The sequence below is a fragment of the Eriocheir sinensis genome, chromosome 39 (genome assembly GCF_024679095.1).
Source record: "Eriocheir sinensis breed Jianghai 21 chromosome 39, ASM2467909v1, whole genome shotgun sequence".
Classification (NCBI taxonomy): domain Eukaryota; kingdom Metazoa; phylum Arthropoda; class Malacostraca; order Decapoda; family Varunidae; genus Eriocheir; species Eriocheir sinensis.
This window is the reverse complement of record NC_066547.1, coordinates 7,330,253-7,402,341: the sequence shown is the minus strand read 5'-3', so window position 1 is coordinate 7,402,341 and position 72,089 is coordinate 7,330,253. Positions and strand designations below refer to the sequence as shown.

Sequence of the window (72,089 nt, the reverse complement as noted above, 5' to 3'; positions counted from 1 at the left end):
CCCCTCACTTCCCCGTGCAGTTTCCCCTCTCCCTCTATCAACTCCTACCCTCTGCCCTTATCAACTTTTCTTCCCTCTCCCTCGCTGCGCCCCTCTCCTCTGTCTCTCTCCCCTTCCTCTTCCTCCACATACAATATTTATATCCGAGGTCTTTTTTTTTTCGTTTCTCTCTCTCTCTCTCTCTCTCTCTCTCTCTCTCTCTCTCTCGCCAGTATTACCGAATTTCACATTTTTAGCGGCATAGTTTTGGCAGTTTTATGTTTTTGATGGTGTCGGTTATATCGTATTGGTACTTTTAGTATTTTTTCGTATAAATTTTCTATTTGTGTTGATTTTAAATTGTTAGTATTTTCTCAGATATATATTCATTGCTCATATCCGAACCACCACTGCATCCAACTATTACTGCTACGTCCTTTTATATTGCTTCGAATGTTTTTCCATCTCTTCCTTACTTTCTTTCTATCTTTTTATCTATTTTTGCACTATCATCCCTCGTTTATCTTTATATATTCTACAAAACACACTGCGGAGTCAGGTAGTGGGAGATGTGTAGATTTTCCAGCCCTCGATAACTCTTCTCGTCTGGATTTATCTCTTCGTCAGACAACCCAAAACCCTGCTGTTGAAAGCGTAAACAACGTATATTCATCCCTTTTCTTCCTTTCCTTTGCTTTAAAAATTGATCGGCCGGGGCGGAGGCGGGGCCGGGGCGGGGACAGGGTCGTCGAGCGGGGTCTAAAGGCTCTCCCAAGTGTGTTTTATGTTGCATTAACTCAAGCGGCCGCGAGGAGAGGGCGGAGGGGGGAGTGTCCTTCTCCACTCTTCTTAAAGGAGGGACGCCGCCTATCGGGACCCCCAAAGCCTGCCAAGGAGATGGATGGGCGAGGCGAGGCGGTGGATCTGGTGGAGGGGGGGGGGAGGGGTGAAGAGTGTGTGTGCGTATGTGTGTGTGTCTGGTTGTCTGTCTTTGCCTCTGTCTGTGTCTGTCTGGTTGTCTCACTGCCTCCCTGTCTGTGTCTGTCTGGTTGTCTGTCACTGCCTCTCTGTCTGTGTTTTTGTCTGTTTTTCTGGCTGTATCTAGCTGTTTGTTTTTGCCCTATTCTCTGTGTGTGTCTGTCTTTTCGTCTATGTCTGTCTTTGGGCAAATGTGGGTGTGTCTTCTTACCTGCCTATATGATTTACCTGTGCGTGAGTGCGTTAGTATATGCGTGCGAGCCGTCAGGTCTTGCATATGAACACCTCTCCACCAGCGCTTTCATTATTCACGGTAAATTCCTGTCCTTTTATTTTTTACGCAACGCTCAACGCTCGTCCATAATATACGCGGAAAGGAGTGCCGCGTGGCTAGCATATACGGTGAAGTACTCCAAATAAATGTACTTCTCGGTGGAGCCTCGCCGCAGCGCTTGTCTCCGGAAAACAGATAAACCCGGGTCTTTATTGCCGTACAGCGCGTGGATCATAAATACATGGCGGGAAAGGGAGGAGAGGAAAGCCGCGACATTACGGAATAAACTAAAGAGACCAGAAAATAAGTGACAGTGGAGAATGAATGGGAGAGGAAGCGTGGAGGCGGACTGCTGGGTGGATGGAAGGAGGAAGAGGAAAAGAAGAAAGAAATAGGATGAGAGGGAGAGAGACAGACAGAGATAGGGACAGAGACAGAAAATGAAACACAGATACAAACACAAGCACATAGACACATACAGACACATACACAGACACATTCACAGAGACAGAGAGGCAATGACAGACGCAGAGACACAGAGAAACACAGAGAGAGAGACACAGACACAGAGACAGACGCAGAGACAGAGACACAGACACAGAGAGACACAGCAACAGAGAGAGAGAGAGAGAGAGAGAGAGAGAGAGAGAGAGAGAGAGAGAGAGAGAGAGAGAGAGAGAGAGAGAGAGAGAGAGAGAGAGAGAGAGAGAGCGCCACATAGTGTTGGCTCTCATTACAGCATTCCGGGCATTGCTAGGTGCCACCCCGGCCCCCGCGACCCTCCCCCGCGCTATACACTGCGTGATGAACTCCAAACTGTCGCTTATGGAGTGCCGTGGAGCTGGCCGGCGCGGCGGTGAGGCGGGGAGGGAGGAAGGGAGAGGAAGAGATGAAAGGAGAGTGTGAGGAAGAAAGTGAAGAAATGGACAAACGAAAACAGGGAAATAGTTAAAATGGTGTAAGGAAGGCAGAAAACTGAAGAAATGAACTTACGAAAACAGTGGGAGGGAGAGGGCGAGACAAGAAACACAGGGAGGCAAAGAGGAAAAGGGGAAAGGGTAAAATGAAATAGGGAGGGATAGGCAGAGAAAGGGATGGAGGAGGAAGAAAAGAGAGGGCGCTTTAAGTAAGGGTTAGGAAGAATGATGAAGAGAATGAGACAGGGAGAGGAAAACAAAGGATAGAGGGAAGCAAAGAGGAGGAAAAGGCGATCAAAAGAGGCAGAAAGTAAGAGGAAAAAGGGAGAAAGACATGGGTGGGTAAGGGAAAGAGGAAGGGACGAAGGCGAGGTGAGGGAAGTAAGGAAGAGTCAAAGGGAGATGAATACAAAGGATAGAGGGAAGCAAAGAGGAAGGAAAGGCGAAACAAGAAAGGCAGACAGTAAGAGGAAAAAGGGAGAAAGACATGGATGGGTAAGGGAAAAAGGAAGGGACGAAGGCGAGGTGAGGGAGGTAAGGAAGAGGCAAAGGGTGGGAAAGATAAAGAAAAAGCGATCAGGAGAAGCAGGAATAAAGAGAGTAAGGACAAAGGAATGGGTAGGTAGGAGGAAGGGGACGAAGGCGAGGCAAGGCAGAGGCAAGGGAAGGGAGGGTCGTCCGCCACACCCTTGCAGGAGATGGATGCTCGCGTGTTATACTCTCGCCTTATCACCCGGGTCGTGTGTCTTGGTGGATGTGGGTGAGGCGTGGGTGATGGGCAGGCTATGGGTGACAGGGGTGAAGGGTGCCTGTCTGGGGGGAAGGGGCGCGGGAAATGGGGTGACAGGGAAGGGGCTTGTTATTTTGTGCTAGGCTATTCCTTTCTGTCTGTCTGTGTCTGTCTGTCTGTGTGTGTCTGTCTATCTGTCAGTGTCTGTCTGTATGTCTGTCTGTGTCTGTCTGTCTGTCTCTGTCTGTCTGCCATGTCTGTAACTATCTGTCTATCGCTGTCTATATCTTCCCATCTATATCTATCTATCTACCTTATTTTTACACACACACACACACACACACACACACACACACACACACACACACACACAGATTACACAATTGGTGAGTTTTATGGCCTCGTAAAGTTTTGATGGTCGCTGTGTATCACCTGGTGTTGTGCCTTCCCAATTAATTAACCCCACCTTGACACAACACGAGATCAAGACCCACTTATTCCGCCAACCTGTTTGTGGCGTCCCATGAGGAATAGTATCGGATCCTTCCACGATATTGCAACTTTCATTCACTCTGAGTTCATCTGTTGTCATGAAATGTTCAGTTAGTGTCGGTCAAAAATTGTTTGCTTCATGAAACATTTTTTTTACCCTGGCCTTTATTGAGCCGCTGGGCCGCGTGGTGCAGTGGCCTGTTGTATAACCCACCTCCCCCGGCTTTCCCCCAACAGGTTCGACTCCCGCCCACCCGCCCGCCAGGAGAAGCCGAGCCCCGCCGTGCTGCTCTTCTTAAAGGTGAGAGGAAGATCATCGTTCGGTCTGGCTGCTTTGGCTCCAGCCCGTCCGTCCGGGGGAGGCTGCCGGCAGACCTCGCCCGGCCCCTTGGCGTCCCTGTCACGGGCAGGTCTGGGGGCTGATGTGGTTTTAACTTTAAGAGATTACTTGTTTTCCTCGGGTGTTATGGGACCTGACTCCGGCCACGCACCTGTAATTGCTGCCTTTGTCCTTTCATGAGACGTTAAGGTAAATTGTAGGTAATCTTGATGCCGTGTAGTGTGGGAAATTTTAATTATCCATAATGAAGCCTGTATGGGATGGGCGCGGTAATGCGTCGGGAGTGTTTTTTCCTTCTTTTTTGTCTTTGTTTGCACCGGTGCCTCATGGGCTGGTCCGGTGTGCAGCGAGGTGGCAACGGAGGTGCATTTTGTTTGTATTTTCTCTCCCTGTTTACCCTGCGAATTTTCCACTCCCAAGATGCGCTTCAGAGCCTTAAATTAGCTTCCAGTCGATCTTGCAAGATTCTCCCGGACGAAAATTCAGGCGATAAGGAATTTAATCAGCGTATATTGTGAGGCGATTGCCAGGTCCGCCCGCTCCCCAGTTGTGTTTCAGGGGAGCTCATCTTATAAACACAATTTTCCAGCTCGAGCTCCCAGCCTGGCGGACCGAGTTAACACGGGATCGCCGCCGGTACTCGACCCGTCCGTAGGGCCCATGCTAACACGGCCGCACCAGGGAAGGGCCATTAGATGAACGCAGGAGTGTAGTGCGGGCGACGCGACGCTAGCTCACACGAAGGAGGGGGGCGGGGAAGCTTTCTCTGGCGAGGGTCCAGGAGGCGGCGGCCGCGTCCTATGTAAACCGAGGAAGGAGAGTCCCCGGGCCATCCTTGCCGACGAGTACTCTCTAATTGCACTTTCACTCGTTTAAACTAGTCTTTTTTTTGTGTGTGTGTGTGTGTTCCTTTTTGCTGCCGTGGTGAAGATGATGAGCTTATGTAATCGTAGTGAAAGTTTTGTTGCTAAGAAATCAATTATACATTCGATTAGCTAGACTTCATTTCTCATTTTCTACTTAAGTCAGAGATATAGCGAATGGGGCTTCAGCGCGATATGAATTTATGGGAACGATTTTCCTCTTAATAAAAATACAATATCTCAGTCTTATTTGATTTCTTGTTTATATCAGCTTCTTTTATCACTTCCCTGTTTTGTTGTATTACACTGTGTTCTTTTTGTGTTATCTAAGAAGCTTACGTGGTTTTAAAACGATAAAATGGTTCTATCCCTCACACCTGAGCTGCTCGTGCCCCTGCCCCCACCACCTCCTCCCCTCCATCTCCCTCCGCCCCCTCCCCTTTACCTGCCCCTACCTGGTCTCGCCCCCGCCGCCGTGTGCATTGCCTGGCCATTAAGTGCAAACATTCGGGGCATAAAGATTACAAGCATCACTGTAAATCACGGGAACTCCACACCTTGATGCCTTTTACGCTGCTTTCCTCTATAAAACCGATTCATTTGCACCCTTAATGGCTTTTTCCAAATTCTAGAGCTTAGGAGGAGTAATACAGACTGAACCGATCATAAGATACTTCCCTCCTAAAGCCCTCTGCCGTAACTTCAACAGATTTTTCTCGTTTTCTCCGTAAGTTAGCCGAAGGGACATCAACCACTGTTTTTCATTCCCTCGTAAATTGCCGCGACGACGCTAACGATCGATATCTCCTGAAGTGACGGGGGAATCATTCACTAACTAACCCTTTGTGAAATGAATAATTAAAACCCGCCGTGGCCGAGGGTCCGTCATGAAGAAATAAAACGCACATTTAACGGCCGCCAGGTAGCATGGAGGTAAAAGGCTGTCGTAATAAGAACTAATTGACATGCGTGCTGAGGAGAGCTAAATAAAGGAGCTGCGGGAACGTTTCGGTGCTGGGGTCGTCTAGAGGGGGTGTGAGGGGGGGCGATGGGTGTGTTGAGGGTCAGCACCATGGAGGAACGACCCCCAGTAGCGAGCCTCAAATGTGCCACTTGAGGCAACACAAATGCGGCCGTTTGGAGGGGCCCCCACGCTTGTTTTGCCACAACACACGCTTTACTTTGTATTTTTTCCCCTGGTGCTCCGAGCGGTAACTTATTTGTTTTTTTCCTCCCCACTCTGCCGCCGCCCTCGCTCACTGTTCATACCGCGCCAGACAGAAAACAACCCTTGGTCTCGTCCACGTATTTGAGCAAAACAAAATATGGTGGTGTTTGTTTTCTTCGTTTCGTGTTTCGTGTGTGCGGCCACCCCGAATGCTGAACAGCGCCGGGGGAGGTGGGCCAGGGTGCTGCTGCTGACATTTCCACACACTCACACTCTCACCGGTTATTCTACATCACTTTTTGACGATGTGCACTCCTTAGAAGAGAGGCATTCATACATGGAAAATAACACACACACAGATAAACAGATTGACACAGACAGATAGATAAACACAGATAGATATAGAGCTAGCCAAAGATAGATAAATGGACACAGATAGCTGAATACACATATGGATATAGATAGATAGACACTCATAGATAGACACAGACAGATAGATACATAGGTAGATGGATAAACACACACACACACACACACACACACACACACACACACACACACACACACACACACACACACACACACACACACACACACACACACACACACACACACACACACACACACACACACACACACACACTCTCTCTCTCTCTCTCTCTTAGGCAGGGGGCCAGCCATTACATGCTAAGTAGCGGTCACTGGTCACTCCGAGCATAGCTAAGAGGGTCATTAGCTCCCGGCCGAGTAAATAAAACACAAAGGCCCCGCACATGCCTACCGAGTGCTCATTCACCCGCGGACAGATGGTGTGCGCGGAGGAGCAAACTTACCTTATCCGGGAGGAGGAGGAGGAGAAGGTAGAGGCGTCGTGTTCCTCTCAGGAGTCAAAGCAAGACTAAAACTACACAGGACGATCGTAAAGGACATGAATCACCGTCGCGGAAAAGCAGGCATGAAAGGGACAGGGCTGGCCAGGACAAGGGAGGAGGAAAAAAAAAAGTTATATGGTTAAGAAAAAAAAAGTATACACTGGTCGAGGAGGTGCTTGTGTCTCAGCGGAGGCCTCGCGGGATTATCTGCGCGTCGCTAAGGCACAAAAAAACCTGTTGTTCGTCTTCCCTGGGCAGCGATTCGTCACGCTGGTTCGGCCCGAGTCATTTGGCCAATATTATTGCCCTTTGCCAAAAATCGGGTTTATGGCTCCTTGCGGCCTCCAATACAGGTTCTGCGAGCATTTTATTGCCTTGGCGCTACAGTGTCGAGGTGACGAAATCAGCGAACACACTCCACCATTTTAGCGAGAGGCGGCCTTAGGGAGGGCGGCGGTAGGGCGAGTGTGTGCGGGCCGCGGCAGGACGCTGCGGGGGAGGGGGGGGGATGCAGTTTCGCCTTCGTTCGTGGTTTCGCGTCACTCATGATTTACGACGGAGAAATCATAAAGGAGTTTCAGGACACACACAGCTTTAGTCTCAAGCTGTGTGTGTGTGTGTGTGTGTGTGTGTGTGTGTGTGTGTGTGTGTGTGTAAATATACAATCGTACCAAAAATTACTTCATTTTATTTTAATACGACTGAGTACACCGACGTTTTTTTCCTTTTTAGCATTAACACTATGGCAGGAATACCGTGAAGGAAAACTCTGAAGCATCACTCGTGCAAGGAGAAGCAGGTGCTCCTTATCGTCCTTGGCGTCCATTATGGCCGCGATCACTGCTGCTGCCTGGCTCAGAGGCGGCGCTCCGTGAGTCTGGCCGCGCTGCATGACCTTAGTGGCCCAACTTTGGGGTTATCTTGTCCCAATAGGGCTCCGTGGGGTGTCGAGGAAAGGGAGGAAGGCTTTCAGGATTAAACAGTATAAACTTTTGTCTTATTTCCCCTCGAGTTGCCGTGAGGGCCCGGGGCCGCCTGCACCAAAGGGCTGCCAAACGCGGGGCCTCAAGCAAGGCTCGCACACTCACCCACCTGCACCAGAAGGGATTTGCATTGCCAATGTAATCTGCCATGGCGCCGAAAAAAAATCTCGAATGTTTATTCATTTGGAACATGCAAATTGCTGGACGTAAAAAAAATTCCTGCTTCAATTAAGAACTTTGGACACAACACTATTTTATTCTTTTTTTCAATATGAGGTGGTTCCCTGCCAGCCCTACCTTGGCCATCCTCCTCCCCCCCCTCCCCCTGTCATCCTCCTCGCCGCGGCGTGTTATGAGTGCCTGGGTGGCGGCCGCGGCAGCACTGCATAATGGCGTAAGCGCGGGGCATCACAGGTGGTTTAATATAGAGGATGTCGCTTCATTTAGGCCGTCATTGTGTGTATATGTGTATGCCGAATGTGCTCCCTCAAGTAAACACCCCGGCGCACACACACACACACACACACACACACACACACACACACACACATTCTCCTCCTAATCCCGACTCACACATATGCAAATAAACACGCTCGCTAAGCCCGCCCGTGGACTTCCTTTTACAATGCGTAGATTCGCGCCAAATGAACGCTAAAAACAAAAGGCTTGGCGGGCTTCGTTTCGCCGCGCTCACGTTGCTCCGAATTCCACGTATTGACCTTCCGAAGCACCGCCCTCCGAGCCCCCCTCCGAGCCGGGATGGTGTCGGCCTCGGAGCTTCAATGTTTGCTCGCGGCCGTAATGGAACCTGATGAAGCCAATAACCGTATCCAGTCTTAATAGAACCCCGATAATGCCATTCGTTCGCCCCCGTGTGCCGTTCCCTGTGTAATGGCGCCGCGTTGGCAAAAAATGCGACGCGTTCCGAGGCGCCATCATGCCTAGGCGACGAGGGAAAAATGGAAACGAGCGGCGGTTGGACAAGTAATTAGTTGGTGCCATGATATTAAATGGGCGTCGGGGTGTGGGCGGCTGCGGGGTGATCAGAGAAAGGCTCCACGGCGGCTGTCTCCTGTCTGTGATTACCACCCATGCACACCCCACCACCCACGGCCCTTCCTCCCCCCCTCTCACAGCCTCCCTCGGCCTCGCTTGCATGCTAGTCGAGTCTCCCTTATGAACGCCGATGCCTCCCCGGAATCGCTCGTCCCGGGGAGTAATCTGGAGCTCATTGCAGTTTTATTTTTAAAGTCGGTCGTACGGGCGATGTTCCCGAAGTTTACGCGAGAGATAAGGGATTTTTTTTAGCCGAGGCGAGTGAGTGCCAGCGCTTCACTGCACGCACACCCGAGCTATTGGGACGAAGCGGGCGGCTGTTGCTAAGTGCTTGGTCCATACAGCCTGCCTCTGCTCCTTGCCCCACCCCCCTCACCTCTATCCCCCCATGCATGTTCATTATCTCATTATGTTTGTTTGTGTGGGTGAGTGGGGGTGGGTTTGTGAGCCTTCTTCAGGAACTAGATGCATTTCACTCGTGGTTATTCAGGCCTCAACAGTTTGACTCACATTAAGCACCTTGCCCCACCCCCCTCACCTCTATCCCCCCATGCATGTTCATTATCTCATTATGTTTGTGTGTGTGTAAGAGTGGGTTTATGAGCCTTCTTCAGGAACTAGAGGCTTTTCACTCGTGGTTATTCAGGCCTCAACAGTTTGACTCGCATTAATATAAAAAGAAATCCACACGCTGCTCTCCTCTGCCTTGCCCTGCTCCTTCCTCGTTTATTGCAGTCCCTCGTGTGGTCTCCTGTCTTCCACCACCACCACTACCATCTCTACCACCCAGCGTCCTCCTCCTCCTCCTTCCCATCCACCTCGTTCACTCCCCCAATCTCTTCTCTCGTCTTCCTTTCCAATTGTTCCTCCTCACTGGGTCGTCGTTTCTAGTTGTCTGTTGGTCCTCCTTCCCCCTCCCCCCTTTCCCCCGCCGGCCCCCCAGTCCAGTACTTCAGTTCCATTGCCACTGTATCTTCTTCCCTTTTGGCCCCACGAACCTTCCCATCCTTCCTTTCAAAAGCTTTTCTTACCTAGTTTCCTTACCTTTTTTTCCCTTCAAGTGTTTTCCTTCCCACACCCCTTCCGTTACTGTTCCTCCCAAGCGCCTTTCTCACCTAGTTCCCTTTCCTTTCCTTTCCTTTTCTCTCTACCCGAACCATTTTCCGCATCCCTGGTTGGTTCTCCCTCCCTTCCTCCTTCCGCCCTTTATCTGTCACCCCATCAGATAGGACCCCTTCTCCCTTAACTTCCTCTCTGCTCGGTTTTTCTCTTCCCCTTGGTCCCAATCCTTTCCCCACTGCTTCCTCACCGCCCACCAGGGAGCCTCTACCTCTCACTAACGTCCTCCTCCCTCCTCTCCCCTCCCCATCTCGCCCAATACCCTTCCTTCACTCCCCAGTCCTCTCTCTCTCTCCCCCATCGCTCCCGGGTCGTTAAACGTGCAATAACAGAGCGAGCGAGGCCGGCGAGCTATCGAGAAGTAATGGAGTCCTGCATTGGCAAACACTCCGATGCACTTTGAGCAGTTTGGAACATATGCAGTATCGTGTGTATGCAGTATGTCTTTCCTTTATTTTTTGCCCTTTTGGATGTTTGTATATGTAAAGCAGTCCATATTTTACCTTCGTTTGCCTTTATAATTGTGTGGTGTCTGTCCTTGTTCGTCCGGGGTCGTGTTTCAGGCTTAGTTTAGTTATTTGTGTATTAATATTTGATCCTAACTTTAATATTCTCGCCTCGACGGTAAACCCCCACTCGTTATTTAGACTTATTTTGGAGCAGCGTCAATTTTAATCTCCACTGACATGTTCCCATTACTTGACATACATAATTTTTGCCTCAGCGCACTCGGGGATTCTCATTTGCGAGGCTCCGTTTTAATGGCACGAACTGAATGTGAAAAGTCCAATGCGCACGAGTAGTTTATTCACCTGAATGTAAATGTGGAAAATTCGCCGAGCCTCTCATCCTCTCCGCTGCTTATACATTTTTTTTTTCCTCTGCAGTTAAATTCATCCATTCCGAGGATTATTTAGCCTTAATGCGGGTTCCCTCCGGCGCCCCCTCGAGCAATGGGCCGGAACAGTGTGACAAAAGCTGTTAATACACACGAGGCTGCCGGAATGTCTCTCTCCAAACGGTAACACGCGGCGCATTTTTACTCCAAACAGGAATAATTGCGCCTGCTGTTTAATGGGTGTGTCCAGCGTAATTTATGAGCAACTCGCGACGTAATGACTATAGTTTGTATGCGTATATTTCGTGTCATTGGATGTCCACCTCAGCTCCCTCGCCCTTTCCCTCTCTCTTTCCCTCCCTCTTCCTCTTTTTTTTTTCCTCTCCCACCTGCATCCCCTTCCGCCCCACCGTCTATCTATTCTCCATTTTCTTTTCCAACTCCTCCTTTTTCTTGCTTTTCTCTCCATTACTCTTGTTTTTTTCTCTCTGTCTTACTCCTCCATTTTGTAGCACCGGTCTAAGTCTGTCAAAATCCATTCACGAAAAGCTAAACGTTTCATCCTCTTCAATTATGTATTTTTTTCCATATTCTGAGAGTATAACATAATTGCTCTATTACCTTGTACTCTCAGCGTTGCATCATACCCAGTGTTTTATAACAATTTTCCTCCTAGTTGATTTTACTTCTCATTCCCTCTTTTCTTACTTCTCACTTAATGCCTTCTATATCATCTCCGCGCCCGCCCACAAGCCTCCAGCCTCCGCCAGTGGCACGGCTCAAAATAGTCTGTGCCGCCTTCATCACAAGCACAGCTGCCGCCTCGCCTCCCGCCACCTGTGGAGAAAGGTTTTTGTGAGGCGCGGCGTCGTCCTCCTCCTCGCCTCCTTTGGCCTTGGCCCTAGACGCGGTAATCCGGCAGCTCTCCGCCCCAGTCTCTATTGGGTAACGAGCAGTGGATACCAATTACGGGGAATTAATCTCAAGCAGACTTCGCTAATCGCCCGGCATTACAGAGGAGCTAATCAGGATTGGAAGGGAGGAAGATATCTCAGCCAACAGCTTTAGGGAGTTGGATGTGTGTGCAGCTTCGTAAAAACGTGTAATTTATATTTTTTGATCGCGTTTTTTATCCTTCCCCGCGACATGTTAATGGGATTGCGGTAGTAACTCATCGCGGATATTTATTCAGTTATTCATGGTTCGTTGTTGAGTGAGGTATGACATCCAATTATTACGCGTTGATATTGGCTTGCTGGCGTCGGATATTGATGTGTAATTTCACCTCTGCAGGGAAATAACCGTATATTGTTTTCAGCTTCATTGTTTTGTTTCTGCGATACTCAATTGTTTAGCAGAAGAGACACAGACCACCCAGATACACGTTTTAAAATATTCAACTTCAGTTTGTCATTAATGTTAAATTATAGCTTAGTGTTGTATCTCGAATATATGGGAAAATAAAAGTAAGTTGGAGTGGGAGTTTTTTTTTTCTCCGTTTTGTTGCTTCGTTCCTCGGCAGCATCGGAAAGCAATAAGCGAGATTCACGGCGATGCTGGATTCGAAAATTTTGTGGTAATTCGACAATTTGCTTCGTAATTTCCTACCTGAGCGCCAAGGCCATGATTACCTGCAGCAACTCACAGCAGCACCTGGCCGTGACCTCACCCATACCCCCCCCCACCCCACCCCACCCACCCCAGCAACACCTGCTCCTCCCGCACCACCACAGCCACCACCACCTACTCGTCCCTCTCCTCGTCTGCCACGTCCTTTTCATCCACCGCCTCCACGTTTTCTTCTTCTTTTCCTTCTTTGTCCTCCTCCTCCTCCTCCTCCTCCTCCTCCTCCTCCTCCTCCTCCAGGCGTAGGTGTCTCATCAAGTCCACGGAACCCCCTGACGCGTATAGTTACATACATACACATTTACATATACATATTTACACACACACACACATTCTTAAATTTGAAGTTGGATAATACCATACATGTAGACGGGATGACATTAATTCAACTTAAAACCGGTATTCCTCAACTAGGTGAATACAGCGTTCAAAGTCCGCTACAACCTTCGTGAAAAGGCGTCATCAGGCGGACGTTCGCCCTTCCTCCGTCATTTTTGGCAAACGCCGGAAACGAGAGTTGCAAGACGAGCAAAACTCTCCTGGCAACTCGTCGTAAAGCAGGTTTATGGACACGTGGCTTTATTTATTAGCGGTTTTATTACACCTGTTTATTCCCGCCAATTTATGTGCTACAAGTTTAATATATAAGCAGAAAATAAAGGAAATGCATGTAAGAACAATAATGGACAGGTGTAACTGATGGCTTATGGACACGCATTGAATATTTATTGTGGTTCGGAATTTTGATATATATTGAACCTTCGTCTGTTTGCTGCTAATTAAGGATCTTACTTCATCCTTTTGGGCCTGACTACCATCCCAATCCTGTCTTGCTGCACGACCAGGCAACACAGCAGCATCCTCGACTATTAATGACCAGCTTCCTTCCTCTCTTCCTTGCTTGCCTGTCCTCCCTTGCTTCTCTCCTCGTGGCTGCGTGTCGGGGCTGAGGCGGGATAAGAGTCTTGTGCTGTCAGGGGGAGGCCAGGCAGGTCCGGCAGCCGCTGCAGTGCTCTTATCTGAGAGCCGCTGCGATGTTACTGCCGCGCGGGGGACACGGCCTTGTCTGAAGCAGCTTTATCAGGCGGCGTCGAAGGGCGTGATGACCCTCGTAAAAATAGTGTTATCATTACTGTCGCCTTACGTCAGTCTCACCCCGCGTGTGTGTGTGTGTGTGTGTGTGTGTGTGTGTGTGTAGATGTTTTTAATGCTTTTTTGTGTATATTTGTGTGGTTGTTCGTGAGGATGCGTGTTTACCAGAACAGCATATGTACCCTTCAGCGTCCGTGTTTTCTTGCTATGTAAAAGTATGTATTTATGTACGTGGCGGAGAGCCTGCGTGACTGGCCTTCCTCAGCACATCCCGGGCCGGCCACAAGAACCGTCTTTACCGGCGGAGGGAAATACTTAAGCTAGACTCTTACTTCTTTCCGGTTGCGCAATGCTCTATTTTTTCAAACGAGGAAAGAAAAACCTCGGAGCCGCGGACTGTTCCCTAATGAAGGCTAAAGACTTTCGGTTCTACACGAGGGAAATATGTGGGAGTGGTGTCTTCCGGAGCCTGTCGGTGCGTGCGGCCTGGCGGGATGGGTGGGGTGGAGGGGGTGGATGGAGGGTGGGAGGTGGTCGGTTGGTGAGTCTTTTTAGGTCCTGAGACTCGTGTGGTCGTTAGTCTCCCGGTGAACATCTCGAAGCCATGCGAGGGGTCGTGAGGATGAGGCTACCGGCGCTTGTTTTGGCTCGCTTCCTGTTTGAACATTCTTCCTCAAACTATTTTATTTTTTGAGTATGTTTCACGGCATCAGTTCTTAGCGTTGGGTTTTTGTAGTAGAATCGTATAGGCGCAAGTACGTAAATCCATCCGAAATTGACCCCTCTTTCGGCCACTCAATATTTTCTTTATATGAGCAGTAGTTAGCGAGCTTTTTTTTTTTACTTATATATTGTTGCCTTTGCGCTGCCTCCACTGTAAAAAAAAAAGCGCCTACGTACGTATCCGGAGATTCCTGAGTAAATATAATGAGTCAGAAACGCAAACAAGACGAATCCCTTTAAAAAACACCCCAAAAAGACTCCCATACAGCATCACCAGAGCCATGTGTGTGTGTGTGTGTGTGTGTGTGTGTGTGTGTGTGTGTGTGTGTGTGTGTGTGGAGGGAACATGAAGTCACCACCTCGTCCGTAACGCTCATGAAGTCAACCGCGATGGGACAATTGCGAAACGTGAGGGTAAAACGGATACTTGAGAGCAGGACAATACGAGGACGCAAGTATGGATCGCCGTGTACCTGCAGCGGCCCGGGAACAGCACAGCACAGCACGCCCACTCGCCGCCCGCTCGCTCGCTCGCTCGCTGTGTTTAAAGGTTACCTGGTCATCAAGTGGTGCTGAGAGGGGGGCGTGGCATGGCGTGGCGTGGCGTGGTGTGGTCTGGCGTGGCGTGGTTGCGGCGTGGCGGTGGTGGAAAGAAGTGCTAAAGAGGTCTGTTCCTGTATATGGGATGTTACTGGTGTGTCTAGTTTCGTTTTGATGGAGATCGGACACACACTTGACGCCAAATTCTTCGCCCTTTGAATCTATATACTCTTCTTTTTTTTTTACTAGTGCTGCTACTGCTCTTCTTCCTCCTCTTCCTTTTCCTCTATCACACTCTTGTTTCCTTTCTCCCTTTCGTAGTCCCTTCCCTCATCTCACTTTCTCATTTTCTTTCATTTCTTCTATTTCCTCCTCCTCCTCCTCCTCTCTTCCTCGTCTCCTCTTCCTCCTCCGTCCTCCTCCTCCTCCTCCTCCTCCTCCTCCTCCTCCTCCTCCTCCTCCTCCTCCTCCTCCTGCTCCTTTTTTTCTACACTTTATATATTGTCTTCTCTATCTTATTGTTCACTGAACTCGGTTTTCCAATTAGTATTTTTCTCGTTTTGTAATTCTAAACTTTATGACCGCTCTATGCCTCTATGCTCACCATCACATAAATTCACGATAAGTCACTTCCATCATTGTTACTGTACATTATTACTTACTCAAACATAACCTTCAGTTTTGTCTCCCGGGCAATGATTCATCATCGAACAATATATATTGTTTTCCTTTAATATAAGTGGTATATTTCATAGTCATGTTTTATATCGGCATTATTTTAGGAGTCTTTATTCCCCCCTCCTTCATGCTGTCTGTGCATTGCCTCGCAGCTCCTCGCCTGCCACACCGGCCACTCAAGCGCCCCAAACCCTGCCCACGCCCCTGCCGCCATCGGACGTCCCTCTCTGTGTCCCTCTTCCCTCCTCCTCCCCTCCCTGCCTCTTGCCAAACTGGTTGGTCTGGGTGTGTGTGTGTGTGTGTGTGTGTGTGTGTGTGTGTGTGTGTGTGTGTGTGTGTGTGTGTGTGTGTGTGTATATATATATATATATATATATATATATATATATATATATATATATATATATATATATATATATATATATATATATATATATATATATATATGTATATATGTATGTATGTATGTACTTCAAAATTTTCGTTGACTGTCTTTATCAAACACCGGCCAGAAGTACCACCATGCCCCTCACACAAACACTAATGCCTCCCTCCTCTCCCCGGCCCTTGGCAGCTTTTAGAGGGGCGCCACCCACTCCAGAACGCGTCAGGCCACGAGTCAAGTCCGCCTCCCGGGGTGTGTCAAGCCCTGAGTGTCGGCCGCCCCTCGGCCTTATCGCGAGGTGCCGCCGGTAAACACTTGTAATTACTGTTGCCTGCACTTTAGTGCGACACTCCTGCATGAGACGGGGAGCGGCTGTCACCGCCTTATCGCTTCATGGGCCGCGCGGGGCTGTACGCCATTGGGAGGGGTTAATTTGTGTGTGTGTGTGTGTGTGTGTGTGTGCGCGTGTTTGTACATGTGTGTGGGTGCGTGTGGGTGTGGGTTTGTGGGTGTTTTGGTGGGTGGGTGCGGGTGTGTAGGGGCGTACGTTGTGTTCTACATCGTCTCTCTCTGTGACTGCAATTTCCGTTTTATACTCAATTGTTGTGTTTATGCGAATCTTCCGTTCGTTTCATATTCGGCAAAGTGATCGGTGCAGCGGGTACACATTTTTAGATTCTTTGCACTCAAACTTTTTTCCACATTGTGTAGGCTTTTTGTTGGCTCAGTGGCATTCGGTTAAGTATGTATTGTTTATCGGCTGTTATCTACAGAATTAGCACATTTATCCTCCTGCCCTTCCTTCAGTCCATCTCTGCACCGCCCGTAGCTTTATCTCCCGACCTGTGAAGCGCCTCCATAATCCTGTCACCTGCGCAGGTGTAAGTAGCAAGGCCACGCATCGTTTAGCCATTATGAGAGGCGTTCTGCAAGGCTTCCCCCGCACCGCGTCTTATTCCGGACACGTCTCGCAGGAATCCTGATGGCTTTGATTTCTGAGAAGCTTCGCCTTTTTGTTCACCCTTTCCTCCACTCTGAGAGAGAGGTTAGAGACTGGAAATCTTGAATGGAATTTGGATGATGCAAATGCCTCCTTTCCTCCGTTTTTGTAGCTATGTAATTTGTAATCTGAGCATTTAATCGAAGAAATTTGAAAGGGCATTTAATGGAACATATAGATGCCGGCTAATTGAACATAATGGAATGCAGATTTACTCATAAAGGTCTTAAAAATAGTTTGGTAGAAATCATTTACAAGTTGAGGTTGCATATGGTAAAAGTTCCATTCGTGTCCTCCTGAAATGTGTCCCTTGATGTGTTACCCTTCCACCCACACCCAAACACTACATCCTTCGCACGTCACCCAGATGAGCTTATCTAATTTACCTACTACGTCTCATTAACTGATCACCTTCGCCTGGGACACCTTGTATGCCCTTTGACCTTTTGCATAGCTCAAGGTGACCCGCAGCTCCATCACATCCCACACTTTTTGTTTATCCCGTCCACAGACAAGCAAGAGTGTTAGAGCCTAAAGCCTGTATACAGCGAAAGTTTATTCCATAGAGCCTCTCCGTGTACAACTATCTCCCTCTGCACTAGCGAGGCATCATCCGAGGCTCCATAGCACCCCAGAGATAGCTCCCGCATGCTGACTCTCCCCTCTCCGCTCTTATGCTGATTAGTTAAGTGCTGAACTCCAAGGAAAATAAAAGAAATTCGTTAGTGGTATTAAAGTAAATCCTTTCCTTACTATAGCCTCTGTGTGTACGGTAAGGAAGAATACTTAAAATACAATAATTATAATTACATCAATCATTCATGTAATATGCTCGTTACGGAAAATGTAGAAGAAAACGACTGAGTAAAGCAAGGAAGATATATTTAAGACTCCTAGACGGGCGTGAAGGGGGAAGGGCGAACGCGGATCTGCAGCGACACGGAATAAGCATTAGGGCAGCAAAATGCAAAATAAATGGAGGAGGGAGCGGAACATTAGCCTCGGACGCGTGAGGAGCTCGTCTGGGCGCGGGGCTGGAGGGCTGAAGGATCCTGAGAGGCGCGGGAAGGAGAGGGCGGCCGTTTTGCCATTTACTCCCGCGGTGTTGATCCAGAACATGTGCTTAGGGCTCCTGAACGTGTGGCGGCCGGAGGTAACCAGACACACCCAACACGAGGCAGGCAAAGTAAGGGGAAGACCAGCATTAGGACAGCAGAGAGGGTAGAGTCTTTAGAGGGAAGGACAACACGAGGAAATGGAGGCTTATGCACCGCGGGAAATGAGAGAGGGAGGACTGGAAACTAAGGGGATATTTAAGTAAAAGGAAAGCAAAGGAGGGTGAGAGGTTAAACAAGGGAGGATTGATGAGAATGGTCACACGGGGAGAGCAAAGGAAGGGGAAGTAGAGAGGCGGCGTGCATGGGTGTGGCGCGGAGGCTGACACACGAGGAGCAGCAGAGAGGGTGAAGATGTGTCCAGTCGCTAATGTAGGGGAAATGTGTTGACCTTTTCCTCTTGATGCTGGGGCGATGGAGGGGGGGGGGTGAGTAACAGTGAAGGAGTATGATTCTGTTTGATGACCTCTTCTCTCCTCCTCTCCTCTCCTTTTCTCGTCATTCCTCTCTTTCTTCTCCTCCCCACTCCTTTCTTTTCCTTTTCATTACATTCCTCTTCTTTCCTATCCTAGTATTTCCTTTCGTCTCCTCTCCTCTCCACACCTCTCAATCTTTCTCTCTCTGAGTATTATTTTTAAGGAAGCAGAAAACGGAATATAAAAGAATGCAGCAAGGTAACCGGGACGAATGGAAGGCTTCTTAAAAGGCGGCTCAGAAATGCTGTTACAGATACCAAATCCACAGCCTCTATCTCTTTTCCCGTGTTTTCTTGGGTCGTCGGTCCGCCTCTCCACGTCTCTAGGAACCCGTGGCCGCGAAGTGTCCCTCCAGAAGCCTTGGTCATCGTACTCAAGGCTCCTCGACTCCCTGCTCCGTTTTGTAGCCCGATTAGTGGTCAGGTTCGGGTCATTAGGATGCTGTAAAGATTTTTTGTGTGTTTTTAATCACTCCAAATGTTTTCTCTCCGTTTTACATATTCTCCCAGCATCGAGAAGCAAATAAAGGGAAATATATTGAGACGGAATGCTCTATCTTTCCGAGTGGAGTGAGAGGAACTGAATATGTAAAGGAAATTTAGCCGAGGTGCACGTCCGCTGGTCCTCTGTCGGGCTCATCAACAGCAATTACGCGCCGTTAAGGAGACACTAAGGAGAAAGAAACGTCGATTTCTAGGCCAAACACTTTCCTGTTCAGTGTGTTCGAGTTATTCTCGAGAAAATGATGTCAACGCGGCGGCCAGCGAGTGTTCAACGCCCACCTGCCTCTTAGTCTCGGGAAAGGTCGCTAAATTTACATAACAAACTCCCAGGCTGCTGCTCACTCGCGGCCTTAAGAGCAAACTTAGTGCGGAATACGTTATAGCTGGAGCAATAGAGGAAAAGGACGATGCGCCAGACATGGAAAGATAATAAAGAAAAGTACAGTGTAGCGTTTCTGAGGAGTGGAAATGAGGGCGTTTTCCTGACACTCATCACGGGAAACAAATGGGAGTGTCTAGTTTCCTGCAAAATGTAACGTAAATAATCTGAAAATCAACGTCCCCAACAAGTCGTGTATTGATTCAAACGGACTCGCATATTGATATTCACTTTTGCTTTGACGACGTTAAGAGGAAAGATGCAATTGGGATGCCGAGGAAGGTAAAGAAGAAAAGTAAAGAAGGTAAAGTTTTAGGCATACTCTATAGTCGTACAGGTAAAGTTGGGGTCACACGTTATAGCTGCGCGTGGCCTTAGTGCACATCTCCGCCCCATTGAACAAACATCCAGGTTACCAGAAACTTAATACCAGGAAAAATATTAATAAACCTCCGGAAGTGCAAACATCATTAGTAATTTCCGTCTTTACCGTAAAAATGAACAATAGATAAACGGTTTCTATGTATCTGTCACCTGTAGAGAAGGGCCGTGAGTCACCTGGCGCGCCCCTCCTCGTGTTCTCTCGCCTAAAATGAACCGCAGGAGGAAGAGGATCTAGGCGAGACAGTTCAACATCTCACTGAGCTCTTTCACTTTCCCAAATTTGGTGTCCTGATGGGCCCTTGGTAGGTGTTAAGGGATGTGCCACGAAGCCTTAGCGGGAAAATATGAGTCTTGATACGAGTTTTCAGTAGCGAGCGAGCAGCGGAACGAGACTGAAAGAGGGGGCAGGGGCGAGGGGTGGGAGGGATGGGGAAGGGGAAGGTGGTGGTGGTGGTGGTGGTGTCGGGGGCGGAACAGCCTTCTTCTTCCTGGCGGCACTTTTGTTAATCTAGACTAATGTATCGTCCTACCTGCCCGCGTCACACCTAGGTTAGTGGTGAAGCCTCTCACGGAATTGCGCTCCTTCATTTTTTCTTACCTTTTTCTCTAGACCTTTCTTATGATATTTCTCCCCACGTGTAGTTATTTGTGATGCTCTAACTATACTCACCGTAGCTACATCTATTTATGACTCTGATGCTATTGTTGTATTGTTGCATTTTTTTTTTTTTTTTAGTATATTCGTCTTCATACTCCCCGTTCATTTTCTTCAGTCTACCCTCTTCTTCATTACCCTTCTTCTCACTCTATGTCTGTTATTCCTCCCTTACGATTTCTTTCATTATCTCTCTTATCCATTTCCTCTACGTAACTAACTCTCATTCCTTACTTCCTTCTCCTTCCTCCTCTCCTTCCTCCTCCCCTTCCTCCTCCTCCTCCCTCTCTCCCCTCCCTCACATCATCTCCGGACAGCCTTTCGCTCCTCGCTGATTAAAGCAATAAAGTTTCCGGGTTGTGCCGTTAGCGGAGATTCAACAGGAAATTAACAAAAATCTGAATGTGATGAGTGTGTGTGCAATACGTGTGTGGGGGGGAGGGGGGGGAGGGGGGAGTGTGTGTGTGGGGGGGAGTGTGAGTATGTGTGTGTGTAGTGGGGTTGGGGGGGAGTGTGTGTGGGGGCGGGAGTGTGAGTATGTGTGTGTGTGTGGGGGGGGGGGGGGGCGGCTAGTGTGTGTGTGTGTGTGTGTGTGTGTGTGTGTGTGTGTGTGTGTGTGTGTGTGTGTGTGTTATAATTGACTTTGTACATCTACTTCTTGACACTTATATACATGTTTGTCTGGCTACAGTGTACCTTTAGATGAAAAAAAGGTTATTTCCGTTCGCCATTCTTTGCATTTGATAGCTTTTCCTCGTCTTTTATTTCAAGTTCTCCTGCGCATCTTCCCCTGCTGACCTCCTCTCCTCTCCTTCATATACCATCAATCAAATATGTGCATGGAATTCGATCATCATTCCAAGTTTGTAATTCTGTCACGTGTTTCGCTTGATGCAGCAAATTTACTTCTTAGCCTTGTCATCCCAGTGTTGCATTTTCCTTTTCCTTTTCATTCTTTTCCTGTTTTCCTTTTTTGTTCTTCTCCGTCTTCGTCGTCTTCGTCTCCGTGTCCTTGTTACTCTCTGCCTTTGTTTTCATTTTCTTCGTCTTTTTCTTTTTCGTCTGTTGTCTTTAACTTCGCCGGTAAGCAGCCCAGTGAGGTATAAAGTGGACTCTGCAGGAGGTAGTGGAGGCTTGGATGAGCGAGATTATCGAGCTGGAGTTTGGTTTCTTCAAATAACCAAGACTCAACAAGTATAACGCTAAGAAAATACGGGAAAATGTATTGGTTGTTGAATTCCTAATATTGGCTAGTAGTGAAAATTCTATCAAATATTTTCAGTAAGTTTACAAAGAATACAACAGGAAACTACATGTATTAAAGCCTTAGGGGGAGTAAGAGAAGGAGGAAGAGGAAGAGAGGAGGAGGGGAAGAAAAGCGGGATAGAAAGTGAAGATAAAAAAGAAGACGAAGATGAAAAAGAAGAAAAGAAGAAGGAAGACGAGGGAGAGGGAAAGCATCGTAAAGAAAGACGGATGAGGAGGGGCAGGAGGAGAAGGAGGGGGAGGAGGATAAAGGAGAGTGAAGGAGGAGGAGGAAGAGAAAGTTAAGGAAGAGAACCATCAGCGAACTTCGGCCAAACTTGGAGGCTGCGAGAGGCATAACGAAGACGGCTCACTTAATGCCTCGCCATACATCACGGGCCATGACAGTCGCCTTAATTACACGCGCTAAACTTTCCTCCCCCGCGCGCCATCCTCGTATCTCAGAGCATCAGTAATTTCCGATATCTCGCCGAGGGACTCCACCACCTAATCCTTCGTCTGGAGCGGGGAAGAGCCTCGGGGGGAGAAGGAGGGAGCCATAAGCCTTCCCGAAACTATGGAAATCTGCCTATATACAACGGGATCACCGGGCAATCTTGTAATGTATGAATATCCCGCCCAGCTGATGCAACGGCGTCTTATATAAGCAAAGCCGGTGATATATAGAGCCCTTGAAGGAGGCTTGATAGTGCTACACCTTGATGACCTCTCAGGCGGGGCTGCTTGCGTTATCTCTAGGCTCCAAACACACCCGCACCTCCACCATCGCTCCGGCCATCACCCCCACCACTTCCACCCCCAACCACCACTGCCTCCATCCCCACCACCGCTCTTCTTGCATTACGCCTTGAGATCCTTCCCTAAGCCTCCCTTTATTTACGGTAACGTTGAGACAGACGTCGTGAATGTTACACTGAAGGAAACTGGCAATGCAGACATCCAGTGCAGCATTCGTGGTTATACAATCAAGGGGGACTTTACTATCCACAAGCTAACTAAGAGGATCATTGTAAGTGTCCCTTTGTTTTGATAATTGAAATATAACGGGAACTTTTATATGTGGGCGTATTATACACAGTTGTTGTAGGGAAAAGAAAAAAAAAGAGGTAAAGAAAGGAAAGAGAAAAGCTAATAAGTGATGCAGGGAAAGAAGACGTGGGTGGAGGCGAAAACGAAAAGAAAAAGAAAAAAAGGAACATGAGGCCAAACAATACAAGGGAAGAAGAAGACGCAGCATTTTCGGGAAGGTGACGGGAAGGGAAAGAAAAAGAAAAGAGGAAAGAGAAGACAAATGCTACCGGCCAAGGACTCATGGTGATTGTGAGAAAGTGAAGGAGAAAACGAGATGGAAAAGGAAAACAAATGATACGCGCTGAGGAGACATTATGTTTATTCGGCCATGAGAGAAGGAAAAAAGAGAAGCAAAGAAGTTGATAAAAGGGAAAGAAATGTCGTGGCCTTGGAAAATGAGGAGAAAGAAAGGAAGACAATGATAAAAGGAACCACACAGAGAGGCGAGATACCTTGGGGAAACTTTACTTTGTGGGAAAATGAAGGAAACATAAGTAAAGAAAACTACCTAAATTATAACCGGAAAAAAAGATACGTTACCAGGGAAAATAAACAGTAAATAAACACCGAAGACAGGAAAGAAGGAAGCAGATATAATAGAGAATGGGAGAATGGAAGGAGGACAGAAGAAAGCAAAGAAGGAAGGAAGGAAGGAAAAAGAGGAATAAAAAAAGAAGGTAAAGGAAAAGTATGTTAAAGGACAGGAAAAATAAATCATGGGTAGTGAAGAACTGGAGAAGAAAGAGACGAAGGAAGGAAAAAAGGAATAAAAAAAGAAGGAAGAAAGGAAAAGTATGTTAGAAGATAGGAAAAAGAAGACATGGGTAGTGAAGAAGTGGTGAAGGAAGAAAGGAAGGAAGGAAAAAAGGAAAAATAAAAGGAATGAAGAAAGGAAAAGTATGTCAGAAGATAGGAAAAAGAAGACATGGGTAGTGAAGAAGTGGTGAAGGAAGGAAGGAAGGAAGGAAAAAAGGTATAATAAAAGGAAGGAAGAAAGGAAAAGTATGTTAAAGGACAGGAAAAAGAAATCATGGGTAGTGAAGAAGTGGAGAAGAAAGAGAAGAAGGAAGGAAGAAAGGAATAAAAAAAGGAATAACAAATGAAGGAAGAAAGGAAAAGTATGTTAAAGGACAGGAAAGAGAAAACATGAGTAGCGAAGAAGTGGAGAAGAAAGCGAAGGAAGGAAGGGATGAAGGAAAATTGCAATAAAAAAGGAAGGAAGGAAGGAGGGAAAAGTATGTTATAGGAGAGGAAAAAAAAACGTGGGTAGCGAAAAAGACGAAGAAGAGAAAGGAAAATGGAGGAGGATGCTAAGGAGGAAGAATATGGAGGAAGAGAAAGGGAAGGAAGGAAGAAGGGAGTAAGGGATTTTGGATGGGATGGCTGCCAGGTAAAGGTGCATGGAGAAGAGGATCAGATCTTAATACCATGATCCCTAAGTCCCGTACTCCGTTTTCTTTCATGTTCCAGCATCCCACTCATTAGGCTCTACTTCCCTCTGCCTCTTTTATCATAACTTCCCTTCGAGTCCTCCCCGTTCTGTTTCCCCTCCATTACTTCGATTGCATGACTTAATCTCTCTCTCTCTCTCTCTCTCTCTCTCTCTCCTAGTTACTCTCCAACCCTCTATCTCCCCCTTCTACTGTCAACTAATCCCCTATCTATCTGTCTTCCTCTTAATGCCCCCCCTCTACCAACAGCTCTGTGTGTGTGTGTGTGTGTGTGTGTGTGTGTGTGTGTGTGTGTGTGTGTGTGTGTGATGTCGTCCAGTATTCTCCGCGTGACAATGGACAAAGTAGGCGAGAGTGGACGATGGCAGGGAGTGAGCCGCTCTTCGCCATCACATCAAGTGTTAGGGAAAGCCTGGGCCGCCCGCCGCATCCCAACCCACGTAGGGGCGGCGGGGTTAAGCACTTTGCCGTGTTAAGGGCCCAGCTGCTGTGTCCTTCCTCGCGTCCCCTTCCCTGCCCCCCGCTCCTCCCCCGCCCCTCCCGCACCACCTGTCCCTCGTCACCACGCGGCCCGGGCGATGTGAGGCGCCTGATATCTCGCAGGTGGAGAGAGGGCGAGATAGAGTGGGATGGTTGAGTGAGAGGACATAGAGAGGCAGATACAGAGGGATTAGAGGAAATGTTGCTTGGGCCATTGTAGCTTTGGTATAGTTGACGTGAGCTCTGAAGGTTTATTTCGTCCTTTGATATTGCAGAATTCAACAGAGGCAAAGTTTTTTCATATGATCAGAGGTGAAGGAGGGGCGAAATTTCCTCCATGTTTATTGATTGTTATTGATAGGAGAGGTGTCGGGTGGTATATCCCAGGTGGAGTTGAGTGTCTTCGGGTGTTGGTGTCGGATAAGTCATTGTTTGTATATCAGTTTGTAGCAGAGAAATGGCGCTAATCTTGTTGGACCTAATTTATCGCTGACCGCTGACCCTCCTTCCCTAACAGCCACTACATAACACAACCCTCAAACACAACAAGGAGTTAGTGTTCCCTTACTAAACCCCCGTCCCCATTCTCTCCTCTCCTCTCTTCTTTTTTCTCCTCCCTTTTCTGTTTTTTCTTCTCTTCATCCCTACATACAACCACCTCCAGCTGCCCTCTCTTACTCAACCATCATCATTCTCTTCCATTTTCTGTTTTTCTTCTCTTCATCCCTACATACAACCACCTCCAGCTGCCCTCTCTTACTCAACCATACTCACCACCACATCCACCATCTTCCCCTCACAACCACTTCCATTACTCGCTCTCCCACACAACAACCAACACCAAACAGCCTATAATCACAACCACAACCGCACTCACCATTCCCCTCTCACAACCCGTCCACCTCCACCCATGCACAACCACCACCTCCACCGCCTCTTCCCCCCACAAAGAGTAAAGAAGGTAGAAAAAAACAGCTTGGCATTGGGGAAGGGGGTGAGTGGGGGGTAGATTCTCATTGCTTATTCTTGCACCGTTTTCCACTATCTCCTTAGTCTAACAGTCGCCACCACGGAGACCCGCTCAGACCTACACGAATATGAAAAAGAAAATTGGATGTGCCGGATATGCAAATCGCCCCCATTCTCAAGTGTAAAATAACAAGGAGAACAAGAGGGAAGGAGGGAAAAATAATCGTAATGTTTGCTCACTCATAATCTGCCTGGCGTTCCTTCGTGTCTGCGGTGAATACTAAGTGAATGGTTTTTTTTTGTTTTGTTTTTTGAGTTTTAAGCTTTTTTTTTTCGAGTGTTGGTTTTCTTCTTCTGTTCTTTGTTGTTTCTTTTCCATTCGTCCTTCAGCATCTTCTTCCTTCCTTCCATCCTTTTTTTTCGTTCATCCTTCCTTCTTGTCCTTTCTTTCTTCCTATCTTATTCCTTCTGCCTTCCTTCCTTCCTTTCTTCTGGTTTTCTTCTTCTGTTCTTCGTTGTTTCTTTTGCATTCGTCCTTCAACATCATCTTCCTTCCTTCCATCCTTTTTTTCGTCCATCCTTCCTTCTTGTCCACTTTCTTTCTTTCTATCTTATTCCTTCTGCCTTCCTTCCTTCCTTCCTTCCTCCTTTCCTTTCCTTTCTTCTGCCCTCCTTTCTTTCTTCCATTATCTCTTGTTGCTTCTTTCTTTTTTTCAGACGCCATTAACACCATAGTGAGTAAGTTGCGAGATTTTTTTTTTAGCATTTGTTCATTCATTGATTTCCACCTTCATTCGTACTGCAATATCTCACATCTCGTTGAAAGCCGTGATGCTACAAAAAAAAAAAAAAAAAAAAAAGGATTGCTATATATTGTCTTACTAACTCCTTTCTTAAACATTTGGTAAGCTTATCATAGTCTTGTATAAGCACAGTTCTTTGCTTTCTTTATCAACCTTATTCTTCTTATTCTTACCTTTTGTTGTTCTTGTCTTTGTCTTCGATGTACAATTTCTCCTCCTACACCACCTCCTCTTCTTCCTCCTTTTCTTCTTTTTCTTTCTCTGCCGTTTCTTCTTTCTCCTCCTCCTTCACTTACCGGTCTTCCTCCTCCATCTCCTCCTTCAGGTAGAAAGAATCCAGCATCTCTTTACGTGGAGCTGCAGCCCTTCCGAGGCGGCGCGCAAGATGGATTCTCTTCCCCATAATCCAGGCTCGCCCCTGCTGTAATCCATCTTCTATCCCCTACTATAAATTTTCTATCACGCATCGCTACCAAAGTCTCCCCGCTCCCATTTCCAGAAGTTACTATTCCGTTGGTTTTTTTCTGGGGCGCGGCTGCAAGGCTGGCGCGGGGCTCCCAGGGGCGTGCTACTTCTCCAGCGCCAGCCGCCGAAGGGCCTCTTGTGTCTGGCGCTGGTGCTTCTTTCCCTCTCCCGCTCCCTTCGTCTCTCCCTCTCGCCTTTCCTCTCCTTCTCATTCCCCCTCCCTCCTCCCCTCCCCTCCCTCCCTCCCTCCCAGCCTCGCTCCTCGCTCTGGTCTTCACCCGATCATTTCTTTTGCGCTTAGAATTCTTTCTTTCCTGTTTCGGCTGCCTCCAGTTCCCTTCTGTTTTCCTTTGCTCTTCCTGCCCCGTTTCCTTAGTGAAAATGTCTCTCGTCTGTGTTGATGCTCGCGTCTTAATTAACATCACGCCCTAATGAAAGCTGCTGCCGTGAGAAAATTATGCAAAAACTTATAATTACCTTAATTATGTGTTTCAAGTTTAAAAGCTTATAATCAAGGATTAAGCGGACTGTAATCTTGGATGAAAGGCTGTAATTAAGAGTGTTTCAGTGGATGCCTTCCTGCTCCGTGCTGATGGTAAAGTGCACCCTTCGCCTCATGCTGAACAATGTTATTAACGTATAATGGCTATCATTACGATCTATCGAAGATACTTAAACGAAACATCTTTATCGCCAATTGGTATACGGTCGCTACAACAGGTAGTTTATTTACGTTGACATTTCCTGTAATATATCTAATTTTGTTCCACAATATATAACGCAACAGGTTTGGCTTGTAAGGCTGGACGTCACCGCGAATGGCTTTATGAAACGATAATGATCTTCACTCCCTCTTATTTTGCATTACCATGGGGGAGGCGAGGCGGTGAGGCGGTGAAGCTGCCCTTGTGGAGGTAGCCGAAGCCGTGATTACAAAGGCGGGGGTGGGCAGTGATGACCCGGACTGTTGTGAGTGGGGTGGTGAGGTGCTGCGTCTCTCCTGCAACGAGGCGAGGAAGCTTAAGACGTCTATTAAGCACCTTAGCGTAAAGACCGCTAAGAAAATTGGAATTGAATCCTTAAAAACGTGATTATACATGCAAAGAAAACAAAGAAAAGGCAAAGTATAAGAAATGTTGCCACCATAAGATTAGACAAAGATGCTAAAAGACAATGATTAAACCCAGTTCCATCTGTGTCTTGATGCTGTGTCGTGAAGGTGAAGAACGGGGAGCGTGACAATGACGGCTTAGGAGGTAGACGGAAGAAAACGGCTTAGGAGATAGACAAGAAAAAATGTGATTGAATCGTGAAAATGTGACTAAATAGTGTGCCGTGGAGGTGAGTAAGGGCGGCAGGGAGAGGAGTGACGCGACAGGGAGGAAAGGGGAAGGCAAGGGGAGCGCCTCCATGATGTACCGCCGACGCAGAGGACCAATCGCAGCGAAGTGTTAGCGCGGCGTGATAAGCGTCGCCCCGAGCACCGGCCTGACATGTTTACCTGCCGTGTGCCGCGTGTGGGGGCCGCGGCACCTCGCTCGCTTGTCACCGGCAGACGCAGGTGTGGCGGGAGGGCGTGTGAGGCTGCCGCTGGGGACGTTTGCAGTAACACCTGTGGGAGTGGTGGGGAGATTACCTACAACATACACTTTTTTTACGTTTTTATCTTTTTTCATCCTATCTGAAATTATAGTTTTGGTATCTTTGTAGCTTTATTCTCACACCTGTTTGTGTTTCCCCGTGAACTGTAGTTGTTATGACTTTTTCAAGCTTACCTCACACGCACCCTTTTTCCTCTCCTCTTAGAATCGTACCTTAAATGTAAACTATAGCTCTAGTTACACTCAAGCTTACCTCTCACACCTGTTTATGTTTCTCCGTGAATTGTAGTTGTTATGACTTTTTCAAGCTTACCTCACACGCATCCTTTTTCCTTCCCTCTTAGAATCTTACCTTAAATGTAAACTATATTTCTAGTAACACTCAAGCTTACCTCTCACACCTGTTTATCTTTCCCCTTTAATTCTGCTGTTGTGACTTATCAAGCTTACCTCACACGCACCCTTTTCGCCTTCCCTCTTAGAATCGTACCCTTAGTGTCACTCTTCGTCAAGCTTACCTCAGACACGCTTATCACCCCCCCCCCCCCCCCTCCCCTTAAACTGTAGCTTTCGTGACACTCATCAACCTTAACTCTCACGCTATTTTTCATTCCTCGTAAAATTATAGGTTTAGGGACACCCATCAAGCTTAACCCCCCCCCCCCCCATCCCCCCACACACACACACATTTTTCTCCTCTCTCTGAAATTGAAGCTCTAGTGACACTCTTTATGCCTCCGCTGAACGATGATTAGATAAATGCAATATCAGGTAATTTTCTTGTGTAGTGTTGGACGAATATATATAAAGAACGCGTGTACTATCGACCCTTCTAACACGCAGTAACAAAAATGGGTTCAGCGCTGCATGGCTCAATTTGTACCTGCAGGAGATAGACGCGAGTATGACATTTCCTGAGCCATTCCCGGGAGAGCAATAAAACAAGCTCCCCCGCTCCCCCCCCGACAGATATGGACGAAAAACAGTGATGAATAGTAGCTGACAGGGCGCCATAGTTACGTATAGTGAGGGGGCGCGGCGCTCCCTCACCCCAGCACCAGCACCGCCATAGCCGCGCACAAAGAGCCTCACCTGAGTTATTGTTGTGGGAATATAATGCAAATTCCCCTCGTTCTGTTTTCATTGGATTCGTATACACTGAGCCCCGCGTCATGCACGGGTGAGCGTGTATAAACGGCACACGTGGGAGGGGGGGAGAGGGAGGGCAAGGGGCGGAGGGGTTTTAGTTTAGTAGCATAACAATAATAGCAGTGTAGGGGAACGCCGCTGTGTGTGTGTGTGTGTGTGTGTGTGTGTATGTGTGTGTGTGTGTGTGTGTGTGTTTGAAAGGGGTAATCATGATAAGAATAAAAACACATGAAGGCAATATATCATAGGGGGATGTAAGAAGTATTATAGAGAGAGCATTCAGATGAAGCGTGTTGTCGTTGTGTGAATACCTGTGGCTCTGTGACAGGTGGGCCCAGGTAAGGGTGCCGCACGCCCTTGTTTGTCTTTCACACCTGCCGGGGGGTACATGTGGCCGCAGCAGCCCGCCAGACACACGGAGGAGCACCACCTCCCAGAACCTGTCATTTTTGCGTATAAATACCACGTGCCACATGAAACCTCGGAGTATATTTAGTCGAACCCCTTAATCCGTGAATGTAAATAATGCACGGGTCGGGTCGGGGGACTGTTCTTGGTTGTCTAAGTGTCAGGTGAGCGGCGCATCCCGGCGGTGGGATCAGTTGTGTCAGCTTAAGCACATTTCCGAACCTGATAATTGCGTTTGGAAGCCACTCGATAAGTTCACGTATTTACGACTTCTAAACGCTATATTGGATCGACTCCCATTTTGACGTTATCCAGTTTTTGCTCCAGAAATTTCAGGTTTGGGAGCGTATCTCTTTCCTGCGCTTCTTATCGTGCTTAGGGTTAATGATCGGGTGCTTTTGAATATAATAATTGTGGCTATTAATAATGTAAAAAAGATGTGCCATCAGTTTTCCTTTATATAACTGTAATCACGAACCACATACCATATAGTTCGTTGCCCTTCTCGTGTCGCTTTACAATCGGGGGTTTTGGTCCATCTTTGGCTTAGAAAATATGGAAATACGCCATTATTGTGTTCAGTCGGCCTTAGGATACTTAGCCAAGGTGTTATTTTCATGTTCATAATGTTTACAATAATAATAATTACAGATGCCTTTTCGTGATCCGTCCAATTCTTCGTGATTTAACTGTCTACTGCCACTCACAGATTTCTCTTTTTCAACTCTAACTTTTGCTTAATATGAGGAATACGTCTACTAATTTTCATTCCACCCATACATATACATTTCGTTTCGTCATCAATGTGCAGGTTTCCGTCTGTCCCCTCACTCCTGAAGCAACCAAAGACGTCCTTGGCTCACCGACGGCCTGGCTTGCTGCAGAAGTCTCAGGAGAACCCACCCACCACACCTGTAAATATTAACGCGTGACCCCCACAATTACCTGGGAGCGGCGCTGACTAGAAGGCTTCTCGCCATATATCTCCCGGGCGGTCGTGCATTTGGCCCACTATGTCACCGGTGAGCGAGGGCGCGGCGGGGCGTGTGCGTGACCGGCAGTAGTGGCTGTCGCTGCGCGGGGGCGAGGCGGCTATTAGTAGCGTGACTTTGGAGTACTTAGCGAGTAATGAGCGCGCGTTCATTAGGGTGTAAATTTTCACGTTGTTCAGATTTACTTGGTGTGAGTGATCCGTGTGAGCCCCCGCTGGTAATTGCCTTTAGTTCCCTTTTGTGTCAGACCCTCGAACATGACTTTTACCGTTTTAGCAATATTCATCTTCTCGTGACCCGTGACCCCTAGAAAAGCATAAAGTATAAGGTATATTTGTAGTGTATATATATTCTTTTCCTCATCGTGCACATGCGTGTCAGATGTTTTATTAAAGAGGAAGAAGGTTATTTTAAGTATATTTATGGCGCACTCTCTCCAAATATTGCACAAAAATGTGTTGGTTGTTTAAAGCGAAGTGCCATACAAGCATTTTTTTTATCAGTACATTCTTTTCACGTTTATTCACAAGGAAGGAAAGTTTCGCACGTTTCCTCCGATCATTTGTCCCGCGATGGTTATTGGTAATGCGGCGGAGGAAGATTTACAGTTTCGTGTCTCGAAATATCGAAAATTTTATCCCCTCGCCATCAAACGCTGTGTGGGGCCCATTACAATAACTCTCCCTTGCCCCCTCCATTTTTCCGTAAGAGGCTTATTTGACATAATCAGAGGGTAATTTAGATCAAGTGAAAATAGCCTATAAAATTATTCCTCTGCATTATCGCCAGCCTCGCCATAAACTCTCGTCAGCGTACAGTAATTTTGGCCTCGTCGGGCGGAGACCAGCAAGCGGCCATCACTCACTCCCTCACGAGCTCCAAATTGGGTTACGTGGGAAGACTCGAGGGTGGGGGGCGAGGGGTGGAGTGGCGGAGGGGGTGGAGGCGGCTGGCGGGGGTGGAGACGGTTTAGGTAAAGTTATGGGTGTGAAAAAGCGTTGTGGAGTGTGAGGGGGAGCTTGAGGGTGGAGGGGGTAATGAAGAGGAAGTGAGGGAGTGGTGATGGGATGAAAATTAACCTTAGTAAGTGTAGTGGACGGACATGAGGAATGGGAGGATGGGAAGGCACGGAGAGGTGAAGGTATGTAGGGGACGGTGGGTCGGGGTGAGTAACCTTTGTTTTAGCCTGAGGGGGCAGCGAAAGGCTATCATATTATTATTATTATTATTATTATTATTATTATTATTATTATTATTATTATTATTATTATTATTATTATTATTATTATTGTTATTATTACTGAATCGTAGTCTGAGCACGTTTACTCGAGTGTTCTCCTAAGCCTCAGGTAAAACTCGTAGTAGGCATCGTCCAAGGCAATATTGCCATCTTCCCCCTGAGTTGCACGCGCGTCTATTCCTTTCCGATTATTCCCCCTCGCATTGCCTCCCATCGAGGGTGTGCAGGTCGTCTCGTTTTCCATGCACGTGTTGTCTTCCCTTGTATGGCCCCGGGACCCCCGCACACCTGAGCGGCCATCAGGAGCGAGGGGAGCAGGGGAGAGGGAGGCAGGTTGACACGGAGCCTCTTCTTACCTGTCCCGGAGCCCAGGTGTCACCCTCCCTCCTGAATAAGTGATTTAGCCAACGTGGCCTAATTTGCAAGCCCTTGAGGGAGTCTGGCGTGAAGGAAAGTCGTGTCTCAAAGGCAGGAGTCGTCGGTTGTGAGTGAGTGGGCGTGTGCGCGCCTCAGCAGTTCATATAGATTGAATTCCACCTCGACTCAAGGTACCTTTCCACCCGACACCTCGCCGCGACCATGAATTGCGAGGCGGGGAGGCAGAGACGGCCAGGCCACCTCACCTCACTGGTCGACCATCTTCCTCCTCACGCGGAAGACTCGTCCTTACCACCGCAGGACAGGTGGGCCGATGCACCCTCGAGCCTCCAGCCTCAACGGGCGACCGCACACTCCCCGGGGACGAGGTAGCGACGCCTTGCATCATTTGAGGAGTGTTGGGGCGGCGGCAGCGGATGGTGCTCCCGAAGAGCTCGTAAAGCGGCACCTACGATTTCTGCTTCAGAGAGGACGCGTTGTGCTAAGAGGGTTTTGTTTTCTTCAATTCAGAGGCGCCGTGTGGGCCTCGCGGGGACGGTAATGGCGAGGGGCGGGCGTGATGCAGGCCTCACCTTCCCACGCCTTCCGTTTGATGCCTAATGGATGCCTTGTCTGATTTTTTTTCTGAAGCTTCTTCATTAGCTGTTTAGAACGGATTTCATATATTCGTATTGCACGTTTTTCATGCTGTCGGGCATACATTCTGCCGTTTGTTTTCATAAACTTTTATCACCCGCAATCACAATTTAGGTAATTAATCCATGAAGAGGCGTAAGTTATCAGCTGATGCTTCTTTTACTTAGTAGGTTTAGAAAACTGCATGTTAACGTAGTCGTGGCACACACACACACACACACACACACACACACACACACACACACACACACAGCTGAGGCGAGAAGGCGAGCCCCCCGCCGCCCCACCCACGACCCCCCTCCCCTGCTCAGCTGCTGCTAAGCCAGGCGTCTGCTGCACACACACGCCTCGGCCGGGCGTGCAATACTAAAGCCAAGGCCGAAATATTTGAATATATGTGTAGCTATCTATCTATCTATATGATATATAGATAGATAAGTACAGACAGATAGATAGATATATAGATAGACAAAAATACATACATACATGCATGCATACATGCATACACACATAGATGTAATTATAGGTATGTTGATAGAAAAGTAGGCATTTCTCTGCGTCTATATTCAGAAAAAAAAAATGCAAACTATGGAGCAGGTGTACCGAGTTGTTTATGGTGCCTGAAATCATTATTACAGTAAATTACCTCAAGACCTTAATGATGATGGACTGCCTAACGCCGCGCCCATCACCGCCCTGCCCTGATGGCCGTGATGGAAAGTGCAGGTCGCTCCGCTTCGCTCAGTGGAGCATAAAAGTTTACCGCAAAGTATGGCTGCTCGACGACCCTCCGCGGGGACCAAGCTCGGCGGAGGTCGTTCATATCGGCGCGGCGAACACCAGCCTCGGTAACACGCTGGAAACTTAAGAATCGTTGTAGCATCCTCACGTTAAATTAACTATGCCAATACTTCACTTGATAAATGCATGCTGTGGCAATTACATCAGACATAGCGATAACATAGCTAGCAAAGTTTACACTAATAAAAAGTATATTAGTTTAATAAGCTTCAGGCGTCTGGATGAACGCTCAATTTTTTTACGTTCGATCTCATTTGTACGTAAAATTTATTTGAATTTTTAATTAAATGAATGAATTATAAACACAAAACATATCGTAAGATTAAATCTTTGAAACCTTATAATTCGGAATCAAACCATGCAATAAAATTACTATATACACTGTAAAAATAGCGACAGGAGTGATATCCTTTATGGAAGTGGATGCGGCCACTGGAAACAAAGGGCCCAACGATGTAATGGAACCGTCAATTACGAGTGTTTTGCAAGATCGATAAGGAAGGGGAGAAGGAAGAGGATGAAGGCGTGAGGGGACGTCAGTCGGCCATACCGAACCAAGAGATAAGAAAACAGATGAAGGGCAACGAGGCGTGAAGGATTATAAGTGGAACAAAAAACAACATTCTGAAGTCCAGAAGAGGTTATTGCTGAATGAAAAAGCATGTCAGCCTTGAAATACTTTAGCTTTTTCATTCAGCAAAAGAGAGAAATAACTAAAACATATTGGGCTGAATGCAGAGCGTGGAATAAAACTCAGAGAAGCTTAAAAGACTTAACTGAGAGCGACCAACACGGACTCGGACTCTGCATCCCTTGTAGCAATTAATTATATATCCCAGAGGCGTTCCTGACCCCCTGGGTAATGATTTAGGGTTCCTGCGCCCCGTGTTTGGCGATGCAGGACATGCACTCTGCCGGATTTATTGCGAGGGGCGGCGGGGATGGTGCAGCTGAGAGGAGAAAGTAAAGGAACGGGGGAGCAGAGACCAGCCAGGAGAGAGTGACTGGCCCGGGGACTGAACGAAAAAGACAATGGCATGAGACACAAAGAAAAGTTTCTTGGTGGAGACAAAGATAAAAGCCAAGAAAGTACACACGCACACACACACACACACACACACACACACACACACACACACACACACACACACACACACACACACACACACACACACACACACACACACGCACAGAGAGGACCGACTTGTGGTGTTGCTGGAGTTCCTGTGGGTAAATATAACGAAGGGGCAGAAGGAGTGAGTAAACTGCCTGCAAGTGAACGCTGACGGAGGTAACAACTACTTCGACAACCCCAACACCGGCTGTCCATCCCGTCCCTGTCCCTTCCCGTCCCTCTCGCGGCTCAACTTACCTCCAACAGTCTCCCATCCCTCCTCCTCCTCCCCTTCCTCCTCCTCTTTCACCTCAGCTCAAGTCAGGTTCTTCCTTCCTTCCTGCAGCTCAAAATGGACAGAAAAGCGGAGGTGGAAGTCCCTAATGAATGTGTGTATTTCATTCTGGCGCCCCTCAAGCCCGTGCTCTGGATCTGCATATGAAGGGACGAGAGTGTTATTGTTGTCTTAGTTTCCAGCCTTTGTAGAGCGCCTGGTGCAGCGAGTCTCCGGGCTTTTGATAGGAGTTCTCGATTGCATCTCGTGGGTTAAGTCATACCAGGGGGAGGGAATAGGAGGGTTGAGTCTATACAGGTGGGGAGAGGAGGAGTAGGAGGAGGAGGGAGAGGAGGTGGAACTGGTTGGATAGTATGAAGGTAGGAAGCAGGGAAGGTATAGGAATGGAAGGGAGTTGGAAGAGGAGGAGGAGAAAAGAGAAAAGAAGGAATAGGAAGACTAAAATGGAAGGGGTATAGAAATGGATGAGGAGGACTGGAGAAGGGATACTGGATGGCTAAGAAGGATGACGTAGATGGAGGTAAAGGAATAGAGAGGAGGAGGGGGAGGCAGTGAAGGAGGTGAAGGAGGAGGAGGAGGAGGGAAAACCCGTTCTAAACCGCCTCGGATGAAATACTCTGCCGCCTGTTCGGTCTGTCTGTCTGGGGAGTCGAGTCCAGGCCACGGATGGATGGGGATGTGGACTGCGCGGACTCTGGCAAGCCTTCAGAAGCAGAGATGAACCCCGCGTGGGCATGACCCTGATAGGGCGTTTGTATACGTTGGTGGAGGGAGGGAATGGAGGCATTTGGGTGCGTCTAGCGGTATAGGGGCGATGAAAAGAGGGCGTGTATGTACGTATATGAATCTAGACAGAACTATTAGCTACAAGGAGGTTCTAGTCGTATACGTGTAGTTGGTGGGTACAAATAACTTGGTGTTCTCGAAAGGAAGGCTCCAGGGTGCATCTACTGGGATAACGGAAAGGAAAAAGAGTGTGTATGGATAAAATTATACACCTCTATTAGCTTCAGGGCCTTATGTGTATGCTGAGGGGATAAAAAAGCATGTGTAAATATAGTTGTGTTATGTAAAGGAAAATTCCCTAACAAATTAAGCGCTTTATAGTAAATGTTAATCCTCTAACTACATGACACGCCGTAGATTTAGATGCAGGTAATTATGGTGTTTCGTAATGCCTGTGAGGGATAAACATTATAAGCTGAGTGGAAGCCTGCCCCGGCCTGTACTCCGCGGGGCCATCTTGCAGGGCGGAGGTGTGGCCTTCGCCTCACCTGGGGGCACGGCGAGCTGCAGCGGCTGACCCAGGTATACCCACGCTGCGGACCACCACCACCACCACCACCATCACCACAATTCAGCTCTCATCCCCAACACCTAAGCTACCACCACCATCCCCACAACCATTACCACCATCACCACCACTACCCCTCCCATCACCACCACCTAAGCTACCACCACGATCCCCACAACCATTACCACCATCGCCACCACTACCCCTCCCATCACTACCACCTAAGCTACCACCACCATCCCCACCACTACCCCTCCCATCACTACCACCTAAGCTACCACCACCATCCCCACAACCATTACCACTATCACCACCACTGCCATCATCACAAGCATCACATCCACCTCCCCACCATAACCACCACCGCCCAAACCATCCTCACTGCAGTTACATCTACCATCCACAGCTCCCTGCCTACCATCACCACTGGTACCACCTCAACCACCTCTACCAGCAACACCATCAGTACCATTTTCACCACAGTTGCAGCTACACTTCTACCACTTCCACCACCACCACCACTATTGCCATTCTCTCTTTCCTGCTCCATATCCTCCTCCTTCATCTCACTCCTCCACACCCCCTCCCTCCTCCTCCTCCTCCTCCTCCTCCTCGACCACCTCATACTCCCTCCTCATGGTCCAGCACACGACCACATGACTGACCAGGGATTTTACTTACATTTGCATAAGATAGCCTACCGCAAACCCTTATGGCCGATACCAGGTAGTCTTGCCTTAACGATAGAGGTTCAGAATCGGCATGGCAGCTGCTTTAATGGATAGACAGGACGGTATGATAATGGCAGGAAGAGGGAAATTTGACCCATGGATGCCCACGAGTAATGAGGGGAGTGAGGGGGCATTAACGGTTTCTAATAAAGTTTCTCATCTTTTATTTACCTACCGGATTAAAATAAACAAGTGACGTCTGATTCTATAGGAGTAAAAGATAGTTTGCATTATGTTTTGTATTTGGTTTGACTTTCTTTGCATTTTACGTTCACCGATATCAAGTGTGTCTCCTTTTTCTTTGCAGCAGGACGGAGGGGAGGGAGGCTGACGCGGCGCATAACACTAGTGCCCTAATGTCAGCCAGCACGTCAGCGAGTCAGCAGCACTGTTTGCCCAGCCCCGAGTCCTCCGCGGAAGGCAATAAGGCGAGGTAATGTGAGTTTTGTTTTCTTTATTGCTCACCGTCGAGACAACTCATGTCAACAACTGGTGTGTGGCTTCTGCTGGTGTGCCCGATGTTGCTACTCCTACTCTCACCCTTCCTATCCCTCCCTCCCTTCCTTATTTTCTCCTCCCTAGCGTGTCTCTTCTTTCCTTCCTCTTTTCTCCTCCCCTTCATATACTCTTCCTCAACCGACCCCGCACCGTTTACATATGGCCGATGTTTATACTCCTCACCCTTTCTTATCCCTCTCTCCCTCCCATGTATGTCTCTTCCTTCCTTCTCTTTTCTCTTCCCCTTCATCCTCCCTTCCATATCCTTCCCTCCCTTGTATGTGTTTCTTCCTTCCTCCTCTTCTCCCTTCCCCCTCATCCACCTTTCCTTATCCTCCCTTCCTTATATGTGCCTTCCTTCCCTCCTTCCTTCCTCCTCTTTTCTCTTCCCCTTCATCCACCTTTCCTTATCCTTCCCCTCCTAATATGTGTCTTCCTTCCTCCCTTGCTCCTCTTTTCCCTTCCCCCTCATCCACCTTTCCTTATCCCTCCCTTCCTAATATATGTCTTCCTTCCTTCCTTCCTTCCTTCCTTCCTTCCTTCCTTCCTCCTCTTTTCCCTTCCCCCTCATCCTCCCCTCCTCATCCGACCTTCCCACACCGTTTACACAAGCATCAAAGTTAGAAGTGATGTGTGGGGGTAATTTTTAGATGAGTTCGGATGGTTGGTCTGGTTGATGACGTGGAAAATAAGGTGACTCGAGAGGCCTTGGCTGGGAAGTGTGAGGTGATGATAAGAAGGCCATTGTAGTGAGGTGAAGCCCGTCTGGTGGTGGTGGTGGTGGTCAGATTTCTCCTCCTTCTGTCTCCCTTCTCTTCCTCCTACTTTTCTTTCTCCTTTCCTGCTCTTCCTTCTCCTCCTAACTCTCTTTCTTCTTCCTACTTATCCTCTTCCTCTTCCTTTTAGTCTTCCCCTCTTACTCTTACTGTTCCTTAGGTTCTTCTCCAGCTCACTCGTCTTTCTCCTCCTTTCCTCCTTCTCTTCTCCTCTTCATTTTCCTTCTTCCTCTCTTCCTCCTCCCATATACCCATCTTCCACCTCCTTTTGCTCTTCCTTCTCTTCTCCTCTTCCTCTCCTCTTCAGTTTCCTTCTTCTTCCCGTCTTCCTCCTCCCCGTATAGCCATTCACACATCTTCCACCTCCTTTTCCTCTTCCTTGTCTCCTCCTTCTCCTCTCCTCTTCAGTTTCCTTCTCCTACTCTTCCTCCTTCCCGTCTACTCATTCACACCTCTTCCAACTCCTCTTCCTCTTCCTTCTCCTCCTCCCCGTCTACCCCTGCACAGTCTTCCTCTTTTTCCTCTTTTCCTCCTCCTCCTCCTGCTTCTCTTCCTTCCCCTCCGCGCTGCTGATGCCTAATATCTGTTTGTGATATTTCTTTTCTAAAATCTGGGCTGGAGCCTCCACGGACAAAATACAACGACTGTTTGTTTTCCTGTAACTTCCTCTCTTCCTCCTTCCGCTCCCCCTGCTCCTCCCCACTGTTCCCTCCCTCCCCAGCTTCCCTCTCTTCCTCCTTCCGCTCCCCCTGCCCCTCCCCACTGTTCCCTCCCTCCCCAGCTTCCCTCTCTTCCTTCTTCCTCTTCCCCTTGCTCCTCCCCACTTCCTCATAGTTTTTCTCTTCTCTGTTCCTTCTCAATTTTCTTTTCTTCCTTCCTTTTCCTTTTTCTTTGCATATTACTCCTTCCTTACCTTACTCAACTCCAAACCTTCTTATTTGCCTTTCCCCACTTTGTTCCTTCTCTTTCTTATCCGTTACTTCTTCGTCGTCTACCTTCTCTTCTCTGTTACTATTCTTTCCTTACCACCCCTATCTTTCTTGACCATCCCAACCTTTCTGTGTGTCCAAGAGTCGTACTGAGGGAAGTGAATAGCCAAAAACGGACATGGATTCAGAGGTTAGAGAGACCGGGACGAGTTGACTAATAAGGGACGGAGGAGAGGGTGTGCATGTAAGACCTTTCATCCTACTAATCCGCTGCCTTGGTTAAAGAGACGAGACTCGCTGCCCGGGCCTACCTAGCTGTGCCTACGCCCGCCTGACTGACTCATAATAATCTCTTGCCTGCAGCTCCTCCGTACTAAGCGTAAACAACTCCCCCAGACCGTTTTCTTGGGAGATTCTCTGATTGACAGGGGAAAGCGGGGAAGGAGGTGGAAGGGTTATGTTTTTGCAGGGGTGAAAAGGAGGACATTGTGATCGATGGCTGTACTGTGGTGTTGTGAACTTGCTGTGTGTGTGTGAGGGGGGGGGGGGGGCGGTTGCCGGCGTGTTTTTTTTCTTTTGTGTGTGGTTGCGAGAGTGTGGTTGAGTGTGTGTGTGTGTGTTGGGGGGGGGGGGGGGAGGACACGCATCCCACATACAGGGCCAGTTTAGGAGGTTACACACACACACACACACACACACACACACACACACACACACACACACACACACACACACACAGACACACACATACCCCCCCCTCCCCACACACACACACATACATTCATAGGCATTCTAGGGAAATGTATCTACTACGGCCGTTGGGATGGAAATGAAAGTTATTTGCAGAGTTATTCGGCGCCAATTAGTATTTGCATAGTGTTAGTTATGCTCCAAACGCGGCAATATTACAAATGGAATCGGCGCATTCGGCCCGGACCGGCGTTATTGAATACATGCAAAGCTGGGGGGCTCATGCTCTTTGCCCGACGTTAAATTCGAGCTTATGTCCCTGCGTTCTGATATTGATGCATTTCCTGTACCTCTCTCCCTCCTCTCCTGCCTCCCCGTCATCCGCCTCGTCCCCCTCATCCTCCTCTACCGTCCCTCTCTCCCTCCCTCCCTCCCCCGAATGAGTAAACTTTAAATAGACGGGAAGTAGAAAACACCACCATTCACTTCTTGTTTTTTTGGTCTCTCTCTTCTTATGTAATGCTTTCTATGGGGCGATGGCGTGAGCTCAGGGGATTAGTCTCTGCGGCTCGCGGAGAAAATGGTCTTGTGAAGTTTCTGACGATTTTTCCACTTTATTATTTTTTTTTAGCCCGAGTTTGATATATGTGGACAGGTTTTTATTTTTGGCTCCAGTTCTATTCTTATGAGACTCTCCTGCCCACGTAGCGTTATGTAAGTCCACGTTATGAACCGGCTGGCACGTTCACTGAATCACGTATCGCTTTTTCTTACTCCATTTTCTCCTTCCACGTACTCCTCATCGCCCATTTTACTCCCTCGAACCTTCACTATGACCCTCTGTTGCCGTTCCCCTGAGCTCCTACCTATCGAGTCCACGCACGTACACCTACCTATTCACCTGCCCCCTCACACCTGCCGGCCGTGCAAGGTAGGGGAGCACGTAGCACGCCCGGCCACTACCACACGAGCAGGAGCCTTGAGTAGCACGGAAAGTAGCCAATTGCAGTGTTTCTGGTCACGGTAATTTAAGGTGTATACGGTAACACGTTGACCACCAACCACCGGCCAGCGCTCCGTAATGCCTGGTTCTCGGCTCTTGTGAAACGTTCGTGCTTTTTCTTTCATTATCATTCTCTCTCTCTCTCTCTCTCTCTCTCTCTCTCTCTCTCTCTCTCTCTCTCTCTCTCTCTCTCTCTCTCTCTCTCTCTCTCTCTCTCTCTCTCTCTCTCTCTCTCTCTCTCTCTCTCTCTCTCTCTCTCTCTCTCTCTCTCTCTCTCTCTCTCTCTCTCTCTCTCTCTCTCTCTCTCTCTCTCTCTCTCTCTCTTTTTTGCTCCCTTGCTTTTCTACCTTCCTACCTCCTTCCTTCCTTTGTCTTTTTCTGCTCAGTGTCGTCCCTTTGTTTTTCTCCTTCCCTTCCTTCCTTCCTTCATCTTTCTCTGTCTATGTCGTCTCCTTTGTTTTTTTCTCCTAAGCTTTTCTCCCTCCCTCCCTTCCTCCCTCCGTCTTTCTTTGCCCTTGTCTTTCCCTTGTTTTCTCCTTAGCTTTCCTCCCTCCTTTCCTTCTTCCGTCTTTCGCTGCCCGTATCGTCCTCCTTGTTCCTTCTCCTTTCCTTCCCTTCCTTCATCTTCACCTCCCCGTCCATCTATGACCCATGAGAGGCAAATAAAAGTTATCGTCTCGACTCTCCACCGCGCAATACGTTAACCCTCATTGCCGCCGTATTGTAGATAACTTTAAGATCTCTAATAGCCAGTGTACCCGCTGGGGAGAGAATTAAGATCCTAAGGAGTAAAAATTAAACGATATTGGCGAGGGATCTCTTCTTCTCTCCTCTTCTTTAGTCCTCGTCCTCACTCACCCTCACTCCTCCAGGGCTCAGCTTAAGACACTCAGCTCCCTTGTTCCGTATCTCAATATTAGTTGAAGAAAATTAGACTCGGATTATCCTTATTAGTATTCAAGCTGAAGGGGAGGAGAGGAAAAAAACTCGCTTCCCATATAGACTCGACGCGTTCTATTAGCGATCAAACGCAGACCCTTAAATCCGACGTTCGATCGCGGCGTATTACTGGGTTCGGGCGATGTCTCAGAGGGTTTACTGCTTAATTCATGCCGGCAAACGCGGATCGCAGAGAAACCGGAGAAATGATTACTTTTGGTTCCATTAAGGGAGCTTGTGTAAGTGTTTGGAACTACGAAGACAGAGAGGAAGAGAGAGAGGGAGTATGTGTGTGTATGCATGTGTGTCTGTATGTGTGTATAAGGCTGAAAGAAGGAAAGAACCAGCTCGACCACAAAGTACAGTTGACTACCTGCATCTTCCTTACCTGGTGGGCATGAAGGGGGAGGCGTGGGGAGGGAGGGAGGGTCACTGGACGAGGGATATCACTGACCTCGTGGATGAGTCAGGTGTGTCGACTCATTAACCCAGCGGAACATGCAAGGTGTGTGTGGGGGGGGGTGAGTGGGGGAAGGGGGGAGTGTGAGTGTTGGGGTGAGGGTGGTGAGTGTGTGCGTGTGTGTGTGTGTGTGTGTGTGTGTGTGTGTGTGTGTGTGTGTGTGTGTGTGTGTGTGTGTGTGTGTGTGTGTGCAAAAAAAAAAAGAGAAAATGAGAACGGATATGAATAAGTGTCGAGAGAGAGAGAGAGAGAGAGAGAGAGAGAGAGAGAGAGAGAGAGAGAGAGAGAGAGAGAGAGAGAGAGAGAGTACTGCCTAATTACAAATTCCGGTTTCTCCGTTGGTCGAAGTCACGTTTCTTATCGTTTTTATATATTGTGTTACGTAAGCTTATTTTTCTACGGAGGATGATTATGTATTTTCCGCTTTTAAGAACGTGACCTCCCTCTATATTATTTCAGTTAAGCCGGTAAACGTTATCTCGGACACTCACTCATTAACGTTCTAGCGTGTAGTCTTCGCTAGCTGGGAATTTCTTACACTGATGGCGGGTTTTTTTCTTTTCTTTTTTTTTTCACAACAAAGGAGACAGCTCAAGGGCACAAAAAAAAGAAACTGTAAAAAAAAGCCCGCTACTCGCTGCTCCTACAAAAAAGAATCAAAAGAGGTGGCCGAAAGAGAGGATCCAATTCAATAATAAACAGGACAATACTCTTTTTCATCACATTGCAGTTGTAAGAAGTAGCAGCGGAGAAAAAATCATAGCAGTCAGAGGTGAGTGCCAAACAACAAGGGTAACCAAGCAACAGCCATATTTCGTTACTTTGCCGTGCCCCGTGCCCCCCATTAGCCCTGTGCCAGACGTTTACCGGTACACCCACGCCCACAAGGTGCCACTTAAACAATTACCCGTCATTGTACCCGGAGCTGTTAGGCGAGGAAGAAAGAACAACCACTTTCCCCAATAGGCAGATAAAAGCAAGACACGACCAGGAAAAGCGTGTCAGAGGGGGGTAGAAGGGGAGCTGCCGCCTCGACCTCGTGTCAGTGGAGTGTGTTGCCTCAGCCTCAGCGTTCCTCAGGGTCGGGGAAGGAGAGGAAGACCACCGCAAACGACGAAATAAAAGCTTAATGGCCTCGCTCTTTTCGCACAACGTAAATTACCCCAACAGCAAACCTTCGCCCTCATAAATATTTACCTGTCGAAGGGACGCTCTCCTCCCAGTAGCTCGTAAACGTCAGCTGACAATGGAGTTCGTCGGTGCCTCACTAACGCTAATGGTTGCTGACTCCCGCTGACGGCTGACATCCCCTTGAACTTCCTCTCTCCCACCCTTAACTCACTCTCTCTCTCTCTCTCTCTTCTTTCCCTCCATCCTCCATCTTCTTCACCCCAAGTTTTCCACGTTTTTCTATTTTCTGTTTGTTTGTCTTGGTGTTTTCTTTTTTGGTCTGTGTTTGTCTGTTGGTCTCTGTCTTTCTCCCCCCTTAATTCCATCTCTTTCTCTCTTCTTTCCCTCCATCTTCTTACTCCTTGTCTTCCACGTGTCTCTAGGTTCTGTCTGTTTGCCTTCGTGTCTTTTTTGTCCGTGTTTGTCTGTGTGGTTCTCTGTCCCTCTGTCTTTTTGTGTGTCTGGTTTTTTTTTCTTTCGTTAATACACACACGCACACGCTCACATAAAAGAAGACATCTGAGGTTTTCTATAATAGAGCAATGAGAGATAATGTTACTGTTGAGGCCATAATCCGTTTGGGCCGTCATGGAGGAGAGAGAAAGGAGGAGGAGGAGGAGAAGGAGGAGGAGGAAAAGAAGATGGAGGAACAGATGCGGTAGAAGAAAGAAAGGATAAAGGGAGGGAACGAGGGAACCAAAAGGAAAAAAAAAGGGCAGGAAGAAAGGAGCGAAACCGTATCATGTGAGGACGTACGTGTTGGGGAAGGGGGCAGAGGAGGAGGAGGAGGAGCAGGAAAGGGAGCAGGGGGGAAGAGGGAATGGGAAAGGGGGAGGGAGGAGGACGGGAGGGTGAGGGTAAAGGAGGAGGTAGGGAGGGAGGAGAAGAACCATCCGTGCCTGGGGGAATAAATATGGCGGAGGAGACGGAGGAGGAGGAAGAAGGGTGGAGGGGCGTGATGGACTGGGTATGCGTGACGGGCTGACAGTGCACTTGGGATGACTGGGGGGGATACAGAGCCGCGAGGGGGGAGGAGAAGGACGGGGGACTGTTTGGACGCATCTGGGACCCCGGAGACTCTTTCCTTTGGGAGCGTAAAGAAGAAGGACAAGAATTAAAACAGGAAGCCGGTGGAAGGTAATGCGATGCCGCCCGAAGAATCTTAACGAGGACAGAAGGAAGGGATGGTGAGGGAAGGCACTTTACGGCCATGCTGACGGGACAGAATTGCATGGAAGAGGGCGGACAATGTGTTTCAAGGACGTGTAAGGGAAAATGGTGTTTGTAGGACGGCGGTGGGCAGAAGCAGCGCATCAGAGAGACACTAACGGTCGTCTATTTCAAGGAGGAGCAGCCGGCAGGGGAGAAGATTTAGTGAGTGCAGGGGATGCAAGATGAGAGTCAGGGAAAGGGGAGAAGAATGAGCCTGCGCCGCCCCTTTCCCCGGCACTGAGGGGCCGGGGAAGGTACCGGAGGATGAAATGGACTATACGAGTGCAACAGTTTCGGGAGAATAGAATTATGCAGATAAGCTGATGGAAGGAGCGGAATTATGTAAGTTTATCGCTGGGGCGCCGCTTTTGTCTCGAAGCTGAAATAGTGCGAGGGAAAGAGGAAACCGGAGGGTCGCAGGGAAGGGAAGAGAACGGCAGAAAGGAAGGGACAGTCTTTTCCATCACGGACCACACTGAAGCGCGATCAGGTTCCTCAACGGGGATCTTTGGCTAATCAAGAGCGTCATCAAGAAATATGAAGCGGCGGTGATAGTGTGTTACCTGCCCGACGCTGCTTGTCCTCAGTTCGAACCCCGCCTCTAAACTTGCCGCGGCGCTCTTTATGGGCCGCGCCTTGAGTGGGGCAGACTGCAAAGAGGCCATGTGCGGGGTGTCCTCTGCGTAGTTTACATGTTAATTGTGTCACTCGATCAGACTTTTAGATAACAATCCTGACCGAGAGAGAGAAAGAGAGGGAGAGAGACGGAAAGAGAGCGAGTGGGCTGAAGTTTGCGAGTCCTTTGTGCCCTCTTTCCTCGCCTCCCCTTCTCGTTCTCTCGTGTTTTCTCCTTCCCCTTCCATTCATCGTTTTTCCTTCCCTCGTTCTCCCTTATGTTGCCGCGTCCCCTTCCAGCCCTTATTTCACCGACCCTCGCGCGCCGTAGCAGTTATGGGGGTTTTCTTCGGAAACTAATCCACATTATCGGCGAAAGAGTATTCCGGCTCCGTACCTGTCACTTAACGGCGGCCAGATGGGGACGCAAGAGATCAAGGTCTGCGGGTATTTTTCCCTATGTTGCAATTATCCGTGATTCGGTTTCAGTGTTATTCTTGTGGCGTGCTGCACCCCCATACACTACCACCACCACCACCAATGCGCCATCCCCAACACCACCACCATGGACCATGCACCATATCCTCCACCACTCACCACTTTCACCACCACCTCTGCACCCGACATCTCACGTGCTCTTGCGGTCTCCCACAGTGAGTCACACAAGAAACATTTGCAGGTCACCTTTGTTGGCTGTATATAAACTGAACCTTGACAGGACACGCCATTTTCCATGCCCCACCCCTTTTTCCTTCTTTTTTTTTTGGGGGGGGGAAGAAGAAAATTGAAGGCTGGCAGACACGCAGAACCTCCGTACGTGTGATGACAGTGCGAAGAGATGTTCTAAGCTACTGAAGCAGAGAAATAGCAACGTCAGAAAGGGGAAAAAAAGGGATTAAGAAAAGAAATATAGGAAGATGTTACGTGGCAAGCTTAGTGATCGAAAATCGAGAGAGTAAGAACGAAAGAAACTGGTTTTGTTGAGCTGGGTAGATTGGCAGCTGTTGGGGGAGGAGGAGGAGGAGGAGGAGGAGGAGGAGGTAGAAGAAGATGAAGATGAAGATGAAGATGAAGATGAAGATGAAGATGAAGATGAAGATGAAGATGAAGATGAAGATGAAGATGAAGAAGTAGATGAAGAAAAAACAGGAGAAAAATAATAAGAAGAATAATTGGTGATGATAGGGACCCGATGAAGAAGAAGCAGAACTAGAAGAAAGAGAAGAAGGAGAAGGAGAAGAAGAAGGATTGGTGGTGGTAGCGGTAGGGATCTGATAAAGAAAAAGAAGGAGAAGATGAAGATGAAGATGAAGAAGAGGAAGTGGTGGTACTGGTATAGTGGTGGTGGTGGTGGTGGTGGTAGGGCTCCAATGCTCTCCCTGACCATTGGGTTCGTGCGTATTGACTTATCATGTCCGTTAGGCAGTGATCACAGGCTTGGCTTAGTACATAATGCTTGACTAACGTCGCGAAATTGAACATGTAAGTCGGAATAAAGGTAATTACGGGTCGGCCCCGCGTCTGGGATTCAAGCTTGCGGGCGTGCGAGAGAGGCGGATGGTGCGTCTTTGGCCTGAGGCGACGCCCAACGATGCCCAGGTGCGGGTTGGCGAGGCAGGCGGCGGCGGCGCTTCCAATGTTCGGCGAAGTCTCGGTATCGAAAAAGATCTGGCCCTGATTGATGTAATAAGATAGGCTTTGGAGGAGAGTGATGGGTTTCGATGTGGGTGGGTTCGTTCGTGATGTTCTTTGTGTTGTGTCCGTTCCCTCCAGCCATTCAGCCTTAAAAAGTTGTGCTGGTTAAATGTTAAATGTTCCTTGTGTTGTGTTTGTTCCCTCCAGCCATTCAGCCTTAAAAAGTTGTGCTGGTTAAATGTTAAATGTTCCTTGTGTTGTGTTTGTTCCCTCCAGCCAGTGAGCCTTAAAAAGTTGTGTTGGTTAAATGTTAAATGTTCCTTGTGTTGTGTTTGTTCCCTCCAGCCAGTGAGCCTTAAAAAGTTGTGTTGGTTAAATGTTAAATGTTCCTTGTGTTGTGTTTGTTCCCTCCAGCCAGTGAGCCTTAAAAAGTTGTGTTGGCTAAATGTTAAATGTTCATTGTGTTGTGTTTGTTCCCTTCAACCAGTAACCCTTCAAAAAGTTGTGTTGGCTAAATGTTAAATGTTCATTGTGCTGTGTTTGTTCCCTCCAGCCAGTGACCCTTAAAAGTTGTGTTGGCTAAATGTTAAATGTTCCTTGTGTTGTGTTTGTTCCCTCCAGCCAGTGAGCCTTAAAAAGTTGTGTTTGCTAAATGTTAAATGTTCATTGTGCTGTGTTTGTTCCCTCCAGCCAGTGAGCCTTAAAAAGTTCTGTTCGTTAAATATTTTCCTTTGTATGTCTTGCGTCATTGTCGTTTTCAGTTTTCCTTCTCTTAACTACTCGGCACTGGATTATAACATTTTACACAGTTAAAGATGAAATAAATGAAGCAATATACATAAATAATATGAAGCCCGTTTAGCACACCACACCTTTAGTGCCCGTCAAGCAGGTGTGTTTCAGTCCCGCCAGTCCTGTTTGATTAAGGATGTTCTTGCCGCAGCATCTCCTTCACAATACCCGTCCCCACAAAAAGCTGTTAACCTAGTTCATTTCTTCAGTCCAGCGCATCCGTTGGACTTTCAGAGTAACGTAAGCGCTTCAAGAAGACACACGCCCTGCCCAAATGTGTTGTGTGCATTCAGTATTGTAGGAAACTCTTCTCCGTTCAGGCCGATCTATTCCTTGCCTCAGTGACTGGAGCCCCGAAAAACCTTCCTCAGTCTCTTCAAGCACGTACGGAGCAGTTATCGTTGTTTCTCGACCGGATGAACGATGACGAAATCCTTAACAATCAAACTAAATGGGGTCTAGGTTACTGTAGCCTACATAATTATAAGGCGCATGATCAGTTCATTTTATTAAACATTTGAAGCTAAAAAGCAAAATACTATCAATGTCCTGTAACCTAAAAAAAAGCAGAAGTTTATACCTGCGTGAAAGACTTGACCCCATTACCATGTCGTTGCACTGAGGTATTTGGACTCAGACGGATGTAGAAGAACCAAGCCAAGCCCGCATCAGCCACTCCCGCCCTGTTGGTATTGGTAAATCTCCCCCTCGCCCCTCCCGACGACTGGCAAGCAAATACAAAACTAAAAAAAGATCACCTGAACAAGCAAAGTGTCTCCGAGGCCGCGAGGAGAGTTATAAAAGTTTTACGAGCGTGTTTAAGTCACAGGGCTGAAGGTGGGGAAAGGGGCGTGCGAGGCGAGGGGAAAGACGGACAAACAAACGCAAGTAAGCAAAGTAAGCGCAGACGATGATAAATTTTGCGGGAGGAATGACAAACTGACGATCCTGTTTACTTTGAATCCGATTTTTGCAGTAGCAGAAAACAGCAGGAGAGAGAGAGAGAGAGAGAGAGAGAGAGAGAGAGAGAGAGAGAGAGAGAGAGAGAGAGAGAGAGAGAGAGAGAGAGAGAGAGAGAGAGAGAGAAATATATATAAAAAAAATCGGAACACTGTCCAACCGATAATCCAAAGAAGTAATTTTTGCAGTGGTAGAAAATAGCGAGAGAGAGAGAGAGAGAGAGAGAGAGAGAGAGAGAGAGAGAGAGAGAGAGAGAGAGAGAGAGAGAGAGAGAGAGAGAGAGAGAGAGAGAGAGAGAGAGAGAGAGAGAGATTCTTTTTTTTAAGATAATAGTAAATACAGTTATTTTTTGTTAGACATGGGTACTTACTTTAGTTAGACATAGGATATTAGGTACTTAAATTAATAACGTAATTGTAAGTCGACACAGTGTTGTAAAGTATGCATCTTAATGTGGTATACGATTTTCTTGAACAATAATAAACCAAATAAGGGCAGTAAGTAGCGGGCTTTTTTTTTTCATTATTGTTTTCCTTTTTTTAACCCTTGAGCTGTCTCCTTTGCTGTAAAAAAAAAATAATGTAAAAGTCAAACTGTACAATCGATAATCAAAAAAAGCGTCTTGTTGAAACTCAGACAAACAAACAAAATAAAGCATAGGAGTCATGAACATTCTAAATCGGGGACCAGCAAGTGACGGGAAGGCAGAAGCGCGGAGGCGAGGAGAGGACGGAGTAACAATAAGGGAATGGCCCCCCGGCTGCCCCAGGAACAGGTTTGGCTGCGATGGCCCCATGTATCCGTGCGTGCGTCCGTGCGTTCCTTGCCCTCCCCGGACTGCATGGCCCCCTTCTCTCCCCGCCTTTGGTCCGCCCTTTGCCCTTTATTTCTCTGATTTAGTGTTGGGATCGTTAAAATGTCACACGTTGAAGTTATTGGAGTATCGATTTTTCTTGGTTAGCTTTATATATTTCTCAGCTATTCATTTTTTTTTTCGTCACCGGCCCCGCCCCCGCTTCCTAATTTGCTGTATTCAGATTGTTCTCATTCTTAAGGTTCACTTGGATATACGTTGGTGTTCACTTACGCATTCTTTGATCCGCTAATAAAGTATTGTTCGGGTGTCGTGTAGGTGAGGCACCGGAAGACTAACGACCGTGTTTTGTTCTGTTCAGACCGAGACGAATGGAAGACCTCAAATGAAGTTGAAAGTTATTCCCTATTATCCTTAATCAGGGGTTTGTTAGTCTTGCTTAAACTTTTGAGATCTGCTTTTTTTGTGTGTGTTTCCTCGGTGATTTTATCCAATTAGAGACACCGTTTAAGGATTCCATAATTAGGAGTCAAGATATTTATGAGCTGTAGATAATTTCAGTGACTTTTTTTTTCCTTTTGCTAATTTATGTTTTCTAGTTCATTCTTCCTCATCATTGTTTATCTTCTTCCTCCTATATCAAGTCATAAATCATCATCCTTGCATCCAAATTCATCACATCATCACTTCTCTAGAACCCTTTAAATTTGTCTCCAGCCCATTATCTAAATCATCAATCCCTTCCCAAGTCACTCTGTCCTCAACCTCAATCTCCTTTCCCTATTGTTTTATCTTTTTCCTCCTCCATCAAGGTATAAATCTTCATCCTGGTGTCAATATTCATCCCTTTCCTTTTGAAATTTATCTTAACTCCATAATCTCTGTCATCAATCCTTTCCTAAGTCACTATATCCTCAACCTCACCCATTATTGTTTTATCTTTTTCCTCCTACATCAGACCATAAATCTTCATCTTTGCATTTCTACTCATCATATCACTTCTCTGGAACCCTTAAATTTGTCTAAAGTCCATAGTACTTATCTCTGTCATCAATCCCTTCCCAAGTCATTCTGTCCTCAGCCTCACTCTCCATTTTCTACTGTTTTATCTTCTTCCTCGTACATCAAGGCATAACTCTTCATCCTGGTGTCCATATTCATCACGTCATCACTCTTCTCTTCCTTGAAATTTGTCTTCATCTCATTATCTCTGTCATCAATTCCTTCCCAAGTCACACTGTCCACAGCCTCGCTCTTAACCTCATCAAGGGAGAGACGACGCTTTATCCCGCTCATCAGGACGTAAAGCTGCATCTGGTGAACTAATCTCTCTTATCTACTGAATTTACAAGTGTCTTCTCGCCCCTTTTACGGCCAGTCTTGCAGTGACCTCAGATACGTTATCGCGTGTGGATGCGCTCACTGTATATTCTGCTGTTGGAGACAAAGTAAGGGATGGACGTGAAGTGGTTGGCTCGATGGACTACTTAAAACTGACAGTAAAAATAAGGTGGAAGTGGCTTAAAGGTTAGAGATCGAAAGTGAGAGGAGGGACAGGAAGAGCAACTGGGTGAGTGGATTTAGTACGTACACATAAATGAAGACAGGTTAAGGTAGAAATGCTGACCTAAAATATATGAAAAATGCAATCTTTTATTAATATTACAAAACGTGCAATTCAAATACGTACAAAGAAGAGCTGAAAAAATAAAAATAACAGCATTCTAGCTACACAGACTCTAGGAAGACAGATTAAGGTAGTAATCCTGATCTAAATTATTCGAAAATGCTGTTTTAATAATATCACAAAAACTGCCATTCAAATAAGTACAAAGAAAAGTTAAGAAAAAAGAAAGTACCAGCATCCTACCAAGACCTACTGCCAGGGAGGGAGGACTCTTCGTAAAGGGGAGACTACGGGCTGAAAGGAGGCGAGAAGGGTTCAATTAGGCAGGATGGGCGGATGAGGGGACTAACTGGCTTGAGTGGATGGCTCAGTGGCGGTCTATGGCTGGAGGGAGCACTGATATGTTGCGGTCACTGGCGGGGGAGTCGTGCGGGGATGTGGTTGGGAAAGGAGAGGAACAGCGAGGGGCGATGGATGGGCCTCAGACTTTTATTAATTGCTCCTGTTGATGTATTGGTATCTGGTGTGTGTTTGGGGGGTGAAGTGGGGGGCTGTGAGGCTGAGTATTGTGTGAAGTGTATTTGAAGATAGTAATATGTTAGTTTCGAAGTACTATCACTCTATACCATACGTTCCTTCGCTACACATCTCCTCATTTTATATCCCTTTACATCATATATCAAGCCCTCCATAACAGGCTACACGATATCTTACCAAACCAACACAACACAGCACAGCATAGCATATCACAGCACAGCACAGCACAACACAGCAAAACACAGCAAAACACAACACAACACAACACAACACACACAGCACACACAGCACACACAACACACACACACACACACAACACACACACACACACACACACACACACACACACACACACACACACACACACACACACACACACACACACACACACACACACACACACACACACACACACACACACACACACACACACACACACACACACACACACACACACACACACACTGACCACCGCCACAATAACACACTCTGTGGCCACTTTATTGCTCGTGATCCTCTAACTCTCCCGGTGGTTCTAAGCACTTTACTGACCCATAACTATATAAGAGAGCCGTAAAACCCTTATTTATGCCCCACATTCCCCGTGGGTGGGTGTGTGGGGGGAGCGAAAGGATCCTGCTCCTCGTGTGAAGAATGTGTTGATGTTCACTTGTTTGCTAACTTTGGGTGTAAGTGGACCGTTATTATTTTTTTTAGTATTATTTAACTAGGTTCGCCCACCTGTATAATTGTTTTTTTTTCATCTTCCGCTTTAGTGTGTTTGTTTTCCCTCGCATCTCGTTGTCAGTCATCTTTGTGATTTGGGACATTGTGACTACCTTTTTGTGTGTGTGTATTGTAACGATGTTTTTTATCATGAAGATGGATTCGACTGATTTTTTTCCCTTCATTTTCTTGGTCGATTTTCTGGTCTCTTGTTTTTGTTTTCCCTTCAGCAGATTATAAGCTTATCTGGCTAAGGAGTCCTACGTAATGGTCACCTCGTATATTATCCAGAGGTAACGATATTATAATCATTAAAGGTGAATATAGCTGGATTATTTTTTATTTATTTAACATCCTCTTCAAGAAAATACATTTACTTTTTATCTATCATCTTATTTGTTAATCCTCTGTAGCTAATCCTGACCACCTGTGTTTACCGTGCACCCATTCCTATCCCAATTAGTGTGTTTCTTCCTTATGTCGCTTATGGCTGGCCCGAGGAACCCCATCTGCTGCTTTGATTTTATTCCCATTCGCGTGTTTCCTCTCCTCTCTCTGCTACACTAAATCTTCATGTTCCACTTCCCTGTTTTTCCTGTTGGCACGAGGTCTCACTGCACATGCTTTCCCCTCACTTACTTTTCTTGGCCCTCCACCTCCCCTCTCCCATTCTTTCCTCACTCCAGCTGCCTCCTCGACTCACCTGTTTTCACTTCATTAACTCTCACCTAACTTACTTTCCCTACTTTTCCACCTTCCTTTCTAATCTACTTTCTTCTCGCCTTTTCATTTCTCCCACCAAGAATTCTTTGCTCACCTATAATTGAACTCACTTCGCCACTTGTCTTCCTAGCATTCTCCTTGCCAACTTTTCCCTCAAACTTTTACAATTTCTATAGCGTACTTCTTTCCCCCCCCCCTCTCTCTCTCTCTCTCTCTCTCTCTCTCTCTCTCTCTCTCTCTCTCTCTCTCTCTCTCTCTCTCTCTCTCTCTCTCTCTCTCTCTCTCTCTCTCTCTCTCTCTCTCTCTCTCTCTCTCTCTCTCTCTCTCTCTCTCTCTCTCTCTCTCTCTCTCTCTCTCTCTCTCTCTCTCATTAATTCCTTTCTCCCCCCTCCTCTCTACCTCTCTGCCTATATACTCTTTTCTAACATCAATCTTTTCTCTTTCCAATTTTCTTCATTACAATCATTTCAAGTACACCCATTTTCTATTGTCTACTTCCTTCCCTTCTTCTCTCACTGTCATCAACTTCTATGTCTCTCTTTCTCTTCTATCTTCTCTCTTCATCCTCTCCTCATCTCCCTCTTCCACTTTACTCCTCTTTGCCTGCGTTCAGAACAGGACCGAACTTGGCAGCCTCGGTCTAGCAGGCAGTAAAGATCTACGCTGGGCTCTTCGGCGTACTTCATGGACGCGTCTAAAACTGTACAAATTATTCCTCGTAACCGCAATGGACGGCGCTGTTTCTGTCTGGCGGGAGGGCGGGCGAGCGCACCCAACCACCACTGCCCCCTAATAGTCAGGTCTTTCTTCGGACTCCCCCTTTCTCGCTTTCCCTTCCCCCTCCTTTCCTTCTTCCCCTGCCTCCTTATAAGCCGTGTTCACATCTCTCCTGCCTCTCCGATCTTTATATTATCTTTCTTCCTTCATCCGTATCTTCTCTTCTTGCCTTCCTTATCCCTCCACCACCATGGGCTCCTTTTCTCCCTTCGTATGACTTGGTTTTCTCCCCTCCATTCACCATTTCTCCCTCCTCGTCCATGGCTCCCCCTCTCCCTCAGCCTCTCTTGCGCCCCACATCCTGCTCCCTCCCAGCCCCCCGTCCTCCTATCTCTCTCTCCGTCACAGCCTTCCCCTTTGCCCCTTTTCCTTTCTCTTGGTATATTTCTGTCCATCTTTCTCCTTTTGGCCTTCTTACACACACACACACACACACACACACACACACACACACACACACACACGATCATTTTCTATTTTAAACGTCGACACTGTCTCAAACATCGTATTGTTTATGGCTCCCAATTATTTTCGTGTAAGAATTTCTTTCCGGAGTTGCTACTTTTTGATTGTTTTCCGCTCTGGTGAGGTAATTAGGCGTTCACAAGCAATGTTTTCTCGTATTCATGCAACTGCTATTTTCGTTTTATATTTTGCTATTGTTCTATATTACTCCTATCGCCCTCCTGTACAGCCAGTTTTGTTTTGTAGCGCCATATCAACTTTACAGGATATTTTCAACTATCTGATATTTTAGTTTTCTTGATAAGTTCATATATTTGAACGGACATGTAACAAACTGCTTCAGAGTGTTCACCTCCTTTTGCTATTGGCTGAAGCAGGGAGCAGCTGGGCACCACTTCCGCCATTTTACTTTCAAGGCACTGATTTATCTTACCTATGTAATTTAGACATCATTTTCTATACTTTTGTTATTCAATATTGACTTCGAATTTTACTGAAGGGATTTCCATGTGTTTGCCTCGTGTGTTTTGCCGTCCGTGTGTGCTGGGGCGCGTTGCTTTGCCCACCTGAATTCGTCATTTTATTGTCCACCACCACCATTTTCCTCTCACGACTAATTTTATTCATATTAATGATCTTTGTGTCACGCTGGACCATTTCCGTATTTTTGTGGACTCAGACTGTTCATTAGTGATCCATCTAGCTGGGGGGGTCGCCTGGGGCAGCTAAATAAGGCCCAGGACTGATCCAGAGCAGGTGAAACAAGGGGCAGCTCAGTAAACCACAACGTAACGGTCCCCTGATGAACGAAATGGTTTGAGAGCGTCGTTTTCTTTGAGACGCGCGATTTTCCGCCCTCACTCCACCCCTGCAGGCCTGACAGCACACCCTATTTAGGCTCCTTGCATTATTCCAATTTATAATAGTCCCTCCCATTATCGTCATTTCTCACTTTGCTTCCCCATTTTCTCTCCTCTCCATTTTGTTCCATTCTTAAACTCCACCCCAGGAATCGAATAACATCCATTAGTTAACCGGAACATGCCAGCTACTTCCCAACCCTCACATCTAGGCCAGGTTAATGCACGGTGAATACAGGTAGCCGTAGGAGACCAATAACGAGTCCCACGCCTGCAGGATATTATGTTTCCTATTGATCACTCGGTCTGGCTGGGAGAGGAGTGACGGGCGGTACTGGAGGTTCAGCTTTTTGATGGTTATCGTTCAACCCTCCTCGGTCACAGCTGCGGGCCACTGATGTACGATGTTTACCTGTCTGTACTCTCTCCGTATCTCTGCCTTCCATATATGTCTGTCTGGAGGCTACGTGCTCTCTATGCATCATACTTCACTGCCTCATGTACTATCTAAGTGCATCAGGGTAGGTGAGGTGTGTAGGTAAAGGTTTGCTCTCCCCTATTAATGTTTATCTTAGCTATCTGGCAGATCTTACGTGTACGATCATTGAAGCTTTTTTGTAATTATGCATTTCAGTGAGCTTAAGACGCCCCGGGCCACATCGTAAGGGCGGCAGTGGTAATGAGGGAGTGCCAGATGACCCCCGGTGGACGTGCGAGGAGGACCTGATGGATGGGCGAGGTGGAGCTGGTCTGGTTTGCCTCCTGGTGTTGTTTCCGCTGAAGGTGCATGGTAAGGAGCTGGTGGTGGGGCTTGGTGGTGGAGGTGGTGTGGCTGTGGAGTGGTGGAAGAAAAAGTGGAGGAGGGAAGGAAAGCTGAAAGAGAAAGACTCGAGAGAAAGTTAAGGTAATGTAAGCTTTTTGGCGCGTGGGTGTGCTCTACCTGTCTGCTGTGTAGTTAGTTGAATGCCTCTTCTTTATACTCGACATCCCTTACCTATTGCTACTCTTACCTTTTGCATCTGTGGTACCTTTATTATTGGTTTTCTTCCCGTTTTTTGTTGTCAATGTTTACCATATTTGTATAATTAGCATTTGATAACTACTACTCTCGCTTCTACTATGCCTTATTTTTATTGCCTAGCAGACCTAACCCTTAAGTCATATTATATCAGCTTACTAATATGGATTTATAGTACTCATAATGATGCTATTTTTTTCTAGCCCTTACAGATCATCCTCATTAGCCTTCCATCGATGTTCATTGTACTGGGTTCTTTAATAAGGCCTCATTTATTTAGGCATCAACACTATCAGCTTAAATAAATTCAGTAGTCCACATTTTTTTATTGATTAGAAGCACGTGTTCCATAATCCTGATAAACGTATTGATGTCACCTATTTGTAGTATATAGCCAGTGCGTGCCACCAGGCCATATCGTTTTGTTGGGTACTTGTGTCAGTCTTATTATTTACCTTTAATTAAATACCACTGGTCCCCTCCACTCATTAATTAGTCTAGATTGGCCATGGAGCCGAGTAGATGATGATATTACCTTTTACCCTTACGGATCTCAGTTAGGTAGTGGAGGTGTTTGCGAATGATTTATGTATAGGATAGAGTAGTATTGAGAGAGAGAGAGAGAGAGAGAGAGAGAGAGAGAGAGAGAGAGTAAACAAAGGGGTAGAAAGACTTACAATGGTTAGGGGTGGAGTTAATGTCTTAATCAGTGTCCCTCGTCCCTCAGCGTATCTGTCGCCCTTCGATCAGGCCGTGAGTAGAGGGCGCGAGGGACGCCCCGACGCCGCCCTCCACTCCCTCCTTACGCAATACCAGCGCCTAACACTTAGGGGCTCACGCTGAGGTCCCTCAACTTCTCTTTCCTGGAGGCGAGTGGAGAGACAGTGTAGGATTACCTGGAGCCTCTCTCAGGTAGACGGAGAAGCTCATTATCACCTCATACCTCCCCCTCCGCGCCCCTCCCCTCCGCCACCTCCAAACCACTTTATGACGCGTTCATATATCAAGGCTGAGCAGCTATTGGCCTCCCCTCCCCCTTTGCGTCAGCCTCCCATTCTCGCTCGTTAGTTATGCACCTTATTGTAGCCCTATTAGCTTTCCAATACGTATGTTATGTATAAAAGGTGTTGAGAGATATTTCTTACTAGTTTGTCAAGAAAATATTGACACTAGGCTTTTTTTGTCTGCAGTATGTTGCCGTTTTTATTGCAGCTTATGTGATGAAAATATTAAAGCATATTAATTTAGATATTGTATGACATGTAGTTATAGGTCTTGGGGTAAGGGGAACATCCTGCTTTCTAGAGGAGCGGTATCCAAGGCTGCTAGTCACAAGCCCCCGAGACCAGTGTGGTCTGCGCCTCGTGGGTCGCAGCGTTGGGGGGACCCAGGACGCCGGATGGGCAGAGTAGCGAGTGCGATGGGTTGTGTAGCTTGTTGAATGTAGGGTTCTCCTGTCCCTAGCCCCCTGCTGGCCTGTGTGTGTGGTTCAGTGGTAGGGCAGCAGCTGAGGGCAGGTACCGAGGGCAAATCTCACCCCACAAGGACGGGCAACCCGCAGCACCCGAGAAGAGGAGAGGAGAGACATGGAACAGCAGCATCCCTTCTAGACGGTAGTGCCTCCTGCTACGTATACTGAAGGTATACCGGACTAGCTCCCCCTCAGGATACATTCAGTATACGTCCAGGGGGCATTACAATATCCAGCGGTGACGTCACGGCATCCATCCCCACACTGGCTGCGTCGGCCGCCGCTGTTGCTAGTGCGCCGCCTCGCCCCGTCCGCTGCCCCGGGCCCCGCCAGGCACGTGTTACTCTGTTTGTCCTCACATTGTTACAAACCAATGGGTAAACTTGGTCTGTTTTTTATCCCATTCAAGGTTAGTAATCATTCGTGCGTAATAGGTTTAAAGTTTTGCTGTAACATGTGTTGAGTGTTGCTCCACCTTCAACGAAGAGTAGAATATTTAGAAACATGCATGAAATTGCAATACACAGCCTTTACCTGTCATCATTGATTGCAATTAATTATTAAAGCAGTTAAATAAATATGTTAGTTGATGCATGTGCAATATTATTGGTGTTAAAAGGTAGGTCAAATATTGGATAGCATTGTATGGGAACAAATTCCTCGGTATATATTTTTTTCAAGTGACTCGCATCCTCATGGTGTTCGTCTTTCTACAAGATTAGGCGCAGTGAGTGTGCAGTGAGTGGTGATTTCATATTATTACCGGACGGTGACGGGCATATTCTGTGTGTGTTTTTTGTTAAGGAAACGTTCTGATGTTAATTCTAGGCATATTCTGTGTGTGTTTTTTGTTAAGGAAACGTTCTGATGTTAATTCTAGTCTTGACATTGCGAAAATAGTACAAAGTAATGACTTGTGCATCTCTCTCATCAGTATATTTGTTCGATGTTTTCATAATTTTGAGCTCGGAATTATTGTCAGAACGTTTTCCTGAGGAACTCTGAACTCTTTTTTAAATTGTCTTATTACAATCTAGGAGGACTAGCTATTCAATGTACGTTCTTCATCGTGCAGAAGGATAGACACAGGATAAGCAAAAGCCTTAAAAAATTAATACAAAAATAATATAAGCTACCCAGATTCCTACTCACTTAGGATATTAGTGAAAATACTCTTTTGTAGGTATAGTTTATTAGGTCTAAGATTTCACATAAACACTGAAACGTTCGTGTTGCTTTTTGAAGATATTAAATTTCAAAAGACAAGATTAGATAAATAATTAAATAAAAGGTTTACAGGCTACAGCTATTGCTTATTCACTGCTAGGAACAGGTAATTTAGGCGGATATAAAGTGATTAGTCACCTCACACAGTGGAGTACTTTCCAAACTTTGACTTATTTTTTCATTTATGAGAATATAGAACTTTTTATGCGATAGTTTAGCAAAACCTTTAGATTATTAACTATTCTCAGAAAATAATTATTTGAATGTATTATTATAGTACTCGTCCTCACAGCTCTTTTAAAGCCAAGGAGAGGCATTGGCTTTCCTTGTGCTCCAGCCAAAGGAACAACGAGGCTGAAAAGTGCTCCGCTGTGTGAGGTGACTAATCATTCTTTATCCGCCAAAATTACCTGACCGCGACCTGCTCCTATGGTATATCACTGACGTCTTGCTAGTGAACAAGTAAGTCAGAGGTGTGCATTATCCTGCTCACACATGTGTTAGATTTCGTGGATAATTTGTTAGCGGTCACTAAAATATTATGCAGGCAACAATAACGATTACCGTCAACTAGCTGCTTTTCAGCTGCAAAGTATTAATAATCGTGATTATCAAACAGCTCTGGCAATGTCTTTAAAAAATGCATGGTAACTAATTACAGTAGTTGTTAACAGTTACCACAAATTCTGAGTATTAATCAGCGACCTTAAAAATAAAAAAGAACTGGTATCATCTGTGGCAGTATAGCTTATTTGAAACTAAAACAGCTGTAATTGACAGTAATCGTTATTTTTGCGTGCATATTACCGACAGTGACCTCTGTTTAGTAAGCAATTATATATCCACGAAATCGGACACATGTGACAGCAGCCTGCCAGAGCACGATAATGCACCAATCGGACACATGTGACAGCAGGTTGCCAGAGCACAATAATTCACCTCTGACTCAGAGGCCGCGCTTATAATAGTGAATAAGTAATGAGGAAGGCGTGGGACTATACGTTGAAGCTGCAAGTGGTTTTGATGCTCATCTTGGTCACATTATCTACAGGTTGTGACAGGAAGAATATAGATTACTAAAAAGACATGTCATGCGATCCTCCATGTCCTGCGTGCATGGAATGTATCCGTAATGACGAAATGCATGGCATCCTTTACGAAATGGATGCCGAGATATCTTTAATATTATTGTTTCTTAGCTTGAGTAAAAAACATGAACAAGTAATTCCAGTAATTTAAGCGAGGTCATTTGGTTCACTATGATATAGACCACTCCACTTTCACGTAAGCACAGGGCTTTAGTCTCAGGCCAGAATGGGCATCAGTCCATATATGCAGGGCATTCGAAGGTCACGACGATGGTCTGTGAGCGCTATGATGTAAATGCTATGACTACATCCATATATCTATTATTTATTGCAATTTCTCTGATGTTCGTTCTGCATGAAATACAAGGTGAAAGAAGCTTATTTTTATATTTTAATTCTTTAAACGAATAGCTACAAGAGTATTGTATGATATATATGGATGTAGTCATAGCGCTTACGTCATCCTAGCGCTCACAGTCAATTCTCCTGACCTTCGAATGCCCTGCATAATGGACTGATGCCCATTCTGACTTGAAGACCTGTGCTTATGTTGAAGTGGAGTGGTCTGTCATAGTGGAAAAAAATGCTTCACTTTGGTTACTTATATTAGATTATCAATGTTATAGATTATCAATGTTATATTCAAGATAAACAAAACAAATTTACTAAAGATATATCAGCATTCACTTTGTAAGGGGTGCCAGCACTTCGTCATTGCGGACTCCTTCCATGTGCGCATAACACTTGTCTTTTGAGTAGCACCGCTCTTTTAATGCTGTAAATGGCTCGGTCGCGGAAGGAAGCTTTTAAGTCTATTACCACCAGCATTGTTATTTTCTCTGAACATCAATGGGTAGAAGAGTAACTTAGCCATTTTCAAGGCTGATTTGCTAATATTATAGCAACGTAAGATAATTTTAAAAAAAAACTTGCCCATATAACATGAAATTATTCTTATCATGTTATAAGATAAAAACCCTCATTACGTTAATGATTGTTCTGCAAGTAAGTATGAACAGTATAGCAAAGGTCCTGCAATATTACCGATTTTTAAGTGAGTTAACGATAATGTCACAGGTACTTTGCTGTACTGTTCATACTTGCAGTATAATCATTTACGTGATCAGAGTTTTTATCCTATAACACGACAAATGTAGCTTCATTATGCCCAAGTATGTACAGATCGTATAAACGGACATGTTTAATGATATCTTGCATTGCTATGGCAATCACTGTCAAATCCTTTGCAAATTGGAATTGAAAAATAGCTGCCACCTCTCTGCCCCTTGTAGTCAGAGAGATTCTGGTGGTATTAAGTGATCAGGCCAATTGTATCCATGAATAAATAATAGATACTATTATGATTAAAACTGCAAAATAAATTGATTAAACATTTGACATGTAAAAATTTCTTCCAGGTTTTAAGCTTTTCTTCCTACATTTATTTTAAACTATTTATAAAAAAAGTGATGTTCATGAACTGTAGCGGGTAGTCGTCAGTGTCTTGGTGCGTCTTGCTCCCAGCTCCTGAAACACGCGATGCCCTGCAATGGAATAATATAAAAGACAGTAAGAATAAATAAAATAGAATCAATCTGCTGAAATGTACAATTTTTACTAATAAAGTCTCCAATGGAGTCAAATGTGTCTGACTTTCCTGTGAACACAAGCTCTTCAGAGGACGGAAGATGTAAATGCTGGCAGGTAAGTATTTAGGCTGTCGCAGTAATTCATACTATACATTATGAAATAAGTCCTTGTTATGTACTTTATAAGACTCTTGCTGAGAATATTAATGGGAAAGTTGCCCGACATTTTATTTTACCAAACCACTGAAATAAGAAATATTAATCATTATAATGAAATCATTACTATATTATTATCATGAGAATTGATTTTTATGCTGCTCATATTTACCTCAAACAATTGAATTTAATTGCATTTCTATTAACTTGCAAATGCAAGATGCGTTGTTAATCTTAGATATTTTTCAAAACGCATTTCATTCGATTACCTCGAATGGCATAATAATAATTGTAATAAAATAATGATGTCTAGCGCACGAGTCATAACGAAGTACAGATTAGTTCATCAACTGGATTCAAGACACACACACACTCACACCCACCCACTCCTTGCCCGCTGTAAGTCAACCATTCTTCCTCCTTTATCAATTTGTCTAATCTAGATAAAATCGAGGATGAAAATCAGTCGCCGTTTTTTTCTCATAAAAATTCTTTTAGTCTGGGTAACTTCCTCAACCCAAATTTGGATATTAAAGTTTCAGTAGATTTACTTAGCTTGTTGCTGTGGATTGTTTAAGTTATTAAACAGATGGAATGTCCTTCCTAACTTTAAAAAAGAAAGGAGTTTACATCAGTTATAATGACTTTACAGTTTTAAAGCCTAGTAACATTTTTCATGTCAAAAGTACTTAATAGTTTGAAAAAAAAAAAAACAGCAGAAAAACCCGCGCTTTTCTAGAACCTGAACTCTACTGAAATACTGTCGGGTGCGGCAGGTGAGCCGGGGTGACCTGGCGAGGCTAAGGTCGTCACAGTAAGACATTCTCCATCCCTAGAGGAGCTGTTTGTTATGGTAAGAGAACTATGATATAATTGTGTGTGTGTGTGCACGTTTGGAAGCGCGCGAGCATCATAGATTCAGAGGTAAAGTAAACAAAAGCCTTCAAGGTCACCGGTCATGGGATAATATCGGGGAATAGCGAGAGGGGGGGGGGGGGGGAGGCGTGAGAAGACAAGAGGCCTTGAGAACACATTGAGGAGGGGGAGGCGTGAGAAGACAGAAGCCTTGTGAACACATTGAGGAGGGGGAGGCTGTGAACATACCGGTTGCCTGTGTGGTTAAAGAGATTTGCAATCTTGTTCCTTATATCCATAATAACATTGTGATGGGGAGGTACTGGCCATCTGATAAAATGGATTACACCATAATGGAGCTGAACAATAAGTAGGATGATTAGAATAGGATGCATCAAGTAAAGTTTTGAATTACGAGCGTTATACGAATGCTTTGATTTTTTTTTTCTTTACGTAAAGTTGTGGGGAAGGCAACGAATACATGGGAAGTGTAGAAGGTATTACGTGTGAGTGAAGGTAAATGGTAGCGCAGGCAAACATATGTCGTGAGAGAGAGAGAGAGAGAGAGAGAGAGAGAGAGAGAGAGAGAGAGAGAGAGAGAGAGAGAGAGACCGACCGACCAACAGACACACAGACAAACAATGCAAATCTGGTAACTCAAAGCCAGTATGATTCTGGCCAAAAAACTATTGAGTGAAAAATTGTGACAAGTGCCAGAAGGCATAAAAAAAATACACATTTCACTGAGCACATAACTGAAATTTTTTTTTTTACTACAAACTAAGAAATTGGTGGCATTTAATAAGTATAAAGAATAATTGAAGTAGCAATCAAATAGAGTAATCTTAAGACTGGGGGCAGTAACATATTGGCTAAAAAAAATCAACCATCAAAAGCATGATATCTAAAGTAACTACTACCACCTCTAAGTATCTGAAATTGCTTTCAACTCAAGTGAATCTGGAGACAACCGTCACATGAGGAATGGATGAGGAACACTCTGAATTCATCCTTTCAACAATAAGTAAAGAAAACAAACCTGGAGAGTAGCCGTCAAGGTCACGTCAGTTGAGTCGACAAGTTGTGAGTCAGGAGGCGCCTGTGCTCACCTGGGTTAGGGGAGCAAGTGGCGCGAAGTGTTGGGGTCGCCAGGTTAATGGTCCCACCTGTCAGGGCAAGAACCAAGCCTTCAGCAACTTTGGAAAGAACTAAAATTATGTAAAATCAAATAGGAAAAAAACTATTACACTTCCACTACTATTACTACTACTACAACTATTATTACCATTGCCAGTACTGCTTATGCTTTCTGAGGCGACTGCGTCAGATGGTGAACGCTAACACTTTTTTAAGGGTATCGAACTTCCCTGGGTTCAAGGTTACACGAGTGAAGTGTTAAGCGCGAGTTCGAGATTGGGAAATTCTACTCGAGTTTAAAGGACGAGAACGCGGTACGGTGTGCGAAGGCTCAGGAAGGGAGGGATGGGGAAAAGGGAGAAGTAATAGGAGAAGGGAGAAGGTTAAGAGAAACGAGAGAAGGGTAGGAGGAGGAAGAAGAGTGTGAGCTAGGACGGAGAGGAGGGAGAATGGCGAAAAAAAAGGTGGAGGAAGACGGAGAGGAGGAGGAGGAGGAGGAGGGAGACAGTAAGGTAAACTATATGAAGGAAAAAAAAAAAGTTGGCAGCGGGAAGGAGAGGAAAAGCGAAAGGAGAAAAATCAGGAATAAAAAGTAAAGGGAAGATGCTGCCAAAAAGGAGAAAAAAGAGAAAATAGATTAAAAAAGAGGATAAAGGAAAGAAAGGAGCAGGAAGGAGAGGGAGATAAAAGAGAAAGATACACGGAAGAGGTAAGGAGATAAAAGAAAGTAGGAAGCGGTAACAGAGGAGAAAAGGGGAAGGAAGCAAGGACGAGACGAGAGGAGGGAGAGAGAGGAGGACGGAAGGCAAGGGCGGGGGGGGGGAAGAGACGGCGGGGGACAGACGGACAGGTGAAGGTGACGGGGGCTGCGGCGGCGGCGGCAGTGATGGAGGCAATGGTGGTGTGGTGAGGATGGTCCGGCGTATGTTCGTGCGTTGGTGAGCGACACTAGATCAATCATTACCGTGACGTCTGCTGTCTTTAGTGGGCAACCACGACTAATGCACCTGCAATTACCTGCCTCTACATCTTACTCTACCTTGATCGGCCCTTGTCCTCTACTTTCACTTTTTTTCCTTTTTTTCTTTTTATTTCATTCCGAACCCAACTACACGGCGCAGACTTCCCCCACGAGGTCTTTGCCCCCTCACTCCACTCCTACGCACACCACACACTCAGACCCTACGCTGCCTCAGCCCCCTCTCGCCTCCCCCTCCTACCCCCCCCCAACCTGCCCTCCGAGGCACGTCTCATCAAGCCGTGTTCCTCTCCATCACTTGCTTTTCGTTTTGTTTCGTCAGTTCTTGCATTCTCCTCGGCGTCGCGTCTGCCTTCCTCACCAGTGTTACGTAATCATACCCATTTTGCTTTTATTCTGTTCGCTTAGAATCCGGCAGTCTTTTTATGTTTAGTCTCCAGTCTACGGTTTGTTGGAATTTTGGAATTTATTTTGAATTTGGCTATTATTGTGGCAAGTAAAAATTGAATTATTAGTATTAGTATCAGTATTGGTAATAACAGTAGTAATAAAAGTAGTAGTAAAAGTAGTAGTAAAAGTAGTAGTAGTAATAGTAGTAGTAGTAGTAGTAGTGGTAGTAGTGGTGGCAGCGGTGGCAAAAGTTGTAGTATTAGAAGCAGATATAATATTTGTAGTGGTGGTGGAGGTGGTGGTGGTGACATCAGTAGTAGTTGTTGAGATGGTTGTAGAATTATTATTATTATTTTATTATTATTATTATTATTATTATTATTATTATTATTATTATTATTATTATTGTTATTGTTATTATTATTATTATCATTATTATTATTATTACTATAATTGCTGTTATTAATAGCAGGGATAGTATTAGTGTTGCTATTATCAGTTTTGTTATTATTATTATTATTATTATTATTATTATTATTATTATTATTTTAATTACTAAAATTAGTGGTGATGGTGGTTGTAGTAGTAGTAGTAGTAGTAGCAATTATGTTGTAGTGTACTAACATTTTTGCGCTTAAATAAATTATTAGCATTATTATTATCACCAATATAAAGCAATACTAATTCTAATAATACGACGACTACTCTTACGATTGCTGTTCCAATCAAAAGGCACCAGAAAATATATAGGTAATTGTAGCAGCAGTAGTACCAGTATTTGTACAAGTCGTAGTATTAATGGTATGTGCAGCAATATAAGTAATAGTACCATTATTATTATTATTATTATTATTATTATATTATTATATTATTATATTATTATATTATTATATTATTATTATTATTATTATTATTATTATTATTATTATTATTAGTAGTAGTAGTAGTAGTAGTAGTAGTAGTAGTAGTAGTAGTAGTAGAAGTAGAAGTAGAAGTAGAAGTAGTAGTAGTAGAAGTAGAAGTAGAAGTAGAAGTAGTAGTAGTGCCATTATTATTATTATTATTATTATTATTATTATTATTATTATTATTAGTAGTAGTAGTAGTAGTAGTAGAAGTAGAAGTAGAAGTAGAAGTAGTAGTAGTAGTAGTAGTAGTAGTAGTAGTGCCATTATTATTATTATTATTATTATTATTATTATTATTATTATTAGTAGTAGTAGTAGTAGTAGTAGTAGTAGTAGTAGTAGTAGTAGTAGTAGTAGTGCCATTATTATTATTATTATTATTATTATTATTATTATTATTATTATTATTAGTAGTAGTAGTAGTAGTAGTAGTAGTAGTAGTATTAGTAGTAGTAGAAGTAGAAGTAGAAGTAGAAGTAGTAGTAGTAGTGCCATTATTATTATTATTATTATTATTATTATTATTATTATTATTATTATTATTATTATTATTATTTATTATTATTATTATTATTATTATTATTTATGATTATTATTTATGATTATGATTATGATTATGATGATGATGATGATGATGATTGATTATTATTATTATCATTATTAGCATTGTTATTATTATTAGTAGTAGTGATTTTACTAGGAGCAGCAGCACCATCAGCAACAGTAGAAGGAGCTGCATTAGTATTAGTATTATTAGTAGTATTGGAATTATCATTATTATTATTATTATTATTATTATTATTATTATTATTATTATTATTATTATTATTATTATTAATAGTAGTAGTAGTAGTAATAAAAGCACCAGTGCTTGCATTATCAACAACAGATTTTGAGCCGTATTTGGAGAAATCGTAAGTGGGTGTGGGTGTGATGGTGCTTGAGATGGTTTGTGGTGATGACGATTGTGGTGCTGGTGGAAGATGGTTTGCTGATGGCGGTGGTGGAATGTGTGATACTGGATATAATAACAATAATTGAAGTAGCAATATTTTTTTTATTATATGGTAGAGGAGGTGACTAGATCAGCACCCATTATTATTATCTATTTTTACTGTGGTGGTCAGGTTGGTGGTGGTGCTGATGGTATGCCTTACAGCAGCATTGGGAGCAATAGTCTCCTGGAGTCCTGTACCAGGTTACCTTCCTTTTTCAGGTATACCTCAGCCGTCTAGTGAGGGCAAAGCTGCACCGTATTGCCCATGGTATCACAACCTTTGTAGTTTGTTGCATGCTGTGCATTTTCAGTACATACGAGGCTCAGTGAAAATATAACTATTATTCATGAGTTATTCATGAAAATCTAAAAAAATAGTTTAGATACCAAGAACGCGTGCTGTTTGGTAATCAAAAAGTTCATTGCAAACTCATTATTGGCGACGCTATATCTGCCTTCACTGAGCTTCGTGGTGCGTTCTGCCTCTGCGGATGCCTTTGGCTCAGCTCGCTTTGCCTGCATGTTCACGCCTCGAAACCCTTGCCTCTCTCCCCACCTTGGCCAGGCTGCACTCATCAGTATTAGAGTCTTGGGGCTATCTTATCCCCCTTTATCAATGGTTGCCGTCATCCACCAAAGCCCAATTTCCTTTCCCTCCAATTAAGTACAAGTTTACGGTGCATGATATTTTTATAGCTATTTCAAATACATGACTTTCTAGTAAAACATTTCGGGAAGTATTCATAATTATTTGAACTATTTTTAGGTAAAGGATTCCACTTTGACGAGGTATTAATGTTAGACACTTAAGGACAAATCTTCCAACTTATGCTAATCCGTTCTCTTCTGTCGTCCTCCTCCAGGCGGCGGCAGCCACGGCCACGCAGCGCCTCGCCTCACTAACTCACCTTGCACCGCTGCTCCTCTCCGGCGTCCAGCACCACTCACCCTTTGGGCGGCCTTTTTCTTATGCCTTATTTCTTTTATAGCACTTTTTCAACTCATAACAATTGTATCTCTATTTGGAAAGTCTCGGTAATCTGTTGGTAAGTTTCCTTGAGGAAATAATAGGCACTGTGTGTGTGTGTAGCAAAAGATTCTCTCCATGCTCTTGTTGAATTCTCATTTCGGTTAAAGTACTCCTATAACTTATTCACCTTTTAATTCATTAATATTGTGTATTATTTCCTCAGGCAAAGTCATGGAGTAAGTGTGGCATCTTAGACCAGGAACAATTAAGATGTACTCCTTGTGTGAGTCAAGGAGAGGGAAGGAGCTGTGCGGGCGGGATGGTGGAGCAAAGGAGCTGGGGCAGGCTGGTGGGGTAGGTTTGTGCCGGGGCAGCATGAGGGTCAGGACGGGAGGGAAGAAGTCGGTGGTGGTCACAAAGGCAAGACAAAAACATTTAGGACATTCATGAATAATCTTTATTACTAATGTGTACACTTGTTAGGTGGAGGCATACAGACCTTCTGAGCCCGCCACGCAGGCAGACCCACACCCTGGCCTCGGGCTCCCGCGAAGCATGCCGTCACGGGCACGTGACGTCACCACTGCAGGGTATCCGGCGCCACTCAAGTGCTGCTGCGTCACTGCCACGTCACCAAAAGGGCGGGGCATCAAATACACGCCCCACCCCCAAGGTGGACCATATCCTGGCCCTGGCCAATTACCAGCAAAAGGAGCCACGGAGCTGGTGTTGTCCTGCCGACGGTGGTGCTTGCTGATGAGGCGAACAGACTCCAGAAAACCGTGAAGATATACAGAAAAGGCGGAGCTTGTGAATGAGAAAGGGGGCGTGTCTACGAGACGGTAGTGCCTCCTGCTACGTATACTGAAGGTATACCGGACTAGCTCCCCCTCAGGATACATTCAGTATACGTCCAGGGGGCATTACAATATCCAGCGGTGACGTCACTACTTCATCTCCACACCTGCCGCGTCGTGCTGCCGCCGCTGCTGCTGGTGTTGCTGCGGCGCGCCGCCCCCGTCCGCTGCCAGAGTCCCGGCAGGCATCAGCTCGGCTTCACTTTATTTACGTCTAAAACTAATAAGTATATAGCTAAGTCTAACACCTGTAAACATTAACCTCTAAACCTCAGTAGCATACATTTAGTCTGTGATATATTTGCATGCCGTGCGTCAGGCACAGCAAATATTATCACAAATGCATTTAACACTGTAAATATTTTTAGCAATAGTGGTCGTCGATACATAATCGATACACTAAATTATCATGGTAAAATATGTTAAAATAAGTCTGCAAATATTATACAATTCCAATAAATATAATCAGATGCACACGTTTATTTTACTAAATCATCAATTCACTTGTTTAACCAAGAGATAAAAAAAACAAAAAAAACACAAACTCAACATCGAACAACAAATATGGACATGAATGAGAGTATCAGTTTACCTCAGACTCGCCAGCAATGATGTACAAATTAAGGCACGTCTCTGTGTACTCCGTGACATGCATGTACACGACACCGCCACGAGGCACAGCAACAGTATTGGCACGAGGAGCACCGCCAGCGTGTGTCCGTGAATCGTGCGCCAGACAGGCCGGGACTCAGCACTGTTACACTTTGGTCACTTCACTGCACTCACAAAATTACAACTCATGGAGAACATACACGTCTTTAAGTCGCACACGAGCCACCTAAACACATGTATCAAAAGAGAGAAGTCACCTCCTCCATGCCGTAAACACACCACACCACACACCAGTGATCAAGGCTATGTGGCTCCAACACTGAGTACAAAAAGCATATAAAACAAAACTAAGAACCGATAAAAAAGGTTCGCGTCAACACACCACACCAAGTACAGAATCCAAACTCTAAAAGAAGAAAATCGCGAAGCCTTGACGCTCCTACCTGCCTTGAATCTCCCGCCGGCGCCGCCACCGCCGCTCCTGCCGATCCAACTCTGTTTACTGTCCGTCCCTCCTCGCCGCCAGCTGCCCGCCCTCCCTCCAAGCACTCACTGACTCGCTTCATCGCCTGCCACTACTGTTTCCCGAGACTATTCCTTAGGGGGCATTAGGGTAGCCTTTTCCCCAGCCACCAGTCTCCCCTTTTTCACCCCTCTCCCCCCTGCAGCCCCCCCTTACATTGCCCCTTGCTTCCTCCTCCCCCTTCTCTATTGGGTTTCTATATCCGTACCCCCCTACCTAACCCTTAAACAAGACTCACCTCCCTCCAATGTCTTCTCCTCCTCGTCTCCCTACCCATCCCCCCCTTCTGTCCTGCTCCTCCCTCCACCAGACTCTCCTCCCTTATCCTCCGTCTCTCACGCTTCCCCATTCTCCGTCTCGCCCGCTGTGCCTCCCCAAACTCTCTTCCTCCTCCTCCTCGCTCCGCGCCTCCTCCCTCCGTCCCTGTCCTGGCTCTTCTGTTCCTGCCGATACGTGACTTGCCAACCCCCGCCTCACCCCCCCGCTCCTCCCCCTCGGTCCGCCCCTTCTGGGATTCCTCTTTAAGACCTCCACGCCCTCTGACGGATTGTAGCACGTCGCCTCCATCATTTTCTGCCTGTTGCTTGGCCCAGTCAGTCTCTCTCTCTTGCTCTCTCTCTCTCTTGCTCTCTCTCTCTCTTGCTCTCTCTCTCTCTTGCTCTCTCTCTCTCTCTCTCTCTCTCTCTCTCTCTCTCTCTCTCTCTCTCTCTCTCTCTCTCTCTCTCTCCAAGTGTGTGTGTGTGTGTGTGTGTGTGTGTGTGTGTGTGTGTGTGTGTGTGTGTATCTATCTATATCTACCTATTCAAGGCTTCGTTCATTGTCGTTAATTTCAGTCACTTCTCCAAGCCAAATAAATAATATGAAAAAGTAAACCTAAAACTATAATTAAAAACAAGCGACATTTGAACAGAAGGGAACGATATCATGGAATTATCCTCAAACAATTTATTATTTGCTTAACATTACCTGCATGTACTTTATCAATTAAAATGATCTATTCCAGAAGCATTTAACATTAAGGAATTAATACTTATGATTAACAGTCTATAATATTACTAGGCAGTCACCTCGGCCTCCCGGGGGGCCAATCAAGAACGTTGTCAAGAGGGTCTGAAAACAAGCAGCTGATGATTATTATGAAACTTACTCACTAGACTCACAAACACAGCCATGCAGCCGTCATTTTGCACAAACATACGCGCACGCGCGGACACACACACACACACACACACACACACACACACACACACACACACACACACACACACTGTCCATCACTCCTTCCCTCGTCGTCAGCGCAAGAAACATTCCTAACTCCATCGTAAGTACGAGCTTGACACTGTCGTAATCACCGGCGCTGCGTCGAGGCGTCTGCAGCGCTGCCCGTGAAGGCGTGACGGCTGCGGAGACTCAACACCCGCCGCCAGACGCCGCGAAGGGAAAGGCGGATGGGTGGAAGAAAGGATGGAGGGAGGAAGGGAGGGGAAACCATAAAAATTAGGAGAGTGATGGAAGCAGTAGCAGGGAACGAAGAAAGAAAAAAACTAACGGAAATGGATTATTAAATTGAAAAATATACTAAGACATTTAGAACATTTACATGGGAAAAAATATGTAAACTGCAATTCTAAAATATTGACTTGCCAGCCCTTGTGGTCTAAAACTTGGGGTCTGCACAGCTTAATGACACGAAAATAAAAATGACGAGTGAAGTGAGTGAAAGAGAAGAGAAGTTGAGATGGTGAAGGACGATCACTGAGAGGAGCAGAGACGAGAAGAGGAGGGTTGAGGAGAG

At 46.1% G+C, this 72,089-nt stretch overlaps 2 long non-coding RNA genes across 2 annotated transcripts; one reads left to right on the top strand and one right to left on the bottom strand.

Moving 5' to 3' along the window:
- The first annotated feature begins 37,614 nt into the window (after positions 1-37,614).
- Positions 37,615-59,018, top strand: LOC127008931 (uncharacterized). Its single transcript, XR_007761467.1, has 3 exons — positions 37,615-37,742; positions 56,152-56,307; positions 57,263-59,018. It is a non-coding gene; the product is annotated as an uncharacterized LOC127008931 (long non-coding RNA).
- Positions 59,019-61,243: 2,225 nt separating this feature from the next.
- Positions 61,244-64,087, bottom strand: LOC127008930 (uncharacterized). Its single transcript, XR_007761466.1, has 2 exons — positions 63,961-64,087; positions 61,244-61,865 (listed from the first exon to the last, which is right to left on the bottom strand). It is a non-coding gene; the product is annotated as an uncharacterized LOC127008930 (long non-coding RNA).
- Positions 64,088-72,089: the final 8,002 nt, after the last annotated feature.